Source organism: Miscanthus floridulus, chromosome 1 (genome assembly GCF_019320115.1).
Source record: "Miscanthus floridulus cultivar M001 chromosome 1, ASM1932011v1, whole genome shotgun sequence".
Classification (NCBI taxonomy): Eukaryota; Viridiplantae; Streptophyta; class Magnoliopsida; order Poales; family Poaceae; genus Miscanthus; species Miscanthus floridulus.
In genome coordinates this window covers 187,902,988-187,975,076 of record NC_089580.1, presented here as the reverse complement: position 1 = coordinate 187,975,076, position 72,089 = coordinate 187,902,988, and the positions used below count along the sequence as shown (strand labels likewise).

Here is a 72,089-nt window from a genome sequence, read left to right as displayed (position 1 = left end):
TGGATGGTTTTCGGGTTTGGGCCTCAAAACTCGGGTGCGATTCCAGAGGGAATCAGAGGCGGCACATGGCGTCATCATGAGGCTTGCGTCGAGGCGAAGCTAAGTTATGAAGGGTGCTTGGCCGTCGGATGAGCATATATCTGAGTTGGATCATAATATCCTTTGGGTTAGGTGGTTCGCTCTAATTACCTAGGGGTATATTGGGAATGCGTAATAGCCTCTATATATAAGAGGAGGGCTGCCCCAGTCACCCTTATCTCTTTAGTCAGTTATTTACTCATCCTTGTTAGGGTTTCTCTGTCTCTAGGCTACTGTAGTGATCCACAGATGATTTAGCCAAATCATTCATCCGTGTAAATCAAACCTTGTAGACCTGATTTAAGTGGGAATAGAGGCCTTAACCTCCTGTTGTCCTCGTGGTTCAATGATCTGAGTTCATGTTTAGATTTTTATTTTGGTGTTCTTCTCTCAGTTTCCCCTCTTCTCGATTTGCTTCGATCTTTTGTTTGAATAGGTTTGGGGTGGTTTCGGTTGATCTAAGATGAGCAAGGATGTGTGTTGATCTTAATCACCAAGTGGTTTCATCTAAATCCACACGAAGTCATAGATCGGGACGAATTTCGTTTTTGGGAGAAAAACCGAGTTTTTACTCAAGATCTGAAATTCCCGTTGATTGGCTAAGTCTTGGGCGATGATCTCTTAGAGATAGTTCAACATCTTTCTTGTGACCATCTGGTTCAAATCTCGTGGAAGTTAGTTTTGATTTAGCAAAAAATCGTTTGATTTTGAATCTTGGTCGCTATTTTCGGGAGCTCCAGTCCTTAGTCGAGGGCACCGGTCATGACAGGTGACCACTGGTGCATTCTGAGGTTCTTCCCTTCGCACCGCTAAGACCGGTGTGCACCTGTTGGGTGCACCGGGCAGAGCACCGGTGGTGACCGGTGCGTGCTGCGTTGGCGCAAAGCAAACCCTCACCAGCAGTCGCTCGCACCGTGGTAACCGGTGGGTACACCAGTCATGGCTTACTGAGAGTTGCGCTCTCGTCTGTTTCAGCTGAGGAGCACCGACGCTGTCCGGTGTGGTGACCGGTGCTCAGCATCGAGGCAACCGGTGTTGCCTGGAAGCTGCTGTTTCGCTCGTTCCTTGCTGGTTCATCTCCTGTTCTTTTCCGGTCTGCTCGGCCGTATTTCTTGAGAGTTGCTTGATCCATCCCGCTACCAGTAAGCCTGCGTGGGTCCGAGTTTGCATGTGCTTTGCTTTTAGGGTTGAATTTGGGACAGTGGCTTCTCGGTCCTTCAAATGTGTTAGCTTTACATAATTCCTAATAGAGTTGGTACAAATGACTAGGTAATACAACTCTACGAGCACAATAGCCTTGTTTGTACAATATATATAGCACTAGCACGGCACAAACAAGTTGGTGGCGATTTAATCTGCAGATTGTTTTCCATGAAAACTTTCCTTAGGCTTTGTCCATTTTAGTGACCTCAGGCTAGTTGTATCAACTCAAGTAATGACCGGCTTTCTTTATCTAAAAAGTTATAAAAATATTGAACTATATGTTAGGCCTAGGTCCCAAGCTTTAAATATGTGTAAATGAAGATCATGGTCCAGAATCCAGATAATATATACATTTGTTACTTGTCAACTGCTTATGCTCAACCTGCTAATCCAAGCTGGTTTATGTCGCTTTACATATCAGTATGGTCTATCCACAGCTTGTTTCTGTGGTCATTTTCATGCTTTAGTGCATCGTGGTATTGACCATTCGTATTTTCTTATGCATATGCTCTCATTGATGCTGGAGGTAGATAGGCAGAGCTTGCAGAAAAGCAAGCACTAGTAGTGCCCAGGCATTGTCAGGTCAGGTCAACCCCATAATATCTATGGCGCGCAATGTCAACGCGGTGCTATTAATTAGACGCACTCAAAGAGATTGCGCAGGGTTGCCCACTATGTTGCCACCTGCCAATGTGATGATGGCCCATCGCGCGCGTAGCTTTTGGGTTGACTTCGTCTTGCTATCTCAGAGAAGGTTGGAGACCTCGAAAAGGAGAGTTATTGTGTGCTAATGGAAGGATTAGTTCAAAATCTAAAAGAATTGTTCCGTTGAAAAAAATAGAGTTGGGATGTAAGGGAGATCCATCCAACAATCCAATCCACGAGTTGGGCATGACAAGAAGATTCACTTGGCAAGAAAAAGGCTACCCTCGTAGAGATAGTGTATGTAATCGCGTAGGCTGATATAGGTTTGATCATGACATACCGGTGTATAGCTTGGTAAGCTAGCATTGACCTGTGTAAAGCAAGCTGATGTTCTCCATAAGCCGTTTCGTTTTGGGTTTCATTTGCTTTGTTGACCGCGTTTTCAATGCGAGATTGGTGCCCAAGCTGCTGCCTTTGCTGGAGTCTGTGGCTGGATGAAGTGGGTGAAGTATGAGCCAGAGAATGTTGATCTGATTAACTACTTGCTCGGTTGTCACCTGCCAAACTCCAAAAGTCAGAAGGAATCCTATTCGAATTTCGATGGGAACCGTTCTAAACTGTTTTAGTGTAACTGTAATGTAAGGCTAAAAGAAAAGTAAAAGATGAATCAATGGTTTGATTTATGAGTAGCTGGCCTAGCACTTATTGGTTGATTATCGAGCTGCGTGCAGAAAGATGGATGATGGGTTGGAAGCTGAAACTCTGAACCTCTGAAGAAAGTGAAGTGATGCTCATGGTGCATGAACCCTACCTTTGAGAACCTGTGCTCCTGCAGATTGGTACACTGAACCAGCCATGCATGTGCGTGCGTGCATGCCATGCTGATTATTAACACAATCACGGGGCCGGGGCTGGGCGAGTGGACCGGCGGCAGGAGGAGCTGGCGCACGGGGTATTATTTCAGTGCCCAAAGCCATGTCGGCAGCGCTCAAGTATCTGTCAGTCGCTACACTGCCATAGTTGACCTGGCTCATCTTTGCGATCTCGTGACAAGTGTCAACCCAGCAATCTCAGCTCCATTCTTTCAGAAGAATCTGAACTCTGAATAAGGGATGAAAGAAAAGGATGAACCGTCAGGCCATGGCCCGTTTCTGCATTGGCGCCGTCAAGCCACCAACAGGAAGTTGCCGAGGGGCGCTTGACGGATACGAAGAAGGCCTCGGCCGGCTTTAAGTCCTGCCTGCGAACGGCGGCGAGAGCTGTGCTAGCCTGTGTTGGAGCCCGGCGGGACGTCGGGACTCGGGAGTGACATTCTGGTTGTCGCCGCGAAGAAGCGAAGAGAATCATCAACCTGTGTGGCGGGCGGGCCACGGCCGACGTAATCAAGCGCCTGATTGGTTGGCTACTAAAATTTGCCGTGCCCAAGATTTGTCAACAAAAACTTACCAAAACTTGGGCAAAAAAAATTGACATGGATTTGACATGCCAATTGTGAGGTATTGACAAATTTTCGTAGCCAACCAAATAGCTACCAAAATATTGACTTACCTAACAAAATTTTAGCCTTCAACCAATCAGGCTCAAAGACTCCGGATTTTGGCAGAGGCCCATCATAATGACATGGAGAGCCCAGCCCACTAGAAAGGCCCATCGCTCAGCGGACTCAGGAAAATATTGTGGGTCTAGTTGGCTCTTGGCTATACCTTTGCAACCATATTCCCGGAAGAACACAACGTCCCTCCGTCCGCCCGGACGCTCCTTGACGGGCCTGCGGACCGGCCCAACACACCTGCTCCCTTCTACAAATTAACTAGACGCTTCAACACTTCTAAAAAATTTGGACGCCGTGACATTTCCCCACTCCACCTCCTGGTGTTCTCCATCGTCGTATTGCGCTGCCCACTCCCCGTGGCCACCTCCGTCGAGCCAGCGAGCCTCCTCGCCGCCGCCGGGGTCCTGGCCACTTGCCGGTGTCATTGGCTGGCCGAGCCAACCCAGCAGCAGTCGCACAGGCGCTCGGACGCTGCGTGTGGCCAGACAGCTAGGAGAGAGGGTCGTCGTTGGTCGAGCCCAGGGCAGGCGTTAGTGCAGTTGGCCGTTGCTAGGCTGTGCCACCATCCTCGGTCGCCGGCTGGCCGAAACCGGATGTTACCCGCTCTACTTTGTGCGCACGGATGAAGAAGGCTGAAAAACGTATGTTGCAAGCGTACGTTTCAATTGTTTCATATGTTTCAGAGGTTTGTTGTAAGTGTTTCAGATGGATGTTGCAAAGGTAAATCGGGATGTTCATATATTGCAGTGGTTGTATGCGTATGTTGCAAGCGTCTATTCCCAATATCTCATCTGTGTTTTTGAAAATATGTTGCAAGTGTGTTTATCTTGATGTTGCATATGTTTCACACATATGTTGCAAGTGTTTTATCTGGATATCACGTATGTTTGCAATGGTTTTCAAGCGTTTTTCAGGTGTTTTTTAAGTGTTTTAAAAGCATGTTTCAAGTGTTTTATATGTCTTTAGGCGGATGTTGCAGTGTGGCTTATGGATGTTTCAAAAATAAATTGGACGTTGTGCATCGGTTGCACGTGGAAAGCGAAAGGGGCGCGATCGGTACGTTCCTCGAGTGCAGTCTGGCGGCGTGGGCGATGTTCGGGCAGCGTGGGCCCCGTATGGGCGTGTGAAACACAGGGCGCTAGCGCGGGGCGTGGAGTGCAAGCGCATGCGTGAAAAAAGATTGCAACGCCGCTTCTATCCGAACGTCCTAGCGCTAGCACTGCTGTAACTTAAATGCTCCTAGAATGGAAACGTGAATACTCTCGTAACGACGTTTCAAAACGAGAATTGTGACCATGTCTTGTTAAGGTCTGCACCCTACACCGAATGGATCTGGGTGGTGTGGTAGGACGCAACCTGCCCCATTAGTACACAGGTCCCGGTATCTTAATCCCTGATCCGTTTCGACACTGGCCTCAACTTGGCGTTGCTTGCTGATCTGCTGAACGTTGCTCCAACACAAGTTCATAGCTGCATGCTACTATGTGTAAATAGGAAAATAATCACGGAAACATTGCAACTTTTAGCTTGCCTTTTATTCAAAATATTCAGTGACCTGTAAGGCTGTAATCACGAATCAGTATCCAGCTGGTTAGCTATCTACATGCTTCGTCCGCCTGACATGCAGCCGTACGTTTCAGGCTCAGGGAGAACTAGGCCCATGGGCTGAATCTAAAGAGGGTCGATTGCACATGGCCCGCCTGGAATAAGAATGGTTTCGTGCAAGTCTCTACGCAGCCACCATCGTGCGTTTTCTGGCCGAGAGAGAAGCCAGGGGCCGGTCCTGAGTTTCTACGGACCTTGAACGAAACAAAAATTTTAGGCCTTTTTATATAAACATAAAAATACCATTAGTACTGCTCATTGCTAGTATATACACACATGTACGAAATATTACCGATAATCATTTAACCGAGTGCAAAAGTAATATTCATATGAAATAATTTGTATACATATTAAATTACCCCAAAATTTTCTTCTAAGATTCCTCTCTCGTGACGTCGTGGATCTCAAATAGTTCTTCAGTTATTTTAATTTTGAGAAGCTTCTCTTAGCTGATGTCATAGTCACTGACATAGTAAACAAGATGTGATAAGCAATCAAAGTACTAGGATAACAATAAACCTTAAGAAATTTATCAGTACGCTAGACAAAAAAAAAATCACAAAGATCAAACAATTATACACTACCTTAGGGAGTCAAGTGTCTAGCAGAGATTACTTGATTAAACAATTGTTACTTTCTTGAATATTTGAATACTCTAGCGTCGGCCATTAATTACTTGATTAGGGATCATAGGATTAGGACAGAGGTTCGTAGGTACCTGGTTGGCTGGTTGCTGCCGCCTGCCTGCTGGAAGCCTGGCTGCCTGGATCATCATGCGTGCAGACTACAATCTGCAGACGTGCCCGGCCGCCGGCCGGCGACTCGCTGCGTGGCAGCGGCGGCGTCTGGCGTGACTCGTGAGGAAGCCGAGAAGTCGGAGGAGACGAGTCGCGTGGCCACAGGGACACGGATACGGACGTCGATTCATCTAGCGTATCTGTGTTGGGCTAAAATGCTCCCAGGGCCGGGCCCAGAAGCTGCTGTGTTCTTGCCGTCGCCAGCCATCGGGCAACACGCGCGAGTCGCGACCGGCGACCAGCACGGATGAGAAGCACGCCAGCCATGGATGGGCCGGGAGGCCGGGACGATGGCGTCCCGATGTCCGGTGAGCGCCCTGGACCGGGTCGCCACTCGGATCCACGAGCATGAATGCGTGATGTCTCATATTCATCTGTGCAACGTGAACAGTGCTCCCGTTGCTCCCGTCGGACGTCAAACACTCTGACGACCGACGCAGCAGCCGTGGTTGCTGGTTGTCAATAAACGTTCGTGATGAAGATGTCATAGCCAGCAGTGAGCAGACCAGCATTGCGCCGGCAAAACATATAGCACATGTTGCTGTGATCCGGCGGCCTTCGACGCCATGGTTCAGTTCGTGACAATTTACATCAAAGTCTCAAGAATTTCACAACATTTTACATAAAGGCGCGCGAGCACGATCTTCCGTCCCCCATTCGCTTCAATTCCACGCCGCCATACATGACCGCGCGCGGCGTCAATTTCCATCTCCCACGATCCAGAGTTCCAGACCACAGGCGCCCCTCGATGGGGGCGCGTGCGCGCGTCGTCAGTTCCGGAAGGTGCTCTTGCAATTCTGCGACGCAATGTGCACGTCCTTGCCCAGCCCGGCGGCGGTGATCCCGCAGTCCACGGCCAGCCTCCTCTGCCCGAACCCGAGCGCGCCGACGTGCACCTGCACGGTGACCTCCACGGTCAGCTGGAGCGCGAGGTGGTCCTTGGACCCGCTGAACCCCTTCTCCACCGCCTTGGGCAAGCGGCCGTTGTGCTTCACCCCCTGCAGCAGCACGCTGAAGTCGGTGGCGTCCTCGCCGCCGTCCGCGGGCTGCCCGACGTCGCCCTTGGCGAGGGTCGTCCCGTGGTGCGTCAGCCTCGCCTTGCCGCTCCTGTACCACAGCGCCGTCATCTTGTTGGGGTTCACCGCCGTGAGGAAGACGTCGTAGTCCACGCGCTGCTGCCGCGTCGAGTTGATCACCGTGATCCTGTCGACGGAGAAGCCCGGGACGCCCGGCCGCAGCACGACGAGGGAGATGAGGACGGCGGCGCTCACCAGCGCGGCGGCCGCCAGCAGCGCCCCGAGCGTGCGCAGGACGCACGGAGAGCACGCAGCCGACCCCTCGCTGCTAGTCGCGCTCTTCTTGTTGCCCCCGCCGCCGCGCTCGTTCCGGTAGCGCTCGGCGAGATAGGCGTTCTCGGGGGGCGGGACGCGGTATATCTGGTCCTTCTGCACCTGCACCACGTACGTGTCGTGCGTGGGCGTCGCCGCCGCCGACGCCGCCGTCGCGGCGACGGGCTCGAGCGGCGAGCCGAACGCGGTGGAGACCGCGGAGGAGGAGGCCGGTTCGGGCGACGCCGGCAACGCGGGCGGGAGGGCCCTCTCCGCCATGTGTGGAGGATGGACGGGTGGTGGCGGAGGCGGGGATGGGCGAGGAGGGAACTGGCGGAGGGCGGAGGGCGTCGCATCAGGGGTGCCGGGGCCCGCGCGGGCGATTTGGAGGGAAAGCAGCGGGAGCGGCCGTGCGCGCGGACACGGTTTTAACGACACGCCTATTATTGGGTGGCCACGACACGGTCAAAGGCCTACGCCACCAACCCCCGAGGGCGGTTCATCGGTTTCGCCTGCCGCCGCCGCGGTTGCATGCGACGGCGCTCCCGCCGGACGCGGGGATGGCCTACCTTGGCTGCGGATCCTTTGCGCTCGATTCGAGCATCATGGACTACAGTCGCCGAGTTTACTTGCCTTGCCTCGCAAAGTTTCACGTATAGCACATGATGATGTAGTGACACACTAATGGAATTAGGCAGGAAGGGCGCAACCGAGTCGTTGGGCTCCGGCTTCTTCTAAAGAGCTTTGGCTTCGGCTCCACATGTGAAACAGCTTCTCTTGTATAGCTAAAGTTATTTTAAATATATTAAAAAAAAAACAACTCCGATGATAATTTTATAATAACTAGATATATGGTTTATCAGCTATGATATAGTGTTTTTCTCTCACAACAAATCAGCTTTAGTCAGTTTATCAGACATAGAAATGTGGCAGAACCGTCCGAAATAACACACATTCGAAGACGCTCGTCTTCCACCAGACACTAAGCACCTCGAGAGCAAGCTACATCGGACGAATTCCGTCGAGCACACCCCAAGGGAGAACTCGAATGATCCATATTTTTCCTCCAGAATCCAATAATGAGAACGAGTTTACAATATTTAGTTTATTTCATATAACCAGAGTTCTTAGAAAATACATTATTACAGTATCAAGTTCAGAGTACGAAAATTAAACAGCGGAATTAAATAAACATCTATTGATAATATACAAGGATCCGTCTGTACCCACCAGAAGAATCCTTCACACAACGGTTACTCCTTAAGCTGCACCTGTAACAGGGGTAAATAAACCCTGAGTACACAATATACTCGCAAGACTTATCCGACCAGTGGGGATAATTTTCCGACTCCAAAGGATATGATAAGCTTTATAGTTTGCTGGGTTTCCTTCTTGCGGAAAGCAATACTAATAGTGAATCCTTATGTATGTTTATTATTAGCAGTCCTTCATTATCTAACCATTCTATGTAAGCATATATTCTACTTTCAAGTAAGAGTTGAGCAAACAGTTCTATTTCACCATATTTCATCTTCCAGTTCTTACTACGGTGCTAGATTGTAGACAAGCCGTACCGGATTGCTCGGCGATTCGCGAATCAATGTGCCCAGCTGGGTACCGCGAAACACACACCCCGCTTATACCCTAGGTACAAGCAAGAACAACCCACCACTCTCCTATCAAGGGATTCCGGTCCCCGTCCAAACTTGGACTCCAAGCCCCCACACATGAGTCCCAAACTCAGTGTGGTGCTTAGACCTCCATCATCCCCGTCTCCAATCAGTCGGTCCAGAAAAGAGCCAGAACCCACGATAAGAGAACAGTAAGCCTTCCCTGCTCCCATAAACAAGTATGTGGTCGGGATAATAAGTCTGTGACTTACCTAGAACCCAATACAATAGTCGGTCCTTAACTGACACAGACAGAGAAAACAGTGTAACCAAGCCATGCCCCGTTGGCCGCATAACACAACCTTTTACACCGACCAATACCCAAACCATATCCCTGCTCGGTCTTTATGTTTCTTTCACCATTTTATCATGAGTGATAATAATACTCACCTATTGTGAGTAACGATAGGTTACTCACGCTACTAAAATTCTAAGCATAGCAGCTACTCGACCTATGCTAGTAGGACTCATTGGTAGGTATATCTATGCATGTGGTTTCCATAAAATACATGTAACATAAATGCATATCACATATATATATCTAGTGATCATTCAAAATAAGGGTTATGCACAGAGGCTTGCCTTGGGCAGGCGGGGTGCCAGCAAAGTCAGCAACTGATGACTCCGGGGCGCCCTCCTAGACGAGGATCTCCTCGTACTCCTCGATTATCTCCTCGTACTCCTACTCACCCGCAGTCATGGACTCTACCAACTCGTTATCTACATGCATAAAATAATGATGCAACACTTAGTAACATGACAACAATAACTCTTAAAATAAAAAATACATCTACCAAGTTAACTCTAATGACTACGATACTAAACTACCTATTATTCCTACTAACAGGTATGGCATATTTCACGTATTATCTTAGCAACTAAAGGTATCCTTATTCTTATTACCGATTTAATATATATACTACAACAAATAGTACTTAGTCACCATATTTCTCAACCTATTCTAAGGCTACAAAAATTATAGTGGGCACATAATAATCTAATGAACCTACTGTAAAAATTTCATGGCTAAAGCTATTACCAATTTGGCATAAAAATTCCTATAATTATTAATCTAAATAACATTAACACCTCCAAATGATTTAATAGACCTTAGCATCAACATAGACATATATAAACTAATCATACCATCAGATAGACAACATTTTTAGGAGCTCAACAGAATTTATTTTATAATTTTTGGATACTTATATGAATTGATATTAATTTCCAAAGTCCAACTTAGAATGTAAAATATAAAGTTATCTCTATCTTCTATAAAAATGAAAAGCGAATTCAACCCGCGCGGCCCACTAGCGAGCGACGTAGCCCACGCGCATAATGCGCGCGCACGCGCGACCCACTGGCGTGGCCCATGCGCGGGACGCGGCCCATCCGTGTGGAAACAACCCACGACGGGGAGGCCCGCGCGTGCCGGCATCTTCGCAAAAACACCCTTGATCTACCGATGATTCATCCCGAGGTCCACAACACTATTCCTATAGACTGCTCTTTTACAAATAAGCTCCTCCCCACTCGCTTCTTTAGCACGGGTCGGTCCTCCGGCCACCCCTGCGCACACCGGCGCGGCGGCGATGGCACTGGACCGCCACGCCGGCCATCCAGGTCCCTCCTCGACCCCTCTAAGGGGCCGATGCTCACCTAGATGTAGACGCGAATCGATGGGCGGTGAAGAGATGAGTGGGGACACGGTCAGGAACTCCCTCCACGACGACGGACACCCTACGGCGACGGCAGCCGTGTTCTAGTGAGCCTAGGCACAACTGAGGTGATAGAACCAATGGGTGGGCATCAACAACTCACCCTATAGCTACCTGTGGTGGTGGTTTGACTGGGGATGGATCGAGTGTGTTCGGACACACGCACACGGTAAGTCTAGCGACGGACTGTGGTGGCGCGACCACATCAGCGGCACCGGGAAAGCAGTGGCGGTGCTAGTGGGGTGCGTAGGGTGAAGTGGAGGTGAAGGCGAAACTCATGGTGAAGGTGGATTAACGAGAGGTGGTGCAGCGGGTGGTTGCCCTCGGCCACGGCGGTTCCGGTCTTAATGGCACGGCGGAGGGGAAAATGGCCAATTGGAGCTCAACTGGGCTCAATTGAAGGCCGAAGAAGATTGGGCGGTAGCAGGACTCTAGTACTAGCACCTGGCGTGAGTAATTGCGCTAACAAAGACCAGGCGTTGCGTTTGCTTTGGGGCGGCTCGGTCCCACCTACCGTCCCTGGCGGCCGCAACAGCGCGCGCGAGAGATGCACAGAAGGGACAACATGATGTGTCGCGTAGGCATTTAATAGAAAAGAACAAGGCAAGGAGACGACAACTACATGTGCGGCACAGGGCAAAACCAGCAGTGGCTTGGCATGATGTGCCGCGCGTGGGAGCTCATGCCACATCGACCGGGCACGATTCACCCCAAGCGGGGACATGGGCACGTGCGAAAGGGCAATAGCCTCGATCCCGCATTGACGCAGCGCCAGCAGGACAGAGAGAGACAGGCGCCATCATGGCACCCATGTGCGAGGCGGTGTGCGCGCAGCGGCACAACGGCGACAGCGGCTGGCGGAGCAGAGCCAAGCAACAGAGCGAATACGGGCGGCCCTAGGGGCACCAGCGGCAGCGCGCATCGCGACAATAGGGAGGACCGAGCCCGGCCAGACACGTGCGCATGCGCGGCCGATGCCCTGACGATGGCACGGGAGCACGGTGACCGCGCCTACATGAGAAGCCCGACCTAGAATGTGCCATGCACGCTTTTTCAAGCGTCCAATTCACTCAATCGGTTGACCCAACATCCAAACCAGTGGTGCTATACCTAAGAGGGCATATGAGGCTACTAAAATAAGCCATAATGCACACCACTCCTTAACCCAATCATTCTACAAAAATTACCAAACATAGCTTTGTCAACCTGTTTTCTGATTTAAGAAATCGACTAAGTCTTGTGCTGGTTTTGCGTCAAATTCGTTTTTCAAGCTATTAGGTATGTTAGCTAGTGATATCATTTTTCGACCGCAGGTATTTCATCGTCATCTACAAAGTTTGTACTTCAAACTTTATTCAAGTAGCGCATCCATGTTCTATATCGTTTTTGCTTAATAAAAATTGGTTTTAAACACTAAGTGATATAACATGGCAATGGAATTTAACTTTCGTTTCACGCTTCCGTTGATCGTTTTGAGTCACGGAACTTGATCTACACTCTATATTACATGCATTAACACATAAATATGATGCTAATGACATATTTTAGCAAATAATTTACAGTGCAACACCAAGAGTGTTACAAGAAACTATCAGTCGAACAACTCCTTGGTATCACTAGATGATGACTTTACAGTCTTTTTAGGTGTAATAATAGAATAGATATATAGAAGAAAAGAGAAGAGATATAGATTTTTATTAGGTTTGTGAGGAGCCAAAAAGTCAGCCCCAACTCCTCTATTAAAAAAAACTCCAACTATGGCGCCGCAAGAAACCGGAGCCAGAGCCCTACCACACGGGGCCTTCGTAGAATATATAGACTACTTCTGATGGGTTTCAACAAAAAGGCTACTTTTATTTAAGGCTTATATATAGCTATTTTCATAAACAATAGTTTTTATACCACTCAAATTTTCCCCTACGTTGGAGATGCTCTTACCGATGTGCTACCGAGTTAGTTTCTCTCTCTTTTCCACATAGAATAAGGTATAATATCTGCTAATTGTTGCAGACGTCCTAAAGATTTATATTATTTACTAACAAATATGTTTGTGCGTTACAACGGTAAAAAAAATAAATGCTTGTATGTGAGAGTTGTGTTAAAAAAGGAAAAATCATTTATTTGTGTAAATATAATTTTACAGTTTGTTCGCTTAATTTATACGTTAGAAGTCCAGGCACAGTGGATCGAACTTGTTCCTGCTTTCAATTTATTTTGGTTTGGTTCATACTAGTGTCACAAAGTTCCTGATACGAAGGGTACACGAAACGGGTACGTGGATCGAAAATTTTAAGTTTCTAATTTGTGAGGGTATATCTCTTCGGGGCGATTGATTCAAAGAGTGGAACATGATCCCTAGATAATTTGGACGATATACGTGGAACGTAGCTACAAAACAAGAACATGATTCCGATATATTTATTTACATAAATATTTATTGATACTATAATTTTAGATTTCACGGATTCCTAAAAACAGATTTCACGTAGAATACTAACGCTAATTGTTTATAGATTTATAAGAAAATACGAATGCATTGTAGCGTTTGGGTTGCAGGTCCATTTGTATTGACTGTCTCATTATTAGGACATGGCTTATCGGACTCCAGGCCCATTTCTCTCCTCTCCCATCAACTCTACTCATTCATCTGACGCATAGAGCATAGAGCTGTCGTACAGGAGAAACCAGCGCGCCGCCGCGCCCGCCGCCGGCACCTAGCCTCAGCATTGCACCGCTCCACCGCCAACGTCAGGTTCCAGTGCCGCCCGCCGCCGCCCCCTACACCAGCACCGCGCCGCGCAGCCGACCCAGCACCACGGCTTGCAGTAGAACTAATGCCGCGCTGCTGCCAAGCTTCAGAGGAACCTACGCCCAATGCCGCGCCGTGAATCTCTGCAGCGCCACTACGTCGTGTTTGTCGTCTGCATTTTGCATCCTCTCGATGATCCAGTGTGCTTCGGAACGTCATCCCAACTCGCGTCCCCATCATCAATATGTCGACGTGCCGAATCAGGAAAGCTGTCTATGGTGGATTCGATTTGGAAAAATCTTTGGCGGCTGAACTTGATCCGTTTTCGTCTCAGGCCCTTGGAAAAAAAATCCATGAAAAGAAAAAGGACTTGTACATGAACATGGAAAAACGTAAACTGTAACCGAGCCGATGTCTTACTTGGATGAAAGATTTTGTGCAAGAAATTTTACCTCTTTATTATTAGGGATAGATTAATTATTTTGGCTAGTGATGGAACACATGTAGTCAACTTTTCATACTTTCAGCAAGGTATACGCCGATTGGACGCGTGGAAGAACTTGAGTGATTTGTCTCAAAGATGAACGATGTTTATAATATAGCCATGTTCGCTTGGCTGATAAGTCATGGCTGAAAGTACTGTTGGCTGATTTGTTATGAGAGAAAAATACTGTTCGTTGGCTGAAAAAGTACGGCTTATAAGCCAAGGGCGAATCTTTCTGGGTAAACAAGGAAAATCATATTCAAAGAACACTCACGGTTTAATTTTGATTTAGCGAGGGAGTCTAAAAAAATCAGTTTATTTATATTGTTTTATATATTTTTAAGTTGTGGTAGAAGAAACCGCATAGAACTTCTGGACTTCCTAAAAAGATTATGATATATAGACGTCTGGAGCAACTGCAGCAGGTCCTTCAAATAGGCCCTTAAAATCAAAAGATGAGGTTCACATAAAAAACACAGGAGCAAGGACCCTACTCAAACCCCCCAACAGTAAGAGATCCTCAAATTCTCATCTCGCGTCTTCATCAGTGCCACCCAATAGGACACACTTTTAGTTTTGACCGTCTTTCCGCGCCTGTTCGGAACCATGCTTTGCCCAAGCGCTCGCTCCGTCTTGTTTCTTGATCGTCGTTGTTGCTAGATCAGTCGCGGCCACCACGCTCGGTCTAGTCTCCTGGGCTCCTGGCCCAACGCCTTCTCCTGGGAGGAAGTGCGGGCACTGCACCCCCTCTCCATCTTTGACGCTCCGGCTACCTGGCACGTCGCCCCTCCCGCCTGCCTGAACTCCAGGCGCGCCGCCACTAGGGGGCCTCCTTGGCGGCTAGCCCTTCCCAACGAGCCCCCGATGGTAGATCCACCTCTCTTGCCTTCTTCCTCCCTCAACGACTTCGCTAATGATGTGCCTTTGTCTAGCCTCCTCCCTTGTTGGCTCCCCTTCCCTGTAGACCCCTCGCCATCCTCCTTCCTTGACGAGGCTCCTCCACCCTAGCGAGTAAGAACAGAAACGACAAGTGGGTCTTGTATGTTGTGTCGTATTTGAGAACTCATGCTAGAGCAGATATAAAAAAACCTAGGCCATCAAAAGTAGAGGAGTCCTAAAACCAAAAGTAAAGTTTGTGATTTGAGGTCTCCTGCTAAAGTTACTCTCAATATAGCTAGTGTGAGCATATAAAAAAACCAACGAACATATCAAGGCAAGTTAAGATGGACCCAAAACTGAAGCAAGAAATGCGGCTTATGGACAATGAATTTCCAAATTTCTTGCTCTACCAGGCTCAGAGGCCATCCAGAATAAAACACCAATGTCCAATTCATGATGTGATATAAATTGTCGTATAATTTTTCATGATAATTTTAAATTTTATAAAATTATGAAGTTTCCTATTATTGGTTGATTGAATTCAACATGTTGAACATGGCATACTATGAATATGGTCCAACATAGCATTTTTTTTTGCCGATTCACAAAATATGTCGCCGGACGTTTTAGTTCCACTTTTATGCATGATGAAAAAAAAAAGAAGAAAATAGAACAACATTGAAGTTGTTAACAACCTCCCTCCATATTTCAACACGTTGAGTATTTTCTGCTGATTCACAAAATACCACATGACGTTAGTATACTACTTTTACGCATGATGAGAACAAACAAAGTAATGTACTGTAACAACCTCTGTCCAGATTTGAATACGGCGAACATGACATACTGCACTTTTTTTTTTTACTGATTCACAAAATATCAGGGGACTATTTTTAGACTTCTGCCTTTATATAGCGTTATAAAAATGTTCGACTTCTTTTTTTTAGCCGGAACAATATTTTTCTCTCACAATAATTCAACCGGAACCGTATTTTTCAGTCAGTTTCAACCAAGTTTCTGACCAGCGAACGGGGCCTAAATGTTAACAACCTCTTTGGGTCTTTCCAAGATTTAGAGCGTGTTCAGCTGGCCAAAATCCGCTGGCTGGTTGGCTACAGTTTTCAGCTGAAGCAATGTTTTTCTCTTACAAAATTTCTGTCAATATAAACAGTAAAATTTAAGTCCAGCCCAACGCAGCCTTATTTATCCCTCCCATTCCCTGAAAAGTCTAAACCAATGCGCTGCACTGCAGCACTGCACAGGACTGCTGTGTGTCAGCGTGTGTACTGCTCCCTCCACCCATGCGAGTGCAGGAGGCAGGAGGAGCAAGGAGAGCTGAGCAAAGCCGCCGAGCCCAGCCCTGAAGCCCAGTCGTTGGCTATAAAACCCCGAACCCCATCTGCCGTCCTCCGGCTCTCCCCTTTTGCATGCCTCACCGGCCTCTCCACCTCCCTCCCCTTCCGCCTCCCTCCACTACTGCTAACCCCTCCCTGCTCCCCAATCCCGATCGCCCCCACATCCAATCCCCGGATTCGCCGTCCCATCACCCCGCTCCGGGTCTCCGCGATTCCGTCCCCACTCCCGCCGATCTCCCCGATCTTTCTCAATCCTTCGGGGGGTTTGATTTCCCATCGTTTCTGGGTTGCGTGTGTGTTCCGGAGTACTGCTGATTGGTATTGAGATGAGGGCCGCGAAGGCGGCGGCGGCGGTGGAGAGGACGGAGGACAAAGAGATAGACTTGCTTCTCAGCGAGATCCCCCACGTCACGTCCCCGCAGGGGCGGCAGCGCGGGGTGGGCGTCATCGGCGACGGCAACGGCAACGGCGTGCATGGCGCCTCGGGTTCCGACGGCTACACTTCACCAATGCGCATCGGGTGCCGACGGGTACACTGCCCCACGGGTGCCGACGGGTACGATGCGCAGCGCCACGGCAAGGACGCCTACTACGACATGGTCCTGAACCGTCGCGACAATGGTGCTCCACTCCACGGCGGCGATGCAGGGGGCGTTGGCTTCCCCGCGCCGTCACCGCCCTCGGGACCGTTCGTCGGTAGCCCAATGCCGCCGCCGCCGCCGCTGGCACTGGGGGTGGGGGTGGACGACCAGGAGCAGCAGCTGATCGCGAACCAGCTCCGCGGTCTGCGCATCGGCGACGCGCAGGACGCGCTCCAGCGCCAGGGCCCGCCGCCTGTCATTCACACGGCCCCGACTGAGGTCCCCGCAGCGCACGGCGCGTACGATGGGTACAACTTCGCGGCGTCAGGTTCTTCTGTCCGCCATGAGCACGTGTTCCTTGATCAGGCCAAACCTGTCGGGTACGTCGCAGCACGGCCGCATCGCTTCGTGTCGGACGTTGGCCTGGATGACTTTGGTGGTTTCCCCAGAGCCTTGGACACCAGCATTGGTGGCTTCATGTACAATAGGGTAGGGCATGGCACTGGCATTGGTTGGGGCCAAGGTTTGGTGCAGCCTGATTTCGCCGAGTCCTACCTGCTTTCCAGTCAGGCTGGTGCAGAGTTTTCCAGCTCGAGTCCGGTTGCCCTCAAGCGACACTATGCATATGGTGGTGTCCCTGTGGCAGCCAACGGGTTTGCGAGAGGCAGAAATCAGTTTGATGCATTAAGTTGTGACAACAGTCCCAGTGAGGTTGGTGCAGAGTTTTTCAGCTCGAGTCCGGCTGCCCTTGACTTTCGTGGTGGACCAAAGCGACACTATGCATATGGTGGTGTCTCTGTGGCAGACAACGGGTTTGCGAGAGGCAGAAATCAGTTTGAGGCATTCCATTGTGACAACAGTCTGATGTTTGATGGGAAGAACATGAACTTCCTGGAACGTGAGAGGGAGACGAGATTCCAGCGTGTCAATAGCAGGGCACTGGAGTTTGGGAGTTCTAGGACTATGAGGTTTGACAATGTGGTTCGTGTCAAGGAAGGATCCATCTACCACATGGCCAAGGACCAAAATGGGTGCCGGTATTTGCAGGACAAGTTTTTGGAAGGGAAGCATCATGTCGATGCGATCTTTGAAGGAATCATTAACCACATTGCAGACCTTATGATCAGCAGTTTTGGCAACTATCTTGTACAGAAGATGCTGGAAGTGTGTGATGAAGGACAAAGGCTGAGGATCATCTTAGTGCTGACGCAGGACCCTGTGAAGCAGCTGATTGCCATCTCTCTAAACACACATGGGTAATTATCTTTTCTTCTGAAAATTAATCAGAAATTTGCATTATGATTCTTGTCTGACACTACAAGCATTTGTACTTGGCAACCAATTATGTTATTTGTTGATTTTAGAATGCTGTGCTTTGAGTCAGTATAATAAAGTACACTGGCATCAGACCAAGTGTGCTGTGATGCTAACATTGCAACATGATCCCTTTTGTTTAGTGGGGGCATGCAATGATGCTGATGATTCTATTGTATTGATTTGTTCCAGGACCAGGGTAGTACAGAGATTGATAGAGACTGTTAGGAGCAGAGATCAGATTATGCTCATCATTTCAGCCCTACAGCCAAACTTCATGCTGCTTGTCAATGACCCCAATGGTAATCATGTAATACAGAAATGTCTGACAAACTTTGGAGCTGAGGATAACAAGGTACATAATGATTCCTACTAGTTTGTAACTTGTTTCTTCTATTTGTAAATAAATTCTGTCTTCGAGTAATAAGTGGTTGTTGCATTTTTTTTAATCATGTTATTGATTTTGATTCTTTGAATAACTGACTCATAAGTTAGAGAACTGATGCTAACACATGGAATTTACTGGTTGTAGGAGTAGAATTGAGCATTTCTAGTTTCGGCTAGCAACTTAAGTTCATATGCATCTGTAATCATAATCAGACATGTTTTTTTCTTGCATGAAGTAGTTTCTTTAAAAGTATATATGCTTGCAAACTAACAAACATTAAGCCTTGTCATCTCTACGTAAATTTGCTATTCTTGAACCTTTAGCAGTTTTTTTTTCAGAGACAGACAATATCCAGGACTTTGTGTACGAACTACTCTAGTTTACTCTGTTACATATTGTACAGAGAGCCAAAGGGCGCCTAGCTCAAACGGTTAGGTGACCCAGCGACACTCCTCGGGTCCTGGGTTCGACTCCCCGTGGGAGCGAATTTCAGGCTGAGGTTAAAAAAATCCCCTCGTCTGTCCCCATAACCAAAGCACTGGGGGGGCACCGGCCCAATTCTCACTTGGGCGACGGAAAGCCACCGCGTAAGGGTGGGGGCGGGGGTTCAGGGGTTTTCTCGGCCGGGTGAGAAGCTCCTTCTTATTTGTAATGCTGTGGGGGCAGTCTTAACCCCCCCCGGTCGAGTTTTTTTTTTATATTGTACAGAGACGTTGCTTGCATTTGCAAACAGTATGATTTAATAACTCTTAATGTTGTGCATTAATTAATTTATGAGGTCTGGATCCACCAGAATCCAAAGTTATATTCAGAAATTTAGACATTTAGAAAGTTGGGACCTGGAAATGACATAATACACTAGATTCAACTAAGTTCATTAACCAATAACTAAACTATGCTATGCTATTTAAGTGGTTAATGACCAATTTACCTATGCATATCATGTTTTGGTGGTGGTGATGTCTTATGATCAACCTTAAGGGTTTTCCTCACTTGTCCTGAACTTGGATTTGACTATGTAATCTTGTGTTTTTCCCCTTCAATATTGCCTTTGGCATATGTCTTCTGCATGGGAAGATATATTTTCTGCCTACACATGGTTTTTATATGCACTAATGATAGAGAAATTCTTTGGGGCAGATACAATTGTGTTCCTAATTTTCACCACTTCAAATTATGAAGTGAAAATAAGTAATAACAAGTTCGTTACTGTGTACTCAGATTCTCATATTATTATAATTATCTTGCTCGAGATCAATGTGGTGTCATGAAATTCTTCTGCTAGCAAACATATGCTAAGTATGCGTTGATCTTACTTTACTAGAGTATCTGCAAACATACATATGCTAAGTATGCATTGATCTTACTTTACTAGAGTATCTGCAGACATATTTATATTTACTCTGTTTAAACAGTTCATATTTGAGGGCGCTGCAGCCAACTGTTTTAACATGGCGGTACATCGCCATGGATGCTGTGTTCTACAGCGTTGCATATCTAATGCACGTGGTGTATACCAGGCCAATCTAATTGTGGAAATATGTGCTCGTGGCTTTGAGCTTGCTCAAGATCCATTTGGGTAAACCCTTGGTTGCTTATATTATATTCTGTTGCAAAAAAAAAAAAACACCATTGCTTTGTGCTTGTTTTTCCACTACATTAGTGATCTGTCTGGTAGATTGTACACAAAGTCTGTGTACCTTTTTATTTCACTGCTTTCTTAGTTTTCAATACTGATGATCATCTCTTATATATCTTATATTTGTACAAGGCTGAACTTTGTTGGAAATAACTTTTCACCAGTGACTTAATTTGAGTGTAGCAAATGTTTGTTCTCCCTTGTTTATATAAACCTTTATATATGTATCTCAGTTCAAATCTATGTATGTTTCATGAGCTTTCTCAGTGATCCTGTGTAGTTTTTTTTTCCAGAAGATAACATATTATCATAACAGGGACCATGAAACTTAAAATGTGTGGATAGTGTTATGAACTCTGTGCCAAGTCGCTTACTAGATAAACTAAGTGGTTTCTACCTATATTTTCCAGAAATAAAGGGAGCCCAAACTGTGCTGAAAGTAACTATATTTCTCATGGCCTATGGCAAATGGATTTCCATAACTGTTGTTTGAATAGGCAGGGATTTGCCCAATTCTCTTGGATTGACAAGGAATTCTATTCATTCTATTAATTGTCACTCCATGGGGGGGGGGGGGGGGGGGGGGGGGGGGGGGGTCATCCTATCTGGGGATGCAAGTCCCACATATTTTGGGTCATTGGGTCAACCCAAAACTTGCAAAAATGAACTAAAATGTCATGCTTCCTAATTAATTTAGGAGGAGAAGGGCTAGTTGACTCACAAAACACCATTGGGTACACTTGCATCCTTAATCCTAACCCTCTCGATTGAAACAAGTCTTAATTGATTTCATTTATCTACGGTATTTTAGGAATTTATTTTGAACCAGATAGATGGCAAAACTCAGAACTGTATCAACTCATCCCACACTAAGATTGATTTCCCCTTGTCCCAGGAACTATGTGGTCCAATATGTTTTGGAACTGAAAATTCCTTCTGCAAATGCACACTTGGCATCTCAGTTTGAAGGAAAGTATATTTATCTCTCAAAGCAGAAGGTGAGCAGCAATGTGGTGGAGAGATGCCTAAAGTTTTTCCCGGACGATGCCAAAGCTGTCATAGTACATGAATTGCTCTTGCTCAGCGGGTCTCACTTTGAGCAACTGCTGCAAGACCCTTATGCCAACTACGTCATTTACACTGCCCTTCTCCACACCAAAGTTAGTATGCAATATCATCTTAGTACACCATTCGGTATGCGCAACATTGCATTTGTCATGCTCATTATTTTTGTCTCCATGGCAGGGCCATCTGCACAATGCCCTTGTTGAAGCGATCCGCCCTCATGAGGATGCCATCCGGACAAGCCCCTGTTGTAAGAGGATCTGCAGGGCCCTGTCCAGGAGGTGAAAGTTGTACCATCTGTATACGTTTGGTACCAGGAGGAAGGTCGCTGGCCTGTATTTGATTGTTGTCAATTTATGTTCACTAGTTTGTCACCCATAATGTACTCCTCCACGCCGCCCTACACGAGCCCTGTCAGTTCAGAAAGGCAGGTTTTTGTTGCAGGAACAACGGTTTAAGTTATCGTCAGGTACTCAGGTTGTAAAAAAGGATACCGCCCGTCGTGTCTTCCGTGGTGTAGTTTTTTTTTTGCCGCACACCTGTCCTGATGGTGTGCTGTAGTGTAGATTGTAGAGTTGTAAAAGGAACCCGTGTGCTTTCCCCCCTTGGGTCTGTTTTGTATCTGCTGTATTGCTTTCCACTTTGGATTCTATGAGTTGTTGCTGTTGGACAAGGATCATTCAAAAAACAAATACTTTTGGACAAGTGTTATACTTGTTTGCTTTTAGCCTTTTGTACATAACTGTGTGTTTTGAGGAACGAGATCAATGTTTCATTGAGAGTTGTAATCATCGTGTGCTGAAATTGTCAGGTTTCCTGGTGATGAGTGACATCCACTTTGATGAATATTTTTTTACCATCAGCGATTAGCTTTGCTGCTGTGAAACGGAATGTTGATGACGGAATGGGGAATGGAATGTCGATGTTGGAATGGAAAAGAAAAATTTCTGCTGTGAAATTGAATGGCTGGAACAGAGCATTTGCCAAAAACAAAACAAAGAGAGTTGTAAACATCGTGTGCTGAAATTGACAGGTTTCCTGCTGGATAGATTTTTTTGGCCAGTGGATACCCAGGAAATAAAGAAAATCAGATTACCAAGTGAACAGGCTGATGATAATTTGGCATGGCACTATGAAAAGAATGGTCTCTACTCTGTAAAAAGTGCATACTTGATGTCTCGGAAGCGCTTAACGGAGGAGCAGGGTGGTGGCCAATCGACTTCTGAAAATGCTGATGGTCGGCCAGTTTGGAAAGAATTCTGGAGGATCCCGCTTCCCCATGAGATCCTAATCTTCGTTTGGAAAATAGCGAACAATGGTTTAGCAACGCAACGGAACAAATTTCGGCGCAATATAGTTCAAAGGGACACCAGCGAAATATGTGGCATGGAGACGGAATCGCTAAATCATGCACTAGTGGGACGCCGTCATGCATGTCAGCTGCGTACGGCAATGAGAGAGCACTGGGCATTGCCGGACGAAAAACAGTTCCTTAATCTGGACCAATTCAATTTTCTGGATTTTCTGTTGAAGACTGAAAGGGATATGAGAGAAAGGTGCCTGATGATCTTATGGTTATGGCGTTCCTGGCAGGTGCGGAACGACATCACACATGAAGCACGCGGTGTTTCCATTGAGGGTTCAGTTCGTTTCCTGAGAAGCTATTGGACAGAACTGTGTAATATCAGGCAAAATAGAGACATGGCTGATCCGTTTGGCAAGCAACCGTAGCTCCCTGTATGCTGGACGGCAGGCCAAAAGAGGGAGACAACCGTGCCCCTGGCAACGGCCGGAGGCAGGATGGCGAAAGGTAAATGTTGATGGTGCTTTTCGCAGGTCGTCACAATGCGGCAGTGTGTCTGGCTGCTTGGCATGCTGTACCGGGAGCCAGGGACCCTGCAGAAGTCGAGGCGCTGTCGGCCAGGGAAGGACTCCGATATGCTACTGAAAATCCTGAGATCCCGGTGGTGTTGAAACCGACTGCAGCTCGATCTAGGCTATACTGAAGAATTTGGCAAGGGATCGAGGGCCGCTATGCCTAATAGCGACGGAAGTGAGAGTGGTGGCCGGTGGCGAGTCTGATGTCCGAGTGGAAGGTAGTCCACACGAGAAGAGAGAAACTGTGCTGCACACGAGCTCGCGCAACTGGCGCTAAGGTCCAACAGTTCGGCTGTTTGGCGCAATGTAGTTCCAGTTTGTATCGAGCAATTTATTGCTCAATATTGTAACTTGATTGTTGAGCAATAAAAGGCCTCTCTTTTCTTCGCCAAAAAAAATGACAGGTTTCCTGGTGATTGAGTGACATCCACTTTGATGAATATTTTTTTCCCTTCAGCGATCAGTTCTGCTGCTGTGAAACGGAATGTCGATGACGGAATGGGGAATGGAATGTCGATGTTGTAATGGAACTGAAAACTTTCTGCTGTGAAATTGAATGGCTGGAACAGAGCATTGCCAAAAACAAAAAAAAAAGAAATCGCCGATGCGACTCCACTGGGGATCGAACCCAGAATCTCTGGTTCCGTAGACCAGCGCCTTATCCATTGGGCCATGGAGTCGTTAATGCTATTTTCTTGTAGCTCACCTGGGTAATACAGGAGACCTAGATTTACTGCTGCAGTGATGAAATATCATGATATAACTAAATTGTAATCGCGGCTGCGCGCCCGAGAAATCGAAGAGTTCTAATATAACTGAATATTGAAGGTGAATATTTTTTCAGCTTCAAAAAAATAATTTGATTCAGCTTGTAAACGTCCTGAAGTTTACTAACGGAGCTTCCACCTTTTCTTTGCAGTGTTTGTGTATTGGTCATTTATGTATTATATAAGACTTTGTAATACTCTGGCTCGCTCTTCTTCTTGTATGATGTCAGAGGCTCAGAGCTCCTACTAATGTTTCAAAAACGAAAGAAAAAAGTGAGCTGCCGTTACCTCCACAGATTTTGTCCCTTGGGTTTCAAAACAGTTATGTACTAGTATATGATAACTTGATAAACATATCTGTACACAGAAATCGGCCTCTCCCTATGGATATCAGTATATCACTACTGGACGTCTGGACAAAACCCACTCTTCATCTCTCTGAAATTACTAACTCAATGTTGCAGTCTCAAAAAAAATCTGTCGAAGTCTCAACAGGAGCAACCACCTGATTTCTGCTCCAGCTGCGCGGCTGCGCCTGACGCTGACGAGCCGCTGGCAGGTCTGAGGTTTATATATCGACCATGTCTTCATGTTTTGCTGACGAGAGCGCGTCCAGTCCTGGAAGGGATCCAGCGATCTTGCGGAACAGAGGCTGCAGGACTCAAGTTTTCACTTTTCAGATGTTTGATCAGCCATGGATATCAAGAGAGAGCTTTTGCTTGTGAAAGTGAAGGGGGGAAACATTAATAAAGAGTCAGGACCTTGACGTTGAATCCAGTTTTTGCACTGGTCTCTATGAACATGGCACCATGCTCCTGTGCCTTGGCTTCTGCTTCGCCAGTGGACACTTTCCTGGTGACATCATATCCAGGGAACAAAAATCAGGATAGTTGGCCACTTTATTGAAAAACTATATCGCAAGAGTAATTCTTTAGATTTTGTACTGAGTAGAAGATGGGGCGTCGGGGATGGAACACGGAACTGATGTTATAATTATTAAATTATATAAAGAAAGGACATGACGCCCTGAACTAAAGTTTAGTCCTAGACCATCCAAACCGGCGGACAAAACGGTGGACTAATTTTTAGCCCAGGTCAACTAGTTGTTATAGCCCCTCTCAGTAATCCATATATCTAAATAATATAGGATTAAACTTTAGTCGTCTAATTTTAGTCACCTAAACTTTAGTCAGACTAACAACCAGTTCAAGTGGTCCAAACAGGCCTAATTCAGAGATACAAACCTCTTGTCAACAAGGTCAGTTTTATTTCCGACGAGGAAGATGAGCACATCTCCACCTCTTTGCGTGTTTACTTCCTCGATCCACTTTGATGTGTTCAAGAAAGATTGGCTGTCTGCAAACAAGGGACAAGAGCCTAGCATTGGGCAAGGATAACATATACATATTTGAAGCGAAAAAGAAAGGTCAAAGGACAACGATAATATTATGTTTGTAGTGAAGCTTCCCCAAAATAAACCTCATTTGAAACAAACAATTCGACGTATTGGCTTCTCAAAATAGAAAAGCTGGAAATCATGGCATGCCTCACTGTATGGATTTTCTTTCTGGAGATTATTCAAAGCACTGAATTTTTGTAAACAGAAAAGCAGTGGCTATCAAATTTTATCAACAAAAAAGGCGACATTTTTTTTAAAAAAAAAAGAGAAAGACCTTCAGAAATTCGCTTTGAACAATTTCAGATTTGGCCTGTTACAGCTCTACGAGAAATCACGGGCAAAAGCTTCCGCATATCCTGTCTAGCGTAGAAAGCAAAGATATACTGTACGCGGTATACGCTAGCGGGAAGTGTTTTTTGGAGACGGTCAACTTACCGGTGACATCGTAAACGATGACGGCCACGGAGGAGTCTCTGATGTAGCTCGGGATCAGGCTGCGGAACCTCTCCTGCCCAGCTGTGTCCCTACACATTTTAACAATTCACGCTCATAAAACTCTCTCTGTCAAAACCCGATTTCAAACAATCGATTCGCGCAATTGCTTTCAACGTATGCGAGGAAAAGGAAAAACTGGACGTCTTGATCTTTATCTTCTCTGCATCCATTACTCGTTACTCGTACGCACTAATAAGGAACTCCATGGGAAAGTCAAAGCATCGGCAAATCCGCGTGTTCAGTTCAGAGCTGAGGAGGATTCATCAGAGCATACCAGAGCTGAAGGCGAACAGTGCGGTCTTCGAGGTACATCGTCTTGGACAGGAAGTCGATCCCGATCGTCGCCTGCATCACGCACGGGGGGAGCAGATAGCAGCAGCACGGATCATCATCATCAGATCAGATTTCGCCGACAGGTTTCAGTAACGACGATCCTGCCTGAAAACACACGACGAGACGAGGGAGAGGGAGCCGAAGATCGGCGGGCGAGCGGACCGACCTGGTAGGTGTCGTCGAACTTGTCGTACATGAAGCGGGTGATGATGGCCGTCTTGCCCACCGCCTGGTCGCCCAGGAACACGAGCTTGTACTTGGCCAGCGCCGACACCACCGCCATCGCCGCACACCGCGCCGGAGGGTAGCCGAGCTTTGCTGTGGGCTGTGGCTTGGCGTATGTCGGCGCGATCGAGGCTGGGCGTCTGGAGACTTTAGGATCGCAGAACCGCGGAGTTGGTGTTTGGGGTTTGGACGCTTGCAACTGAGGAAAGGGAAGGAGGAAAAGGGAGGACGATTGCTTTGAACGGGGGAAGATGGGGTCGCTTTCGGCGTTTCAAATTAGGCCTTTCCTCGTCGTGGGGTGGAACAGGTGAAGAACCAGGAGTTCAGGAGGAGCGTTCCTTGCACCAGCTGTCATGCAACGCGATCCTGACAAAATTGAATTCCCTTTTACACCACGTAGGAAAATGGAAACTTATTTTTTTCCCCGATCAGAATAAAGAATATAATAATTCTAGAAAGCGTAACTTGCGTCGTGTAGGGTTGGTCAGCGCTAATCAGCGGATAAGTAAAGTAAGGGCATGTTTGGATTAGTTTTAGATTCTTAAAAACCACGTTTTGTCTCTAGTTGCTAAATCTAGATTTTGACCAAAAATTGGTGGGGGTTGTTTGGATCCTTCTCTTGCTTTATTTATTGCTCACAAGGTCATAAGAAACTGACAAAAGCTGGGTATCAATAGCTTCTTGATTTTTAAGGATCGACAAAAACTGACACAAGAAATTAGGTAAAAACTAGCCTATTTAGATCTCATCGGTTTTCAAAAACTAGAATCTTAAAAAATGGTGGGATCAAAACAGGGCCTCACACATGTCTTGTGCTATTGACCAGACAGGGTCGCCGTCCCCAGAACGTCCAGTACAAAACGGAAGCTTTAATTTTTGTCCCGAAACCCGCGAACCGGTTCCCCTAGGTCCTGTTGCGGCATCCGCGCTCGCGCTCGTGCCTCGGGTGTGACCTGGTCTGGTAGGACGTACCAACTTTTTTTATTTTTAGTCCTTTTTTTGAAAAATTATCACAAATATGCCCATAGAGGTATGATTTCAAAATATAGACCCTTATCTCGACGCCATCGTTGCTGGCGCCGAGCTTACACTTCTCGGCGCCATCGTTGCTGGCGCCGAGGTCTTGGGCTCGACGCAGACATGATGGTGACTTGATAGGTAGCTCGGCGCCATAGATCCTAGCGCCGAGCTTGGTGCCAATATCTATGGTGCCAAGGTAGTGTTTTAACCCGACCCCCAACCTTCCTGCCCGAGCCTTCTTCCTCTTCTTTCTCCTCCCTCTCGGATTTTTCCTCTTCCTACTTCGCCCTACCTCACGAATCAGCATATTGGACCTTGGAAACTTTGATTTGATCCGTAGATCTTCGAGAGCAAGGTATCCTCGCTCTCCTCCTAGTTTTTTTTCGCATCGATTCGGTATATATTAGTCGGATTTTCAACCGAAGAATCATCATTACTTAGGGTTTCATGTAATTTTTAATATTTATATTATACAACCAGTAGGATGCCAAGGAGTGGAAAAGCTAGCAAACCAAGATAACCTCAGCGCATGTTGTTATGTTATAGGTTCATTGTTGTGCATCAAATGGGAAACCCTAGGTTTAGGGTTTAATGTTAATTGCTTTCGGTTCTTAGAACGAAATTGATTGAATTGTAGTTATGGCCGGATGATCGAAAATGCCTTCGACCCATTGCCTCTGCCTAGTGATGTTTCAGTGCCCATATGCTTTTGCGGCGATCCTTACAAGATAGCCAAGTCCAATGAAGAGGACACGTATAGGCATCGGTATTAGATGTGTTCCAATTTTATGTTTGAGCCTACACTTCGTCAGCGTCGCATTAACAAGATAGTGAGGAATTGATGTTTGTGTCACATGACATCTTGCATGATTTTTTTGTTTTATAACAATTGTATTTTTTACAGACCCCTCCACCGCTCTGTAATTTTGAGGAGTGGATCGACACTGAGATCAAGCCTAAAGATAAGGAATGGATACAGAACTATTGCGGTGGGAGGCAGAAGGACAAGGAGATGATAGAGAAGAGACACGGAGAGGAGGCTGTAAAAAAGGAGCACAAGGAAGAGGAGGAAAGAAGGTGTGTTGCTGCGTATAGGAAGGAGAAGAAGAAAAAGCTTGAGCGTGCACGCCGAGCGAAAGCAACGATGAAGGAGAATCCCGATGCCCCGAGGAAAGGAAAGTGGCGTCGTTGCACTCAGTAGTCTCCATGACTTGCTAGTTCTATGGTTTATTTATGAACAATGTTGTCTATTGTCGGCACGTACTTCTAGTATTATTGTGTTGTTTAATGTGGCATAATATTGGATTTTTTATTATGTAGTTGTTTTTATTATTTGTGGTTATAATATTCAGCATAATGTTGCGGACATAGTGAAATATGATCACGTGCTGCAAACATACCTAACAAAGTAGGGCATTATATAATTCAACACACAAAACACATGAAATGGTATGTGAAAACATGTACCGAACAAGGGTATAGAGTTCCTTCGAATAAACCTAACATGCCTTAGTTAATTAAACCAAACAACAAACACATGGATGTGCCATGTGAATAAGACAGGGTCGTCCTAGTAGTGTGGCCACATAACAAATTGTGTTGCACCTTCTCCACAGTAGCCTTTCATTGTTAGTGGTGGTGGTGGCGGGTGTGACGACGGAGGCCCCTTTGTTCGTGTGATTAGGGCAGATGCAATATGGATCATTGCAGAGTGCCTGCTATGAATCGGTACCATTGTTGTTGTCGTCCTGTTCGTCGTTCTTTTAACCGCCGCTAACTTCGCTTTCTAGATTCGAAGATACAGGTCCTGTAGGTAGTAGATGTACTCTGCATGCAGATAAATAGGTCGAGGATCGACCAACCTAGTAAACCCATAGTTTTCTTTGTCAAGGAAGACTACAATAAGTATGTCATAGTAAGTTGTATAGAAGAGGAACATATTGAATAAACAAATAGTAATAGCAATTATCTATGCTCGCGGACATTTGAAGAAACGACGACCTCCTATCTATTCTCTCGGTGAACATCTACACTAGACAGTCCTCACCATACATGCATTTTGGCCACTCTTCTTTTCGTTCATCGTATCCTCTCAATGGTGCCTCTTTGGTGAAATCACTTTTGCTCTCAACTGGGAACCTCTCATAAAGAGCTTTCTCAAAGAAATCGAGATCAAGAGAACCCTCCCACACAATGGTAGTTCCCTTCCTCTTTCCTCTCCCTCTGGACGACCCTCTAGACATTGGTACTGCAACGAAAGAAAATACTAGTTGGGAAATAAGTAGCAATGCATCTAGCATTGCATATATATAGGCAGAGGTAGGTTTAGTTACCGTTTCAATATGTTATAACTGGTCACAAGAAGACTAATTAGTTTCACTGAAGAGACTATTTCAATGGACATAGAAAAACCTAGATTCATTTTCTGAAAAGTCTATTCGTCGTTGACATAATAAATCATTGAAAAGCCTAGGTGCTATAGGTGTACTATGTAAGTGAAGTGATAAATCGCTGCTGTCATCGTATTCCTCATCCTTATAACTGAAAAGTCTATTTTCATTGTCTGAAAAGCCTCAATTCGTTCGCTATTACTGAAAAACCTAGATGCTATAGGTATACTAAGTAAGTGAAGTGATAAATCGTTGTTGTCATCATACTCGTCGTCCTTGTAACTAAAAAGCCTATTTTCATTGTCTGAAAAGCCTAGATTCATTCACTGTTACTAAAAAGCCTAGATTCATCTGCAAAGCGTATGTACGATACGATTGGACTATACACGTTCTAATGAATTTACATTTAATCTGTGTACTATATTTGTGCCTTTTTAGCAGTGTAGTATAATTAATGATTCACGAAAAAAAATCTGCAAGAGTTTTTCTCTTGTTTTAGGAAGCATCCACAGTTACAAACAGATACATCATTATATAATCCAAATATTTAATCGTTCAAAGAGCACAATACAACCACTACTAGAGCTACGGAATACATCTTCCACAGAGTACTTGCGCAGCAACAGTGGGCACATCCACATTGTCAGGAATGTCTACTACAACATAAGTAGAAAAATAAGAAAAGAATAAAAAATTGGATGTAAGGAATAGGGTGAGCTCCTAATAACCATGCGAATAAGACACTTACTCGGATGATTCTGTGTCAAAGGTATCTCATGAGGAGGATCTACCACAACATCATGAGTCTAACAAACATCTCCAACTAGCATATTAGGGGTAGATTGAGCATCAGGAATCATAGGTGCAACCTCCGTATCCATATCAGGTTCTAGGACGAGAGGGTCGAAGTGTGTCTGCTGACCCATTGGTGGGGAAAACCCCATGAGGGATAGGATCAACTAACATCCGACGCACAACCACGTCCAAACTTTAGGAACTGACACTTCATAGCCGATCTCACATAGTTCTCTCCACTGGTCTGCACATCCTAATTGGGATCATCTTTCCTAAGGATGTTGGGAGGAGAACCTAGGTGAAGTACACCCTCCACTGCGATGCCATCATCATCATCAGCTCCTATGGCAATGCAACTCCTCTCGAACCCTTGCAACCAACTTACTAAACGATGGCTTCTCATTGAATAACACATGCATGCTTTATATCTCAACAAACTCAACATATCCATAGCGATCTCTTTTCACGGTGCCTGCATGATATATGCTCACTAGATTGTCCTTCTAGTTCAAACACGTAACGAAACACATGTCCTTTAGTCTAAATTAGACGATAGATAATACCTAACAAGTACTTTCTAACTATAAACTAAGTAAATAAGATAATAACTACTGTATATATACAGTGTACACACTAAATAGCTAGATTCTATTTAGTCAACTAAATATATAACTACCTATCTAAGTAGCTATCTAACTATATCTATGTACCTATGTATCTATGTGTTCTATCTATCTACATATATATCTCACTAGATCACTAATTAAATCAACTGCCTGAGTCATCACATTAACTAGTAAATGCCAAATGCCAAAACTACAACACTACAATCAAAGCTAACTAAGTACGTACATTGCATATTCACAATTTTTACCTGTCCGACGATGGAGTCACGGACGTCGACGGAGTCGCAGCAGGATGTCGGGATCGATGGCCCTAAGACGGAGTCGCAGCGGACGCCGAGCGTGGGTGAGGCCGATGAGCCGGGCCGACGGTGGTGAGGCCGGGCACTGCAGGGCCGGGGCCGGTGGTGGCGCGTGGCTGGCGTGGGATGGCCAACGCTCCACACGGCGAGGCTGGCACGGCGAGGCCGGCACGACGGGCGAGACGGGGCGCGGGCGGCACTGCACGATGGGCGTGGGCGGCACGGTGCGGGCGCGGGCGAGGGCGCGGGCGGTGGCGGCGGCGGTGCGCTGGTTCGGGGCGCGAGTGAGAGAGAACGGAAGAGACAAAGGAAGGAAGGTCTCATACGTAAGACAGGCTTGGCGCCAATAACCACGGACGCCAAGATCTACGGCGCCGAGCTGACTGTCAAGTCACCGCATGTCTGCGTCGAGCCCAAGATCTCGGCGCTAGCAACGATGGTGACTGGCGCCGAACTAAAGGTCCAGATTTTGAAATCATACCTCCAGAAGCATATTTATGAAAAAAATTCAAAAAAAAAGGTTGAAAAATAAAAAAATCGGTATGACCTAAGAGCACAAGCGCGCGAAGCAATCACGTGACGCGAGGGGGAGTCCAAGCTCCAAAGTCCATACCAAACACGCCGGTTTGACTTTTTAAGACAAGCAGATGGGCCTTGGCTGCAACCAGCCCTCGACTTGTTGTTGGGCTAGTCCGACTTCTTTTTAGTGTGCGTTGGGCCAGGTTGTAGCGGAACAGAGTGCACTGTCCAAATGTGCCACATCAGAAGAAATGGCGTTGTTTTGCTTGGCCACCAAACCCAAACCTTGTTACTGTGCAACGGGGGTAGGGAGTTTTGCGCATGCAGGTCATGCACGCAACGGATGCACCTGACCGGAGCGCCCGCGGTTCACAGCAACAGTTAAATAAACAGTGCGGTAACAGCTTCACAATTCACCTATCACACGCCCGAATTGAACTGAACGCAGATGAGTGAGGACTTCAACTGGCCTGCTAAAGCAGACGTCATGTCCGCATATATGGCGACCGTTTAGCCTGTGCGTCGTAACAGTGTGCGATAAACCACCAAAGTGGCAACGTTCGTTAACCGTAAAAACGCAGTGGTAGCAATAGTAGAAAACGCCCAACGGTCCAGCAAGCAAAGCCAACACACGCGACGCTACCACGGAAGGTGACGCAGATCACAGCGCCGAGCAGAGAAGCAGCTGGCCAGCAGCAGAGCCGTATCCGATTCCGTATGTGCACGAACTGGCAGAGTGGCAGGCGCAGGCGGCAGGCGGCAGGCGGCAGGCGGAGCAGGCAGGTGTGTAATGAGGGCTCGCCGGGGTCGATCAGATCGGTACGGGGGGGCGTGTAGTAATCGCCGCCTTAAAGGCCGCACCCAACTCAGGTCTCAGCCGCGGCCTGCCTGCCCGCTGGCCGCCAATGGCGACTACTAACTCCCCCTATTAATTGCCCGGAGTAGAGTACCGGCGCGGGCGCGGCAGTCTACGCACTCGTCATGTACGTATTATATACTCCTGTATTGTATATCCATCGGCCGGAAAGACGACGACGACGTGAGTGAGTGAGACACAGCAAGGTACGTAGCGTGTACTCTCTCCATCGCGTTTAATAATACAGGAGGAGTAACATTCAGATTCATACCCATTCATTCACTCATTCATCGCATCGGCGTCGGCAGGTCATTCCATCAGCGACCTTGACCGCGACCGCCGTACTGCGTCTTCGGCCTCGGCCACGCTTGCCTTCGGATTCCGATCCATCACGTGATGATCACTGCAGTGCCCTGGTCGGTAGCCGTGTGCTCGTAGCGCACGCCTGCACGGACGCTCGATCGCGGCGCGAGTTGCAGGCTGCACCGCTGCCCTGCCAGGGGCAAAGCCACACCTTCAATCAAATTTGCAAAAATATAGCGACTTTGATTAAAATTTCACCGCATATGCACTCGACATAATCCTATATAGCATTGTATCCTCTTCTATAGTTTGCTCCCAACAAAGGGGTGTTTGGTTGCTCCTCCTAAATTTTAGTCGTTGTCCCATAGGATGTTTAGATATATGCATAGAGTATTAAATATAGACTAATTACAAAACTAATTACATAGTTTACGATTAATTTGCGAGACGAATCTTTTAAGCCTAATTAGTCCATGATTTGACAATGTTTACTACCGTAAACATATGCTAATGACGGATTAATTAGACTTAAAAATTCATCTCGTTGAGTGCTGGCGGATTATGTAATTTATTTTTTTATTAGTATCCAAACACTCTATACAACATCATCCCGACATACCTCCTAAATTTTATTAGGCGGATCCAAACAGCCCCGAGTTTCAAGTGGATGCGCAGCAGAGATGCTAACCGGATCATCATTGGCAACATTTATGCTTGTACAGTTGTTGCCGACAACTTTATATGGGGGGACCCTATACATGTCGTTCATCGCATTGCCACTTCTCCAACTCGATATACGTATTGAAGGACGCTCTCCTGATGATTTCAGCTGCTCTCAGCGTATCGAAGGACGTCGTTTTTGTGGCGAGGTCGTGGAATGGCTGTGCACATCACAGCTTAAATTAGATTAGCTTGAAACCACCCGCATGTAGTATGACACGAGTCCATGCACAGATGCTGATCGATCATTGATCGTGCACGGCAGCCTAATCGTGCTACCTACAGTGTGTCTTCTGCTTTTGCAAGGGCAGTGCCAGCGCCCGGACGCCCGCTGATGCATTTTGTTTCCCGTGCGCGCTTGCACTCTACCCCTGCGCCATCACGCTCCCACCACGCCTGTGTTTTGCGTGCCCACGCGGGGACCCGCGCTGCCCGTACGTCGCCCGGGCCGACCACTCGCGCGCCTTTGTCGTCTGTGCCTGCTCGGCGACGCTCCAGCAGAAGACTGCGGAAGATTGCAACATTACAGTACTCGATCTATTTTGAAACATCTGGATCAACATTTGAAATATACGTATGAAGGTAGATAAAACACTTAAAACATGCGTCTGAAACACTTGCAAAAACAATATAAAAACACTTAAAAAACATTGCAAACATCCGCAACATCTAGATAAAATACTTGCAACATATATGTGAAAACATATGTAACATTCAGATAACCACACTTGCAACATGCGTATGAAAAAACAGACGAAACATTGAAAACAAAAGCTTGCAACATACGTATACAATCATTGCAATGTATACAGCATCCTGATATACTTGCAACATTCATATGAAACACTTTTAACGTACCTATAAAACATCTGAAACACTTAAAATATATGTTTGCAACTAGTATTTTTCACTCTTCTTCTTGCAGACGACGCGTAGCAGAGTGGGGAATGGCCGATTCTAGCCGACCAGAGACACATGTCGTGAGTCTAGGGTACGTACGGAGACACAAAATTATAGGAAGTAAAAAGAATCCACTTCTTAGGCAGTGCAGTTTCTCCAAAAACGGTGAAGTCGCCGAAATTCATGTTTTTTTTTTTGCTTCGGCTTCGGACCAAAATAGCTTCAACTTCACAATTTTTATTTAATTTTAGCTTTAGAAGCCATTCTAAAAAATGTCCATTTGACAAGACTTCTGATTTGGCCGGTGAAGAATCTCCAAGACTCCAACAATAACCCTACCAAAGAAGACCCTAGGCGTGGATCTTAAACTAACCCCATGCGGGACCCTAACTTTTGATGTTTGATATTTCAGTACCTAAACTTGTAGGTGGTGTATTCTAAGTCTGCAATTATTAAAATTTGATGGTCTGCGAACTTGTACGTTGGTATGGTCCCTTGGCTTTATTCTGAACGTCAGTGTTGCTCCAAACGAGTCCAAACAAGCTCCAATCCACACCAACGGTTGACGTGGATCCAACACACGGGACCCACGTGTTAGTGTCCCCCTTCCTCCCATATCCTCGGTCTCCCACTCTTTGTGTAGCCTATACGCAATGGTGAGGCCGTGCTTTAGCAGAGGTGGCTCAAGCGTGAATGACAACTTGCGGTGCGACATCTCTCATGCATCTTCATCTTTGCACCTCACACCTCCACCCCTTCCATGCCACGTCACCGGATTTGGCATTAGGGAAGCCATAGCGGGCGTGGAGTGTGGAAGGAGGCGGCTTGAGAACAAAAAAAAAAGTAGTGTTGACATGTGCGGGGCTAACATGATGGATACACAACACATGGTCAACATGCCACATGCGCCAGAGCTCATTTTGATCCATCTGAATTAGTGCTGGTGCTCGAGACAATTCCTGTGACATAGACGACACTGGTTATGTTCGTTTCTCTTATAATCCGTACTTTTCAGTTTGTTTTTTTAGTCGAAATAGTGTTTTCTCTCATAACAAATCAGCCAAAACAGTGTTTCGCTTTGTTTTTTCAGCGAAACGAATGGGCCTATCATGCAACTTCAGAGATCCAAATACCAATATTCAATAGTTGAAAGCCCGGATGACATAACTGTATAAGATTAGTACCCTCTTGTTAACTTTACCCTTCTACTTTTGTGCATAAAATAAGACTCGTCCTTTTTCATTTTATAAAATTAACAGTGCACCCCTGGTTCACCCAGGTTGACAGGCGTGCAGCAAACAGGGACGAGACCAGGCAGAGCAGCCAAGCACACGTGCGTACCTGTTCGCCCCCATACGCCGCAACCTTGCGACCGGTCGTGCCGCATCGGACGGCCGGGAGCGTTTCTGCTGGCCAGCGACCTCGCCATCCGCAGCAAAATTAAGCGGCGACGGTGCGGGCGGGCGGGCGCATTGAAGCAGATATTGAAGGAGTTAATGAAAACCGGTGGACTTCACTCGAGCAGCACGACCAATCTATGACCGTCTTCTTCCGGCCTTCAATGTTGCCAAGAGAGAGTGGTCGCCGTCCACATTTCTCCCCTCTCCCATTCTTTTTAATAAAGCTCCCCTCTCCCATTTCTACTAGGATTGGACGTTTTTTTTCTTTTGTTTTTCTTCTCGATCGCAAGGACCGATGGTTGCGCAAGTCCTTTTACTACGGAGTACCAATTTAACACGAAAATCATAGTATGCTTATAAATGTTTTCCTTTCCCAATTTTCAAAACCAAGTTCTGGTATTTGAAACTCCATATGAGAACAAGAAATGGTTATCGGTCATCAACCACTGTTTTGCAGTGTTTTTTTTAATTAACTTAGATATCTGATATTCCCAGAGAAAAAAATGTGACTGATAGAATTTGATTGGGGATCTGTCTGGGACGTAGAAATTTATAGGAATCGTGCATGAATTTCGAATGGCAGAATGCTTGAAAACATCCACTTCAAAGTGGATCCAAGCTATTACTAAATGTACATAGATCGTTCTAGTTTTATCATAATAAATAACTCATTTTTTTATAAAGACACGCCAACATCTACAAATCAAATCAATCTTATCAAATGTATCATAAAAATATTTGATAGTTCATATTGTAGATATTAATATATTTTCCTATAAATTTAAGACGAAATAATAAATTTTAGTTTAGGCAAAACCAAAACAATCAACATTGCAGGGATGATGGCTTTTCGTCCACTAGTTCATAGGAGTACAAAATACCCTATTACAAAAATTGTATTTCTAAAGATACACCCTGTGTGTATGATGCCAACATGCCACTTGGAAAGAAATCTCTTCACATTTTTGTTCACATGTATTTCTTTTGTTTCCTAATACATGAGAGGGCTGCGTACCTTTGTATTGAGATAGAAAAGCACGGTTATACAGCACGTCGTGCCGTCACTACTAAGAATCTTTTTTTTTTAGAATAGGGTAGAATGGTTCTAGAGGCGGCAGCTCCGCCCACGACTATCCAACTGCCTTCAAAATGAATATCTAGTGGCGGTCCAAAAACCAGATGTCCCAAGATATCTAGTGGCTGCCTAAATGAAATCATGGGAAACTTGTTTATACTTTTTTTAAATACCCGGAAGTCTTGCAAACAGGGATATGAAATCTGAGACTGAGCTAAATGACATTTTTATAGGCGGTTGTGTTGTCTAGGCCTCTGTATAAATAGAGAGGGCATTTCTAGATCTGCTTAGACTTTCCAGTCGTTTCTAAAAATTAACTTCTATAGATGGACTGATTTAGAAACCATTTTTAGAGTTGGTTCTTGGTTGATCCGTCTTTAAACTAAATGAACGTCTCTGAAAATTGTTTGTGTAGCAGTGTGCCATGTCATGCCTTGCCGTGCCATTAGCAATGGGAATGATGGGGTGATTTGCATCAAAGGTGACAATGCAGCCTAGACCACACAGTAGAAGTAATAAGCCAATTAGTCTTTAGGCTACTCAGCTTGTTAATTTGCAGCGGCGAGCATCGAGGGCTCACCGAGGAAAAGCCTCGCATTTCGTTCTTTCCCAAGCATACAATCGTTACATGTTCTTTCCAAAGATACAACTACACGTTCTCGTCGTGGCACCAGTATTTCTCATTCCCCATTCTGTATTTTCCCCATCTGACACGACTACACATGGGCTGTGGCCTGTCCAGCTCTTAAATTTACGTCAATCAACTAGGCCCTGTTCCGTTGGTTGATAAGCTATGACTAAAAATACTGTTAACTGATTTGTTATGAGAAAAAAAATATTATTCATTAGTTAAAAAAATACGGCTTATAACTCAAACGAACAGACACTATATGTCCGGAAGCAGAAGTGAGGCGCGCACCGATATATCATTGCTGATGCAGCAGCATTCACTTCTCTTGCACTAGAACAGTAGGTGCCCAAATCCACCGCTTTCGGAGTAATTCATTCATGCAAACGATGGTATCTAGTGGTGCGTTGATGGATGAAAATGACCGGTAAAGCTAGAAACAAACAGCTGCATGATGCATGGCCCTTATCTTAGCAACGACAAATCTTGACCGAGAGAATGCCCTCCCCGCCACTCCGGCCCAGCACGTACATTTTGGTCACTGAATCATTAAGAGTCACTATGATGAAGTCCCAAGAGTTCAGCATCCATAACTATCACTTCCAAACCAAAGCTAACTTGCTTTTGATCAGCACTGTTCATGTTCAGCCTAGTTTACAAATTGCTGGACATGCGTCGATCGAACGTGCTAGTGCTGCTTAGAGGGTCTCCATCAACGAACTCACATGGACAGCCAAACCTAAAATGGGTAGCAAGAGACCCAAAATTAGTCTTCAACAGAGTACCTATATGGAAGACCTATTTTAGGTTGTCTGAGAGGTACAACTCAAATATGGACATCATCTCTCCTGAAAACCTATTTACAGAAAAGGTTTTTGTTAGGTCTTGTTGTTGGAGAAGATGCCGAATAGGTATCGAACCTTTTGCCTATAGCGCTACTCAAAGAACAAGTGGATCTTATTTTGGCCGTGTATCCAGCCAAATTGTTTTCCTAACAAGATGCATGTACGGCGACGATGTCCCAACGGCGAACACACTTGTGTGACTTGTTCATAACGTAGAGTACGTAGCAGTCAGTAGTCGCCCTACTAGCCTAGCTAGGTACTCCTACTGGCTACAAACGTAGTACTCCGTACATCGGAGCAATTGCGTTGCACCAGCCAAGAGCAGCATCATAACCATTGCAGCGGCAGAGGCGAGGGCCCTTAAAGGCCACGCAGCTTATCTCCTGGGGAGGCAGCAGACGCAGACCCAGACGCACGGGGCATCCCGGTAAATCGGCCCGCGCCCCACTCCGAATTTAAAGGGAAGGAGGTTGGCGAAAATTTATTCCCCCTGTTGTAAATTTGTGGTTAAAGCGGGAGTGTTGGGCCGCTTTAAATTCGAGTCTCCCCTTGGCGACCCAAGCCCTTATTTAGTCGGAGAAATTTGGATTTTGGGGCAATTGTAGCACGTTCGTTTTTATTTGACAAATAGTGTTCAAACATGGACTAATTAGGCTCAAAACTAAAACGTTCGTCTCGCAATTTTCCACCAAACTGTGCAATTAGTTTTTCTTTTCGTCTACATTTAATACTCCATGCACGGGCCACAAACATTCGATGTGACAGGTACTGTACTAACTTTTTGGAAGTTGGGTTGTAACTTAACAAGGGCCAAATTTGGAAGTTGGAGTAATGGGGAGGAGCATTGAATCCGGCCTCAACAGTGACCTTCCGCCCTTCTCCTCGTCGCAGGCTCCGGCCACCCGCCCGGTGCGCCCGCGCGAGCTCTCACCGCTCCGCTCCCCCCTACGGCTTCCCCGCACGGGCGACACGTGTCTGCATGCCCTGGTCGTGACTCGCGCGCGTGAGCTAGAACGAAAGGCAGGCTGAGTTGACATGGAAGGTTCTGATAACGGTCAGGGATTACGGAACGCCCGTAATGGTTGTGCTGTGTGCCCCTGATGCGCACACACACTGAGGCCTCGTTCGGCAGCTGGGGAACCAATCCAGGACTGGAATTAGTTGATCCCCTTGCTGTCACTCATTCCCTGAACAGATTTAATTTCCTAACAGAACCAATCCCCTTGCTTCTATTTGATTGTTCGGTTAGCTAGGGAAGAATCTAGGGGTAAGAATATGATGCGTATACATATCCAGATGTTTAACTGATAAAAGTGCATCAGAGGCAGCTGCAAGTCTGCAACCAGCGTAAATTCGAGTGATAAGGAATAAAAAAGTTCATCAGCAGCAACAAATCTTCTAGCTGATAAGCCGACTGGTATTAAAGCCTGTTGATAAGCCGGCTGAAGCTGTTTTGTTGTGAGAGAAAAATACTGTAGATTCTAGCTAATAAGCCGGCTGATAAGTTTAAGCGAACAGGCCCATACTCTTACAACAGTTACAGTCGATAGTTCCCAAGAATTTATACGATCCATAGGTTCTCCAAAACCTAAAACGAAAATGTTGGACATTATGATATAGCAATCGCCGACCAATGGAAAGAGGTGAGAGGGGGTGCAAACAAACTATTAGTTTGATAAAAATAAGAAATATTATCTAGATAATAATACAAGTAACAAGAAACCATCCGGTGAAACTGAACCCTAGACAAATTCCTCCTGCGTTAATCAACTTTGCACGCATCCAACGGGTCTTAATCAAGAGGTTCAGGGCTGTCATATCTAGCTAGGATATGAACAGATTGCTCCTGCTCTATGCATAAAATAGATTACCCCACACAAATTAAAGGTAGGCACCCTTGCCAATGACACTGACAATATACGTACACGGCCACCCAACCCAACAACTAGTATATATAGCCGATAACAAGACAAGGTTGTATATCGATCCTATTCCTATGCATGCATGCATGCATGATACATACATACTCTAATATATCAAAATTAACACATGTATACAGACTACTTGATATATCCAAATTAATAGTTCTTCTGATTAGTAGTTTCAGAAATTAGAACTGATACATGGTAACACACGTTATACATTTTAGTCAGTTAAAAAGCTTTTATTCATGGCCATCGAAACAAAAGTAATTGAATCAGAACAAAAAAGTAAGGGCTTCTAGAATGCGAACAAAGATGGCTTCTGGATCAAGACAATGCTAATCAGATAATCGGTATGTTCATTGATTGGTTTCTGGGCTGATAAGCCTGGTTGGTGCTGGTTTGTTATGAGAGGAAGATACTATTGGCTGGTTGATAAACCCTAGCTGAAACCAACAAGCGAACAGGCTAAATACTTCAACTGACTACAAGAGGCAATGAATGCAAAGGGACATCTACTAAAATATAAATCCAAATCGCAAAACCATGATTCATTGAAGTATTAATCCAAACCACAGAACCACGAGTCAGTTCCAAAATTAAACAGGCAGATAGTGGATATAAGCTTGCCAATAAAAAAGAAAATAACATTTCTTGCAGATCAGTTCTGAATATACTGAGACAAAAGGTTTTAGACAATAATGCCAGCAGCAGCTGAAGGAGAGAAGGTAGCTAACCATGAAAAATCACTGAGAACAAGTAGTGAGAAGCTACCCTGTACACTACAAGGTAAGATCTACGGAGCTTCAGATATTTTGTTTTCAAAAGAAGACATGGAAGCTTGTTCGCTTGCTCGTATATGATCGTGGATTATAAGCTGGAACAGTATTTTTCTCTCACACCAAATTAGCCAGCAGTAAATAATCCATGATCGTTTACGGTCTGCCGAACAGGATAATGTGTGTGACAGGATACATTTCCAAGCTGCAGGAGTATGAGCTCCATGCCTTGCAGCTAGTTATTATTTACCACCACATACCAAACCACAGTCACCTACAAAGTTTTCTCATCTTCTTTGATTCTGATATAGAAGAATTAAATATTTTTCAATGATCATGTCCCAGTGAAACAACAATCCTCCAACCAGGTAAATCACTTCTGTGATAATCCAGACTCTAGTATTTTACAAACATGCAGGCCCAGATGCACTCTTGGACCGCTCGTCACCACTCCTGGACCGCTCGTCACCACTCCTGAAGTGGTCGGCACCCCTCCTAGAGTGCTCGGCACCAACCTTGGAGTGGTCGGTACCACTGCAAGACCTCTCGGCTCTGCTATGGGAGCGTTCGGCACCCATCCTAGAGTGGTCGGCACCACTACAGGACCGTTTGGCACCACTCCTGGAGTGCTTGGCACCCTTCCCGGAGTGTTCGGCACTGCCCTAGGAGTGCTCGGCTCTATTGCTGGAGTGGCCTTCTCATCGAACACGACATCGCGCGAGACAACCACCTTGTCTTCATGTGGGTCGTAGAGCCAATGCACCTTGGTATGTTCCTCGTAGCCTAGGAGCACCAATGGTGTGCTCCTGTCCTATAGCTTGGTGAGGACCGACTTCGTCTTCCTGACATGGCTGATGCAGCCGAATGTCCGGAGGAAGGACACGTTCGGCTAGCGCCCATACCAAGCTTTGAACGATGTCTTGCCCTTCAGGGCCTTAGTGGGCGCACGGTTGAGGATGAACACCGCCGTGGTCACTGCGTCACCCTAGAACCTTGCCGGCATGCTCTTAGCCTTCATCATGGATCGAGCCATGCCAACCACCATCTGGTTCCGCCGCTCCATCACGCCATTCTATTGTGGCGAGTATGGCGCGGTGTGGTGTCGCCCCACACCCTGATCCATGCAGTACGCAGTGAACTCCACTGAAGTGAATTTGCCACCATGATCAGTCCGCAGCACGCGCAGCTTCTTGCCGTTCTTCGCCTCCACGCTTGCATCGAACTTCTTGATCACCTCCGCCGCCTCGTCCTTGCTTGTCAGGAGTTGCAACCACATATAGTGACTACAATCATCCATGAGCAGGAGGAAGTACCGTCGATCACCGTTTGTGGCTGGTGTGATTGGCCCACAGAGATCGCTGTGGATGAGCTCGAGGGTGTCCACCGCGTGATACTTGGCCGCCTTTGGGAACGATAGCCTCCTCTACTTCCCGACCAGGCAACTGTCACACAGCTCGCCTTCATGCTTGATGTGGGGCAGCCCTCAGACCATCTTCTCTAGCTGACCGAGCGCATCGAAGCTGAGATGGCCGAACCAGGCATGCCACAGCCATGGCTCCTCGATGTGCCGTGCTGCCAGGCACACCGACTGCTCCACCTTCAAGTTGTGAAGGTACAATCGATTATGTGAGCATTTTACCTTTGTGAGAAGACGCCGCTCCCGATCTCGAATCTTTAGGATCCTGCTCTTGATCAGTACCTCGCATCCGCGCTCATCCAGCTTATGGCAGAACCGCCCGAAATAACACGCTTTCGAAGGCGCTCGTCTTCCACTAGACACTAAGCACCCTGAAAGTGAGCTACATCGGGCAGTTCCGTTGAGCACACCCCACAGAAGAACTCGAATCAATCCACATTTTATCTCTAGAATCTAATAATGAGTACGAGCTTACAATACTTAGTCCATTTCATACAACAAGAGTTCTCAAAAATACATTATTACAATACCAAGTTTAGAGTACGGAATTTAAACAGCGGAATTAAAATAAACATCTAATGATAAGATACAAGGATCCATCTGTACCCACCAGAAGAATCCTCTACACAACAGCCACTCCTCAAGCTGTACCTGCAACAGGGGTAAATAAACCTTGAGTGCACAATTTACTCGCAAGACTTACCCGACTAGTGGGAATAATTTCCCGACTCCAAAAGATATGATAAGCTTTATGGTTTGCTGGGTTTCCTTTTTGTGAAAAGCATTACTAGTAGTGAATCCTTATGTATGTGTTTTATTAGCAGTCGTGATTAGTTCATTAGCTAACTATTCTATGTAAGCACATGTTCTACTTTCAAGCAAGAGTTGAGCAATCAGATCCATTCATCCTCTTTCATCTTCCAGTTCTTACTACGGTGCTAGACCATAGCCAAGTCGTACCGTATTACACGTCGATTCGTGAACCAATATATCCTAGCTGGGTACCCCCAAAACACACGCCCTGCTTGTACCCCAGGCACAAGCAAGACCAACCCACCACTCTCCTGTCACGGGGTCCAGGTGCTCGTCCAAACTTGGACTCCAAGCCCCCACTCCTGAGTCCCAGACTCAACGTGGTGGTTAGACCTCCACCATCCCGCCTCCAATGAGTCAGTCCGGAAAGAGACAAAACCCACAACAAGAGAGCAATGAGCCTTTCCGCTCCCATAAACAAGTATGTGCTCAGAATAATAAGTCTGTGACCTGACTACCATCCACAACAACGGACGGTCCTTAACCGACACAGATAGAGAAAACAGTGTAACCAAACTATGCCCCGTTGGCCATAGGACACAACCTATTACACCCACCAATACTTGTACCATATCCCTGCCCGATCTCCATTTCCTTTCACTATTTTATCATGAGAGTAATAATAATAATCACCTTTTGTGAGTAACGGCAAGTTACTCATGCTACTGGTAGCCTAAGCACAACAGCTACTCGACCTATGCTAGTAGGACTCATAGGTAGGTTTATCTTTGCATGTAGTTTCAATATAAATTCTGTAACATAAATGCACCTAACATATATATATCCAGTCATTATTTAAAATAAGGGTTATGCACAGGGGCCTGCCTTGGGCAGGTGGATTGTCAGCGATGTCAGTCGTTGGTGGTTGTGGGGCTTCCTCCTATATGAGAACCTCCTCCTCGTACTCCTCGATCACCTCCTCATACTCCTGCTCTCCGGCGGTCACGAACTCCACCAACTCGTTCTCTACATACATGCAATGATGATGCAACACTTAGTATTTTGGCAACAGTAACTCTTAAAATAAGAATGCACATGCTAAGCTACTAAGCTAGCTCTAATGACTAAGATACTAAGATACTAAGCTAATCAATATCTCTACCAAATAGATTTCAAGCTCACCCTACAAGTGCTTAACTTTTGTAAACCGATATCATGCCATTATTCCTTTAGCCTTAATGGGTATTTAGCTACCATATTAAGTAGTCTATTCTAGGGCTACAAAAATTATTGTGAGCACGTAATAATACAATGAAGCTACTATAAAAATTTTAGAGTTTTTGCTATCACCAATCTACCCTAAAAATTTCTATAATTATTAATCAAAATAATACTAAGCATCTCAACTATTTTAATGTCATCAACTAACTAAACTAACAGGTAGACACTATTTTTGGGAACCTAACAAAATTAGTTTCATAATTTTTGGATATCTACATTATTTTATATTAATTACCAAAGTTCAGCTCAGAATTAAAATAAAAGGCTATTTCTATTTCTAACGAAAAAAATAAACCAATTTTGGCCCAACGCGGCCCATGCAGAGCGCGGCCCACGCGTGGAGGCAGCCCACGATGGGGATCCCGCACACGCTGGCACTCTTGCTAAAATGCCCTCGCATCATCAGACAATAGCGTGAACACTACAAGTACTATTTCTATAGACATCGACTTTGAAACGGAGCCCTCGTATCTTTTCACCTTTGCACCGGAAAGGTCCCCGAGACACCCTGCGCTTGCCGGCGCGGCGAACGGTGGCACTAGGCGGTACGCCAGCCACTCGAGGCTCGCACTGACCCAACTAACGAGCCAAATCCCATCTACGACCCTAACGCCTACCCTAAACGGTGATATAGAGCAACAAGGCGCACTAGAGCGAGCTACCACCACGTGCGGTTGCCCACGACGGCGCCGTGGTCATCCTGGCGAGTTACAGTGCTAATAGAACGGTAGAGATAAGGGATAAGCTCTAGGGGCACATCGCAAACCTAGCCGAAGTGGTGGTTCGGTCGACGACTACCTGAGCAAAGCTGGCCGCATGCGCATGACGAGCACGGCGACGAGCCACAGTGGACACGGCCGCGTTAGCGGCGGCGGGGAGGTGGTAGCTCTCTCACTGGCATTCACACGGTGGAGAGGGAGCCAAGGCGAGCTAGTGGTGCAGAGGAATTTGCGCGGGGTGAAGTGGTGGAGGCTGGCCATGGCGCGGGCAGTGACGGGTCTTAACGGCACGGTGGTGGGGCGAAGCTCCAAAATTGAGGCTCGGCTGAGCCCCAATCAAAGCGGGGTGGGGTCGGCTAGAGAGGGGGCATGAGGGCGGAGGCGCGAACAAGAGGGATTGATGAGACGTGACCCCTCGTAGCTGCGGCGCTGGTGCGATTTGACGGCGGTAGGGAGACGAGAACAGAGAGAGAGAGAGCAAGGGAGCGGTGGGGGAGGGGCAGCTAGCGACTCGGCAAGGACGTGCCTTGGTGGGACACGGTTGGTGCGATAGGCGTAGCCCGTGGCCAGGCACTAGCCGACACACATGCACGCTGGCGACCGGCGTGGCCCGCGCACCCCAGAGACATCAATGGCAAGGCGACGGCGACACGGCCACGTGCGCGCAGCGTCAAGGTAGGCCAGCGGCACAGCGCAGCTACAGGCGCCCAGTGTGGTGATGCGACAGTGGTGGCAGCGGTGTCATCGTGGTGCGGGCGCCGAGGCAGCAGCAGCACCAGCGGCAGCCACGGTGGTAGGGGTTGTCGGGCGTAGAGTGGACCGGTGGCCTAGCGGTGCGGCCAGAGCGGCCAAGCCGTGGCAAGGCCATGGCAGCCACGGCTAGCCGGTGCGTGGCCACGCGCGTGCCGTTGTCCGTTGTTGCTGTGACCTGCTCCATACGCTCGTCCACCACCCACAGACGCCCTGTCACATCCTTAATGGTGAGGGTGGACAAGTCTAGCATTGTCTTTATGGAGAGAGCGATCTGGATGTACTTCACTGGCACGGAGTGGAGGTACTTGGAGACCGCCTCTTCTTCGTCGATCGAGACGCCGTGGCTCCTCAGCTTGCTGATGAGCGACTGCAGACGGAAGGAGAAGTCCTCTACTAACTCACCATCCTTGAACTTGAGGGTGGCGTAATCCTACTTCGACAATTGGGCCGTCGCCTTCTTTGCGTGGTTGGAGCCGACGCGCATTGCTGCAATGGCCTCCCATGCCTTCTTAGTAGAGTTCTTCGCCCCCAATGGCTCCCTGTACTCCGCTGGCACAACAGTGGGGATAGCCTCCAACGCTGGCATGTTGTCGGTGCCCTTGTCAATGGCATTCAAGAGCCGTTGGGCTTTGAGCTTGACCTTCATGGTCACCACCCACTCATCATAGTTGGTGCGAGTCAGCGTCGGCCAACTGGTGCCACTGACCTCTTGCACCGTGCGCACGACGACCTCCTGTCGTGGCTGGGCAGCCACAGCAGCGTCGTTGCTGTCGTCCATCTCCAAACCGTCCATTATCACCAGCGGTTAGTCTGGCGACGGCGTTTGCTCGGCTCCGATACCACTTGTTAGCCCCTAGATCTTCGGCACGGATGAGCCGACCGCTCACCGGTATTGCCGACCACACACTATAGCTAGAGGTAGAAGAAAGGAGGAAGAACAGAGCGCGCACACACAACATAAGCACCAGTGTTACCCAGAGCTCTGCAGAGGAGATGTCAAAACTAAACTTGCTCTCTTTACTAAGTTGCAGTGGAAACTATATATACAACTCCACCCATATAATCCTAGTACACAGACATATTAGGCTGCCATGCTGTTACAATGACTAGATGTGACAGCATGGCTGACTTTGGCGCCTGCCCCTGCTGTGGCTACAGTGCGGCAGGGGAGCCTTTCGGCGCTTGCCCCTGCCGCGGCTACAGTACAGCAGCAGGGAGCCCTTTCGACCCCTGCCCCTGCCGCGCGTTCACACAGGGGAGAGTAGCAGATTACTTTACATGAAAAGCATGCATATCTCTCGTTCTTCCTTTTTCCGATCCAGCTTTAAGTATGCATCTAACCAAAGAGACCGACGAGCAGTTTAGTCGCTGGGGGCAAAGAGTGGCGCCTTTCTTGGCAAGACCAGACCGACCGGGCGAGCAAGCCATTCATTCACCTAGGGACGGATCGAGCGCAGGCAAGCAAGAACCCTAGCAAAAACCCTAGCGCCGGGGAAAGAATGGGGCAAGCAAGAGCCCTAGCAACGAGAAGGCGGCGGAGAGCGTTGACGTTCGATGGGAAGCGGTCGCTGTCGCCTCGTGCCGCCGTCGCGTCCCCTTGTGATGCCCCGCGCCGTCGCCTCGTGCCGCACCGTCGCGAATCGCGAGTAGCATGCCGCGCCGTCACCAGAATAGGTTCCGGACGTAGGAGGGTCCGTCTCCGTTCCGGGCCAAAGAGGGGGGAGGGAGGTCCAGATTGACCGGTTTGCATTCCGGGACATATCTAACCGAACGACCATTCTTAATCCGGCCTGGCTTCGAACCGGGCCTATTCGATCCAGGCGGATCAGGCCGCGATCTAGGCCATTGCAGGCCAAAACGAACAAGCCCTAAGGGTACGATTCAAGCCTTGCTGACTCTAGGCAAGGGTACGATTGAATTTGTTACTGCCGCCTGCTTGCTGGTGCTATACTCATTTACTCCTACTGGTATGAGCAACGCTACTGGTATTCACATTTACTGCGTTCATCAGGGACAGAATTAGATACAGCTAGTAGCTTTTAAAGCGGCCCATGGGGCCAGGGCCAGTACACTACACTTGGTCAATCTGTTAAGTAACATTTCGTCAGCCTGTTCGTTTGGCTGTGTCTGTTGTAAACGATCGGAAATTTCTAGCCGGAATAATATTTTTCTCTTACACAAATCAGTCAGCAGTACTTCTTTACGAACCAGCAACGATACGAACCAGCCAACCGAACAGGCCGCATGTTTACTCCATTCCTAAACCTCAGCTCGCTCATCGGCGTGTATATTAACTGAAGTATCGTTGCTGCGGTGAATGGTGATCGACTGCTCGTAGTACTAGCATGCATCACTGATCGAAAGTGAGCTCCATCGATCGATCGATCGCCCTGATGGAACCTCATTTCCTACATGTGTATCATGCATATACACGCTACGCTAGCTCCAATGCACGCAGTAGTCGATCGTCGGCACGGCGACCAGTGATTAATGGCTCAACCACCTTGCTTCGAATGAGGGCAAAGGAGACGACCAAGAAAGGCGCGACAGAGCTCGCGCCACCCTCTACATTTCAAGCAGGCAGATATATACTCCTACTCCTATGAACAGCGATCGAAGGCGAAGGCGATCAATTTTAATTAATGGGACGTGCTTTGATCGATCCTTGTATGTTTTCCCGCTATAACCCTCTCCGTGACATGATCACCATGATCCTATCCGCTTCCCGGTCATGAATTGAATGCGGTCGCATCCACAGCCCCAACGGAAAGTTGAATCGCCGTATCGTATTTAATGGCGGTTTCCAGTCCAAGTCTGTAGCTACCCGCTTTCGGCCGGAGCCGTAATGCTGGATGGACTGAGGAACTCGACGCGGCTCCAGGCGGAAGCCGGCATCCAACGGGGAAAGGGAAACTTTTTATCAACCAACAGGCGGCAGGCGACGCCGGCGGAGGCGGAGGCGGAGGCGGAGGCGGAGGCGGAGCGCTAGCTGATCGATCTGACGCCTGACGGGAGAGAGCGAGCGAGGTTAATGCGCGCGCTGCTGCTAGCTAGCTAGCCTTGATGGCGAGCTTAAAACGATGGCTAACCGCAAAAGCCCATGCAGCGTTAAGAGGCGTGTGAGGGCGGAGAGCGATGCGAGGCGAGGCGGATGGAGAGATAGAGGAGGAGGAGGACGGCGCAGCAGTAATGGCAATGCCGCGCCCGCGCTGGGAGATGGAGCCGGTGACCGAGCCCAACCTCGCCCCACCTCGTCGGGCGCCCGGGCAGCGAGAGGCTGGCCAACAGGCCGGCCGGCCCCGGAGCCGGATGACACGCAAACGCAATCGAGATGTCTGGAATGCGATGCGGTGCAGGCGGAGCGGAGCGGGCCAGCGGCCTGCCGGCCTGACTCGACCCTGACCCGACCTGACCAGCAGTAAGTGTAAGTAGCTGTGGGAACATCTCGTGGGCCCGGTCGCAGTGTCCCCCCTTTTAAGATCCTGGCTACCACTTCTGTGCTCATAAATTTCTGGCCCCCGTCGACGTCGAGCCTGCCTCAGCGGCTGAACCCACTTCGCTTCTCCTTCTCCTCCCTATATAAACCCCGATCCCTCGCTGCGCCCGAATCCAAACCCAGCGCCCCCACACGCATCGCATACATCGTCATCAGGAGAGGAGAAGGAGGTCCGCGACCGGCCCGACCAAGCCAAGTACGCTACTACCACTCCTGCGCCGCAGCCGCACCGACCGCGAGGGTGCAACGACGACATACTCCTATATCCGCTGATCCGCAGCAGCAGCCCCAAGCCGAACGTACGTACACGTGTAGAGAATCATATATAGGCCATAGCAGTAGCAGATCGACGATCGATGGTGTCGCTGCAGTCCTCGGCGCTGCTGCCGGAGGCCACCAAGCGCCTGCCGTGGTTCTCCCTCGTCGGCAGCGTCGGCGCCTCCTCCACGGGCACCGGTGATGCTGCCACCAGCAAGAAGCGGAAGCGGGACGGAGGCGGCGGCGACGACGACCGCGGCGAGGTCGTGGACGGGATCGAGCTCAATTTCGACGCCGCGCCGCTGCCCCCAGAGTGGCAACGCTGCCTCGACATCAAGGTACGTGTCTTATCGCACGCAGGCCCTTGAGTCTAGTCTATCCCGTCCGTGTCGATCGACTCCATCGAGCAGCGCCGTGTACGCACTGCACGTACGTGTGTTTTGTTCTGAACCCGTGTCTTGGTGTGCATGCAGTCGGGGCAGATCAACTACTACAACACGAGGACGCAGAAGCGGACGTGGAAGGACCCCAGGGGGGAGCCGGACTACCGCGCCGCGCCCGCCTCCGCCGAAGACGACGACGAGGAAGAGGACTCCGCGAATTGCGCGCCGCCAGGGCTGGACCTGGAGCTGAACCTCACGTTCGAGCCGCGCCGGGCGCTCGCCCACGAGAAGAAGAAGCCCAAGCCTGCGGCGGCGGCGGCTACTAAGGCGGCAGACGACCATCGCGGTCTTCAGCTGGCCGCGGAGGAGGCCGAGGACAGCAGCAGTAGCTGCAGAAGGGAGATGGTGGCCGGCGTGTGCGTGCGGTGCCACATGCTGGTGATGATGTGCCGCGCCAGCCCGGCGTGCCCCAACTGCAAGTTCCTGCACCCACCCGTCAACCGCGCCGCGCCGCCACCGGAGGCTGAGCCGCCGGTGGCACTCAAGCTCGGCCTCCAGCTGCTCTGCTGCAGGGACTAGATAGCTAGCTAAGCTACGTACCTACCAGCGTCGATCGATCAAATCAAATTAAACGGGAGCGTCCGACCGACCCATGGCCACAGATGGAGGATGGATGGTTCTATACCGTGCTCCCTAGGCACGCGTGCACCAGTAGAGCGCACGTGTGTCGCACGTGCAATGAGGGGTATATCATATATCATATTAGTATTATTCATATATGGCGATGAATGGTGATGTAGATATAGCACTAAGTGCATAGCATAAATGTAGCTTGGAACTTTCGGTGTCTGTCACTTGTCCGTGTGCATGTACGCGTAACATGTTTGCTCGTTGCGGAAAGTTGGTTGGCCGTTGGTCAGCACGAATAATTTATTGGCGCGCCCCTGTACATGACAGTAGCGTTGCATCGCGCTCTCGGCTTTTCGCGAGCAGCAAAACACACTGCTCTGCCTCGCGTTAATACTCCTGCTGCTAGTAGCTAGTAGCGATTAGCGTACGTTCAGCGAGCACGTACCCACGGCCATGCAAACTCCAGCAGCTGCTGCGTCCAGGGGCCGTTGGGAAATTTGAACCGGCCGTATTCTCTCCTCTCTTGATGCTGGCGCTGTGCCATCATGCCATACCGATACCGTTCGTGTGCTGTCGTGCATATACCAAGCTACTATGGGTGCGTAGATGGAAGGCGCGAGCGGCAACGGGGTCGAATTAGGCCTCGATCAGTTTCAGGGCGTAAAGTTTAGGGTGTCACGTCGGGTGTTATATAGAGGTGTCGTATGTGGTGTTCGAATACTAATAAAAAAATAAATTACAAAATACGTTAGTAAACCGCGAGACGAATTTATTAAACCTAATTAATCCATCATTATCATATGTGTTACTGTAGCATTTTATTATCAAATCATAGACTAATTAGGCTTAAAAGATTCGTCTCGCAATGTAGTCGCAATCTGTGCAATTAGTTTTTTTAGTCTATATTTAATACTCCATGTATGTGTCCAAATATTCAATGGAATAGGGTGTAAATTTTTGGGAGAAACTGAACAAGGCCTTAGTGCCTGTTTAGTTCCCAAAATTTTGTAAAATTTTTCAAGATTTCCCGTCACATCGAATCTTTGGACGCATGCATGAAGCATTAAATATAAATAAAAAATAAAACTAATTACACAGTTTAGACGAAATTCACAAGACGAATCTTTTAAGACTAATTAGATTATGATTGGACACTAATTACCAAATAATAACGAAAGTGCTACCATACTATTTCTCAAAAAAATTCGCCAACTAAACAAGCGATATTGCAAAGGAGCTCGAATGCGCCTCATTTACTAGCTGGATGGCGGATGCAACGAACTGTCCTCTCACGTATTCAATCGCACAAACTCTCCTACATACTGCTGTGTCATCGTTCTCTTGTCATGACAATGAGACAATTCATTGCATGTAGGAGGAGCAGTATGTGTGTATCCAGCCGGTGTCGCGAGCTTAGCAAGCTGGATGCAGCTGTGGCCTGTAGACAACATTAAAACTCTTGAGATTAATTTCTGTTCATTACCTGTTCCATGAAAAAGAAAGATACTCACCTGCCAACGCAAACATTTCTTATCCTTGTCATGGAACATATCTTTCTTTCTGATTCCCGTGCTAATAACGTTCATCTGTTTCCCGATCATGTATTTCTCTTTTTTTTTCTTTTTGATTGAGAAGTTCCTCACCTGCTAACGCAAACATTTCTTATCCCTGTGTCCCTGACATGTAATCCGTACGTGCCCAGTTTTGCGACTGGAATCGACGATTTTTCATATAGAGTGTTAATGACAAACAAAAGACTTGTACCTCGCTACAAGCATTTGTTTGTCGTGCTTAACACGGCGCCAAACCTCGGCATCGCGTGGCCCATCTATGTGGCTAGACTCTCCAATTGCCGCCTGCTAGTGTGATTGTGAGCGCCAATGCTATAGCTCTATCTCTATGCATGTCATCAAGCTCTACGGTGGTCCTACCTACACTATGCACAAATTTAGTAGACAGACTTATAATTAACAGAGGTAGGAACATAAACCTGTTTTTACCAACATCTCCTCTCAAACCTTGTAATTCTAAAATTTTGTATGTCTCAAAACAGAGGTAGGTCTTTTATAGTCGTCTGCGTTAAAAGGCCAAAGGCAGACACACTTATAAAAGGTCTTTTATAGATATGAGTCTGTTCGTTGGTTGGATTCTGGGCTGATAAGCCCGGCTGGTGCTGGTTTGTTGTGAGAGAAAAACACTGTTCACTGACTGATAAGCCCTGGCTAAAACCAACAAACGAACATGCTCATATCTATGAATCATTTAGAGTGGCTGAGTATACTAGAGTGACTATCATTGTTAATTGATTATTTACAGAGGCGGCCATCTTGATGTCCACCTCTATAAATGATGATATTTAGAGACGGCTTTCTAACGTTTATAAAGAGACCGGCCTCTAGAAATAGTTATATATACAAAAAAATTATATGTTTTTATGTGGAGTCAGATAAAGACAAATTTTACACTAAAATTATAGAACTCAACATAATCTACAACTTTAGAGTAGATATTTTTTTATTTAAAACTGTTTAGAGCCCCTACATTTGTTTTAAGTTCTCGTATTTTGAACATTTAAAATCTAGATTTTTCAAATAACCTCGGCTGGTAGCCGATCTTCCCAACCTCCTCGGCTTTCTCTACAGGACGCGTCATCTTCTATCCTCTTACGTTAAACTGTGAGACAATGAGAGCTTCTCCATCGTCGACCGTTCCTCGTTTTCCACCTCTGAACTATGCTCGGAGAACGTGGAACAGGTGTGTGGCTGCAAACAATTGTCTAATTATTGGCTTATTGCACGAGTAAGAGTTTACTGGTTAGGAGAGTATTCGGCTGTCATTATAAGGTGGCTTATAAGATATGGTATAATATTTTTCTTTCTCAACAAATCAGTCGTACAAATCAGTACAAGTGGCTTGACGAGTAGCCGAACAGAGCCTAGATAAGCAACGAATGAAGTTCAGAAAAGAACATCTAGTTTGTCTTTTCTTCTTTTGACAAATGTTCGGTTTACCTCAATTAATCTTTTCTAAAATGCTGCTTTTGGAGAATGAAAGAAACAGTACTACACATTTTATTTGACTATCAGTTTGGAGGTTCACAGTACTACATATTGTTCTTGACCATAACACACCAAATTCCTGGTCTCCTACTCCCCCTGGCTCATAAAAACTGTCACTGGGATTTATGCTGGTCAAACTTTCTTAAGTTTAACTAGTTTTATAGAAAAACTAGCGACATCTGTATCTCCAAATAAGTTTATTATAAAAATATATTTAACGATTTATATAATAATACTAATTATAGCTATGAATATTAATATTTTCTTATATATATTTGATCAAAGCTGACAATGTTTGACATTTTGAGAAGTGAGAATGACACTTTGTATGAGACAGAGGAAGTATGTTTGGAGATGGCTACTAGAAAAAGTATTTTCTAAGGCGATCCTTTTCTATTTTTATAAAGTCGAACAGTCCGTCCACCTCTACAAAATGATATATTGCTAGTAAGTCATTTCCAGAGCCGGATATGTTAACCGACCCGTATTTGTAAGTAGCACTTCTAGAAAGCAAAAGGGTTCAAAAATAACAAAATATATTTTTAACCCTAGGGCTCTACTACGCGTATGCAACTCTAACCTACTATGTCACTGCACACTGTGTGAGTGAGTATAGGATGCTATACTTTTGTATTATTAATATAATATATAAAGGTCTAGTTCGGCTTACCTCATATTCGGCTTGTTTTTTCAGCCGAAACAGTGTTTTTCTCTCACAACAATTCAGCAAGAACAGTGTTTTCTAGCCAGTTTCAGCTAAAATTCAGCATGCCGAACGGGGCAGTTGAATGTACCAGTGACCCTTAAACTTGTAAGAGTCCGTCACATAGGTCCACGAATGTTTGAAAATAAATTCTGAGTCTCTAAACGTGTTAAGTAATGCACTACATGTCCATGCCAGCCCTTTGGGTATTTTCTGGTGATGTGGCATGCCACCATGGCATGCATATATTTTTTACTTTTGACATCATGTTTACTTTTCACTTTGAAAATAGATCCTTCCTTCTCCTTCATCTCTTTCCTACCGCTCCCTTCCCTACTGCTGCAGAAGGTCGCGTGGCTCCTAGAGTTGTATCATCGTCGTCCATGTTTTTTTTCAACGGAAAAATAAATTTGAAAGGTTAAATGTAAAAATACATGCCACTCTCTCTGGCCACATCAGCAAGAAATGTCCACATGGCTGGCATGGACCTGTGGTGCACTATTGAACACGTTTAGGGGCTCAAAAATACGTTTTCAAAGTTGGTAGACTTATATGATGACATATCCTTACAAGTTCGAGGACTGTTTGTGCATTTAAGACCTTGTTTGGATCCCATGGGCTAAACTTTATCCCAGGGCTAAAGATTAGCTCTTGAAATGAAGGGGCTAAGATTTGCATATTTAGGACTCGAAACATTGGCCATTCGCAGATTTGCCATTAGACCCACATTCATAGACACAGATGGACTCATTTATCATCCACCCGAGTGGCAACCTAATTAAAGAGTCAATCTTTTGAGTCCCAAATATATAATTTTCCCGCTGTTTGGATACATGACTAAAAGGTGACTAAAAGGTGAAAGTGAGAGGAGAGAGAAAGAGGGTAAAGTCACCGGTTAACACCTTTAACCACCTTTAGCCCACCTTGGAGGGCCTAATGGACTAATGAAAAGATAAAGATTAGCTCCACCTTTTAGCCCTCCTATTTGGATACCCAAGGACTAAAAGATGACTAAAAGGGGAGGACTAATGTTTAGACTCTTGGATCCAAACAGAGCCCAACTAATATAAAAAATTCAATTATCAAATAATTTGATTTCTTTTCATTTTTGCACAGGGAGTACCATTCTTTCTAGCCACAGATTGTTACCCAGACCTGCCCTGGGCTTCAGTTACAAATTCACTGTTTTTTTCCTCTCGATACAGACCTTGGGCCCTTTGGGCTGGAAGGTGGTTCCTTTGATCATCCTTAGGCCAAAGATCAGACCTGGGCTTTATAGCGGGTTTTGCGTTTTTCTAGCTGAAATTTTGAGGGACTAAAACGTAATAGAAATAAAATCTGTTTGGGATGGTTTCGTCTCAGTTTTTAGGGGCGGGACGATCCCATTTCTTGTTTGGTTGAGAAAGGACGGAACTGACTCTATTTTCTGTTTGGTCGTGGGACATTAAAGGGATTTTTGGATTCAGGCCATTACAATTCTATGAGTTTGAAGAAACGTCATTACAATTCACCTATTTGGAATTCACCTATTTGGACATCTGCCATTATAATTCCAATTCTCTCCCATCTATGCCATTTTTCTACGCCTACAACGTATAAGGGCCCACTGTCAAGCAAGTATTATACATGAATGCATATGGGCATCAATCTCCGTCTCCTCCATCAGATCGACCCGCCCACGGACTATGGCAGAACCGCATAATCTAATGACCTCCTAAGAGTACTTGTCTTCTATTAGACACTAAGTACCCAAGAGAGTGCACTAAATCGTGCTGTTCCGTCGAGCACACCCTAAGGGAGAACTTCAAAATCCACATTTTTTCATCAGGATCATAAATGAGAGAATAAAGTTTACAACATTCTTAAGCCATTTCTTACATCACTTTATTACAGTAACAGAATATTACCTCAATTGATTATAACAGCGGAATATAACAATGTTATCAGAGTTACAGAGAAAACAAAGATTAATTTAATGACATGGTAGAGTATTAAAATAGTGGACATTTATATACGAGAGATGCTAGTGGATTTTATATCTTTTCTTATAAAAACCTTTACTGAGGGTTATAAATAAACACTATAGTCGTAGCGTGAAAGGAATCCTTTCTGAGTCCACCAGGAGGTTTCCACACACAAGAGTCAGCTCTATGTATGCTCCGATCACCTGCAACAGGGGGAAAAAAATCCTTAGTACTCGATTGTACTCAGCAAGACTTACCCGACAAGAGGAAAATAAAAGACGCCAAGGATATGCAAGACTTATTTGGCTTGTGGGTTATTATGTCTACGAAAGCATTACTAAATGTGTCCTTATATTAAATTTTATTAACAGTCATCATTAGTTCATTAACTATCCATTCTATGTAAGCTCATATGCTACTTTCAAGCAGGTGGTGAGCAATCAGAACTATTTTACCATCTTTCATATTTTAGTTCTTACTACGGTGCTAGACTAAAGCCAAGTCGGTACCGTCTCACAGAAACGATGATTCGTGAATCAATGTTCCCAGCTGGGTACCCCAAAACACACGCCCCGTTTGTACCCCAGGCACAAACAAGACCAACACATTCCTCTCCTATCATAGGGTCTAGGTCCCCTTTTAAACTTGGACTCCAAGCCCCCACACTTGAGACCCGGTCTCAGTATGGTGCTTAGACCTCCACCTTTCCCCGCCTCCAATCAGTCGGTTCGAAAAGAGCCAGAACCCACGAGAAGAGCGTAACGAGCCTTCCCGCTCCCATAAGCAAGTATGTGCTTATGATAATAAGTCTATGACCTGACTACCATCCACAGCAACGGACGGTCCTCAATCGACACAGGCGGAACAAATGTAATCCGAGCCTTGCTCGAATGCCTAACCAAGTCTAGATCCAAAGTACCATTCCGTCCGGTCTCCAATTATCATCCATATATATTCCCTGTGATAGTAATATATTATCAACAATAATATCTTTCCTATCTCTCGTGAGTGACAGGTAATCACTCGACTTCTACCGAATCCTATAGCATAGCCATCTATACGATTCTGACATACCAGTAGGACTCATAGGATAAGGATATATATGCATGTGGTTTTCATTCAACTCCTTAAAACTTAATGCACACGCATAAATTAAAGTGCAGAATAATAGGGGTTATGAACTGGGGCTTGCCTGGGTAAGATATAACCAAAAGTTAGCATTCCATCGTGGTTACCCGATCATCAAGGCAACATCCTTTCTGCTACGCCAGATGACTCCACGATCCATCGTTGTTCCTATTATAATATACGTAGATGCAACGCAGAAAACGTAATTAACCCACGACAACCATAACTCTAAGAACACGATTACGCCTCACAAGCTAATGAGCTAGCTCTAATGACTAGCATATGAGGCTACGTATCCACGTTGTCAGGTAAGGCTTCGTTTCTGAAAAAATGTTTTAGTTCTACAATCCCAAGGTGTGGCAGAACCACCCGAAATAACGCACTTACGGAGGCACTCGTCTTCCACCAGACACTAAGCACCCCGAAAGCAAGCTACAGTGGGCGGTATTCGTTGGGCACACCCTAAGGGAGAGCCCAAAAGATCCACATTTCCCCCAAGGATCCAATAATAACAACGAGTTACAATACTTAATCTATTTTATACATCCAGAGTTCGTAAAAAGTACATGATTACATTTCCAAAGTTAGAGTGCGGAATATTAAACAGTGAAATAAAAATAAACATCTAGCGATAAAGAACAAGGATACGTCTGTGCCCACTAGAAGAATCCCTCACACAATGCTACTCCTCAAGCATTACCTGCAACAGGGGTAAATAAACTTTGAGTACACAATATACTCGTAAGACTTATCCGACTAGTGGAATTATTTTCCCGACTCCAAGGGATATGCAAAGCTTTATGGTTTGTTGGTTTCCTTTTTGCAGAAAGCAATACTAATAGTGAGTCCTTATTTATGTAATTATTAATAGCCATGATTAATTGATTATCTAGCCATTCTATGTAAGCACTTGTTCTACTTTCAAGCAAGAGTTGAGCAATCAGTTCTATTTCTTCACCTTTAATCTTTCAGTTCTTACTATGATGCTAGACCCAAAACAAGTCGTATCAGATCGCTCGGCGATTCGTGAAGCAATGCCTCTAGCTGGATACCCAAAAACACACAACCCGCTTGTACCCTAGGCACAAGGAGGACCAACCCATCACCCTCCTATCATAGGGTCCAGGTCCCATCTAAACTTGGACTCCAAGCCCCCGCTTCTAAGTCCTAGACTTAGTGTGGTGCAAGGACCTCCACCATCCCCGCCATCAATCAGTCGGTTTGGAAAGAGCCAGAACCTATGACAAGAGAGCAACACGTCTTCCCTGCTCCCATACCTAAGTATGTGCTCGGGATAATAAATTTATGACTTGCCTTGAGACTTATGCAACGGCTGGTCCTTAACCGACACAGACAGGGAAAAAGTGTAACCAAGCTATGTCCTGTTGGCCATAGGACACAACCTCTTACACCCACTAGTACCCAAACCATATCCCTGCCCGGTCACCATTTTTTCTTTCCACCACTTTATCATGAGTGATCATAATTATCATCTATTGTGAGTAACGACAGGTTACTCATGCTATCGAAATCCTGAGAATAGCAGCTACTCGACCTATACTAGTAGGACTCATAGGTAGATATATATTTATGTATGTAGTTTCCATAAAATTCCTGTAACATAAATGCACATCATATATATATTCAGTGATCATTAAAAATATGGGTTATGCACCGGGGCTTGCCTTGGGCAGGCGGTGGGTCAACAAAGTGAACACCAAAAGGCTCCGAGGCTCCCTCCTGCATGTGGATCTCCTCCTCGTACTCTCAATGACCTCCTCATAGTCCTGTTCGTCCACGGGCATGAACTCTATCAACTCGTGATCTACATGCATGAAATAATGATGCAACACTTAGTAATACGGCAACAACAGCTCTGAAAATAAAATACATCTATCAAGCTACTAAGCTAGTCCTACCGACTAAGGTGCTAAGTTATCTACTGTTACCACTAACAAGTATGAAGCATGACATATATTATCTTAGCAACTAAAGGTATTCTTACTCTTAATACCGATTTACTCTATATATGATAAAACAAGGGGTACTAGCTACTCTATTTATCAACCTACTCTAGGGCTACAAAAATTACAGTGAGCACATAATAATCTAATGATCTTACTATAAAAATTTCATGGCTAAAGCTATCATCAATTTGCCGCAAAAATTCCTACAAATATTAAGCTAAGTAATACTAAGCTTTCTAAATCGAATTTATGAACCTATCATTATCATAGCTAACTATAAACTAACTACACTAACCTATCATCATCATGCAAAAACACCCCCGGCCTATCCGGTAATCGCGTGAACACTAATAGCACTATTTTGGCAGTCTGCTATATTACACCTATGCCCCTCACTCTTTTATCCTTTACCACGGCCATACCCTCGGGCCTCCCGTGCGCGCACCAGAGCGGCGGTGCTAGCATAGGGTGGTTACGCCTGCTAGACCAACCCTCCCCTGCCCTATCTACAGAGCTGATACCTTACTAGGCTTCAACACGAAGCACTGTGCGAAGGAAGCGCGAGCTAGGACGTCGTAGCAAGACCGTTCCACGGCGGTGGAGCTCCTGCACTGAAACGGCGACATTCCGGTGAGCTACAACAATGCTGAGGCAAATTGGACAGCAAGTGAGCTCCAGGCACTCACCACAGACCCAGAAGAGGTGGCGGTTCGACCGGAGGTGGCCGGAGCCAAGCTGGTCGCGTGCGCACGGACGGTACGGTGGCAAGACTGCGTTAGGGGTGGCTATGCGGTGGTAGCAATTAGCTAGAGGTACGCAGGGTGATGAGCAAGTGTAGGCAAAGTTGGCGGTGCAATGAATTGACACGAGCTGCACTGGATAGGGAGCTGGCCTTCGACGCTTGCCACGACGGTCTTAATGACCCGGTGCGGGAAAACTCTAAATTAGAGCATGGCACGGCGAGGCTCGCTGCAAGGTGGGGTCGAGCAGGTGGCTGGCTACATGACAGAGTTGCAGACGGGGTTAATTGGACTGAGGTGGCTCCATTGACCTGAATTTAGAGGAGCGGGTTCGGCGACCACAACGCCAGAGGAATAGGGAAGACCAGCATGGCGTGGCTCATCGTTGTCGTGGTAGGACGTGGCTGTCACTTCGGTGCACAATCGCGTACGGCTACAGGGTGATAGGGAAACGACCAATGTGCTCAGGATGGTGGGCCGCGTGGCCATAAACCGTAAGCCGATGATGCGGCTCGCCCCCGCGCGCTGTAGTGACATGGCATCGGTCAGAGGAGGCAGTAGCGCAGCGTCGTCGAGCGCCAATGTGATGGCAAGGCAGACAAGGCAAGACGACATGTGGGCAATGCCAAATGTGGCCATGTGCACATGGTATAGCTAGGCAGGCGCGAGGCGGTAGAGCGGCCAAGCGGACGTGACGGTGACGGCAGGGCACACGCGATGACTTCGCACAAGCGACCATGACCAGTAGCAACACAGTGACACGACACGCGGGGTCAGTGACATGGTGAAGCGGTGGCAATGGTCGAGCTAGAGCAGTGGGCCTGTGACGCCGGCGGTGGTGGCCGAGCGGCTAGGTCACCGGGCGTGGCATGCGCGTGCGTGTGCATGTGTGGCGTGCCAAGGCGTAGCAATGGCGACACGGCCTGCAGCATGGAGCCAGCGGTAGGACCGGCCAACGCAGTGGCCCTCGTGTGGCATGCGCATTGGGCAGCAGGCGCGGCAACGCCAAGTGCTGGCATGGTGATCACGCCTAGATGCTGCAACCGTGTCATGCACGCTTTTTAAAGCTGCTCAAAAATTCAACTTGATGATCCAGTAGCTAAACTAACTATTTAACGCTCGAGATTGGATGTCAAGCTACTAAAACAAACCCTAAAACCATGCTACTACTTAAACCGATTCTCCTATAAAAATTCCCAAACTTTGGTTCGTCGATCCATTTTCCGACTTAAGAAAATGACTAAGTTTTTGTTCGGATTCGCGTCAACTTCGATTTCCAAGCTATTAAGTAAGCTATCTAGCGCATCCCATTCTCGACCGCAAGTATTTCATCGCCACCTATGAAGTTTGTACTACAAACTTTATTAAAGTGTCGGGTATGCGTTCCATAGCATTTTTGTTCAATAAACATTCGTCTAGAACCCTAAGCGATAAAATGCGACATGAAATATAACATCCGTTTCGCATTTCCGATGAACGTTTCAAGTTACGTGTATTGCTTTACACCCTATATTATACATATTTACACATAAGTTTGATGCACATGCAGTCTTTTAGCAAAAGTTTGTATAGTGTAACACCGAGGGTGTTACAAAAGGTGTTTTGACTTCTTATTGATTAAATTTATATATTCGAACTAGGGCTCACTTAGCTACCTTAACAAATTAATTATTATAGAGCTAAAAAAATTATAGTGAGCACCTCATAATATTAGGAAGCTACTGTAAAATTTCTAGAATTAACACTAGCACTGATTAATCATTAAATTCCTACAAGTTTATACCTTAACAATATTGAGCATCTCAATTTAATTAGATAACTCCTGAAAATACTATGAAACTATATGAACAAGATATACTAGCAGATAGATCATAATTTTAGGAACCTAGCAAAATTAGTTTCACAATTTTTGGGCAACTACACAAATTTATATTGAATTTACAAGTTCGCTTAGAAACTAAATTAGGAAATGCTTTAGAAAAAGAAAAGGGCCGGTGGCAACTAATTCGGCCCAGCAGCCCGGCTTGGCCCAACTCGGGATGCGCGCGCGCGCAGCAAGCTGGCCCAGCATGCGGCCCAAGGCGGATCCCTCGTGCTCGTTGGCTATTTTGCAGAAAGGACCTTGATCTATCAATTTATTATGCGACACTATGTGCACTATTGTAGAAGAGACACGCCTCGCATCTAACACCCTGTAAAAACTCGTCTTTACAATGGCATGCCCCTGGACACGTGCGCGCGATGGTGCGGCTCACCGACGGCATACGGCGGATACGTCGGGCAACCCAGCGGCATTCCAATGAGATAGAGGGGTCGATCGGACTCTATGGGCAAACACGTAAGGATGAACAGTGGTTGGGAGCTTAACAGTGCATTATCAAAGCTTAGCCTCGACGACGGGTAGAACCATGCGGTGACACGACTATTCCATTGGCCTAAGGCACTATCGGGGTGGTGGAGATAGCGAGTAAGCACCAGTAGTTCACCGGGATTCGCATTGTGGTGGTGGTTGAGGCGGAGGAGTGCCGAGGTGGCCTGGCCACGTGCGCGCAGTGATATCGACGGCGCTCCAAGGTTGACACCGACGCGTCAGGTCCTTACTCACGTCGTTCCTAGTGAAACAAAGATGAGCAACAACACGAGGGGACCAAGGTGAGCTCATAGGAACAACTAGTTGAACCCCTACCGAGGGGTAGGGCCTTACCCCCAAGTCATGCTCTATTTTGGAGGTGTAATGACCGGTGGCCACGGAAACACTAAATTCGTCCGCGCCAAGGCGCGACAAAACCTCAATAGGGGTCACCTAGCTAGTCGACTCTCGAGGCCACTTGCTGGTGCAAGGAATTGATCTGTGAAGCTTCGAGCTAAGCAAATCGAGAGGCAGAGCGTGTGGTGCTCCCGCTGTGGTCATGTCGTGGAGAGGCACAAGAGTGAGCTCGAGTGGATTAAGTTGGCGGCTTCGACCGATAGCTATAGTATGAGCACATGCGCATAGGCGATGAGACCAGGGAGGGCTTGGCATGACATGCTTGAATTAGAGTAGCCAGACCCAAGCAAGTCACACCGGTGTCGGCTAGCGGGGGCAAGCAAGGTAGAGGGACATAACCATCACCCCTGCAACTGAGGTCATTGGCCCAGACGCGGCGGCATTGGCACCTGCCCAGAGCCTCAACGCAGTAGGTGAAACAAGGGGTGAGGTGAGCGCCACGATGGCAAGGCGATGATAGCCGCTGCCTTGTCTTGACCCTATGTGTAGCTCAGCAACCAGAGGGTAGCGCGCGCACACAGTGATAGCGGGGCCAAGGGCGTTGCGTGGCACCGATCGGGCACAAGAGCTAGCCAGCGGCAACAGCCTAGCCACGACTCGAGTTCAGTGCCAACAGCGCTCGCACACGTGGTGACCGCGCCCACAGGGCCCATGGCCAAAATGGTGCCAAGCACAGTTTTTTAAGTGAGTCAAAACTACTTAGCGTCTTGATTAAGACTCAACCAATTCTACTAACCTATAGCTGGTGCTAACAACAACTAGTGAAACAATGCTTATGACCAGAGGATGGCCCAAGAGAAAGATGGAGAGATGCCAAGATAAGATCATTGCGCTGAACGCCGGTGCACGAACAGATCACCAACAATTAGGTTACAGCACGTCCCAACGAAGTTGAGCAATTTTTAAACAGGGCAACATGGCATCTGACACACCTACGACCTACACTGTGCCCAAGTGCTCACTTAGGGACAACCAACAATACAAAAACATGAAACTAGTGTTTAAGTATTTTAGTTAGAACTTAATCATCAAAATAGCATTGTCTACCACCCATCCATACTTAGAAAAGTTAAGGGTTTTTAGTTGGGACTAAGTAGCCATTAACTCTTTTGTCATAATTTTTAAAAGGCCTAAACCTTGTTAACTTTAACCAACAAATACTTCAAGCAATAGTCCATACTTCATACTAACCCATAGGAGCAAAACATTTAAGCAATCTTTAATTATTTTGTTCAATATAATTCGCCAAAAATGACACTTTAACTACAATTCCGACTTCTTGCTGATTCAGTGAAAAGTTCTATTTAAATTTCGAATTCAATTTTTGAGCTCCCAAAACACTAGTTTACAATATTTATTTTCCAAAAGTTAAAGTTGCATTTCCATCTACTAAACTTGTACTTCAATTTTTATTTAAGTACTAAATATAAGTTATGTTTACCGAGATCGCTTTCCTGTTTCATACGTGTTCTAACTTGTTAGAAATTAGAAAACCCGTTTGGCTTGATTTCTCTGAGACCTTAACTTAGGTGCTAAGTCAGCTTGTAACTCCCAAGGTGTTACACGGATGCCTCACCGCGCTCGCATTGCTGTGCCTTGGATCTCGCCTTCGCTTCACCGTGGACCTTCGCTCTCAATGCTGCTACGGTGGGGGCCAGAGGTGGAGCGGCGATGCAAGGCCACGGTAGCCTACGCGCAAATGCAGCGAGGCCATGCACCACCACCCTTGACACTGTGCTCTCATGGCCACAGGCACAGTGTTGTTGTGCACGTGGTGACCACCACCGTGCACCTGTCTCGCTGGTCCCGGTCGCGGCGACCTATAGCAACAGAGGAGCACGTCAGGCACGGTGGACACGCACGCCATGGCCACCTGTAGTAGCGCCACCATCTCCTCCATGGTGGCCATGGCATGGTCGCTGTGGCCAAGGAGTAGCACGCCAGCGTTGTCCTGGTTAGAGATGTTGTACGAGTACCAGTGCATGCTGGCCTATGGCATGAAGGAGAGCGTGAACCTGCTCATGCCTAGCAAGCCAGCTGTCGCAACGTGTTAGCGGCCCAACTACTATAGCTACTACTAAAGAGGCGGCCCATGGTCCTCGGCTCGGGTCATGTGTCCACCGGCCCATTTTCCATCCAGCTGGTGCTAAGTGGAAGTGAGAGTGCTTGCATGCACTAGCGGGTGGAACACCGTGTAAACAATATAAACAATAGAGAGAGAGGAGAGAAGATCTATCATGATTCATGTAAACAACTCTAAACTCTCAAGTACTCAATCCTTCCTTGCCTAAATTATGTGATGTTCGTTTGATTTCCCTTCCCTAATCTCTCCTATCCTTGCCCCCTACTAACATTTGGTAACGGAGACACCGGTTCTAGGTTATCCTCATCGATCCGCTCGTACTCCATCGGTTGATTTGAGCAATTGATACGGTTGGCTCGATCTCATCTCTAGCAGTGAGCTGCTGCTAGGGATTTGGTCGGCGTAATTCCCTTCTCCGCTCGAATCGACTTGTGGTTGCCGTCGATCTAGATCATCCCCAACCACTAGCCCATGACCACTTCACCCAACGACAACACCACCTAGGAATCATGAACACAGAGATGAAGGTCATCCACGATGAGATCAACTGTAGCTTCAATGAGCATGACCAGAAGTGGAATTCGCTCTTCGCAGATCATGATACGCGCCTCTCTCGCCTGATCCGTGATCTAGAGCAGGCATAGGAGGGCCGCATGGTGGCTCCAGAGAAGGTCACCATGTCTCTCGACGAGTGGCGGCCATCGATTGAAGGCATCATCAATGACATGAAGCTCGACATCTCAAAGTCCAAGCTGGAGGTGTCGAAGATATCTCGCAACTGGGAATGCGTGATTTTGGATCAACCGGCTACCACGCCGGGCATCATCATCGCCGTTCCAGCCGCTATCGAGCGTCCGTTCATTGGTGCTCTACCAACTACGCCCAATGGGCACTACATCGACAATCACCACTGGGAGAGTAGATTTGGGGTAGTTCATACCCTGATTCATTCCCCGATCAAGGATATGCCACTAATCCCCACACTACGATAGAACCGCCCAATTTATATAAGATCAAGTGCAGCTGCTCCCGCTAACACGTTGGCACGCATATACTTTCACTTATATAAACCTGGTAGTCCGCCGAGTGTCACGAAGGACCTCGATAAATCCACATCATAACCAAGATCGTAATAGATTAAGCAAATATACATCATATACACGGAGTTTGCAGCATAAATAATATTACAATTGAATTCACAAATAAATAATACATAATGAGTACAAATATGATTAGAAGAAACAACATAGCTTTCAAATAATTATAATAACATAAGTTAAAATACACTGCTAGCTTAAATGACATCCTCCAATAAAAGCATGTAGATGAGAAATAAATATGGAGTAGCCGAGCCCACCGGCGGTTAGCCACCATCTTTTGCAAGCCAAGAACTTCACCTGCAACATGTTGGGATAAACCCTGAGTACTCGAATATACTCAGCTAGACTTACCCAATAGGAGAGAAATAAAAAGGCTCTCAAGGATATACAAGGCTTATTTGGTGGAGCTGGTTGGATAGCATAACTTTGCAAAGAGCATTACTACCATAAGTCCTTACTTTCAATATTTTAGTCAATATTTTAGCATCAAGTTCAGTGAAGCTTATTATGGCTAAATTTGCACCTATTCTAGGGCAACCACTTGATTAACATTAATAAGCATCACAATAATAACCATATCCTTTTTATCATAACAATCAATATAACCATCATCTTTCATCAGCTTACTATGATGCTGAAGCTAGTTGAGTTTCTCACTATCCAAGAGAGACGGTGATTCAAATCGATTGCAACCAGCTGGGCAAAATCCATAATGCACACCCGTACAAACCCAGCCAAAGGCTCGCGTTGGGTAACCTTTTACTCATATTTGGGATTCCGTGGGATTGAACATGCCGCATCACTCAGGGGGCAGCCGAATGCTAGGAAGCTCAGGCCCTACCTGCCCATGGACCATCCCTATCGCACTGCACATCCTTACTCTCCTCCAATGATGCCCATCTCAGTTCAAAACCTAGCCCAAATTTGAGGAACTCGGCGTCACAGTCGGAACGAGTTATCCGGCCATTATGCGAAAGGTACTTTCAATCTCGACAGAAGGTCCAACAATGATACGGTCCTTAATCGATACAGACAGGATCAACATAGCCAAACCTATCACCATTTTTATATAAGATCCCACTCAGTCTCCATTTATATAATCATCACATGGTTATTTTCTACGATAGCAAATATAGCCAACCATGACCGAGTATCCACCTATATCTCACAGGTAACAGGAAATCACCTGACTTCTACTAGTCTAAGCATGGCTAAGCATGGATCAACCTACTCATACTAGTAAGGGTACAAGTATTTATATATATAGTGGACAAGGTAGGGAATATGCACCAACGGTTTCATCCAACTCCTATCACCTAATGCATCATACAACAGTTATACTCAGGTGCATTTATAAAAAGAGAGGGTAGGAGACTTAGAATGCTCTGGGGCTTGCCTAGGATCCGACACAAAGATAGTTTAGTTAGCTTGCGTTGTCTTGGTGACACCTCTGGTTGTAGCACTTGCTTAGTCCTTCCATCTTCAGGTTAGATCCACCAAACACTATCTTCGAGTTCGACTCTAACATCACATCCTTTCGTCCTTCACGTGGTTCATCTAGCGTACCTAGATGAGATGCACAATATAGATGTATGAATGCGAAGAATGGCAACATGAAATACATCAAATAAAAGCATTCAAGACAAGCACAAGGTTACACGAGAAGGCATAGGCACATAGAGTTGTTTAACTAAACATCACACAATCTATTATCGAGAGATAGCAAGCGTATCAAGCATGGCACATAAGTCAACTTAAGTTTCAGCCATTGCAAGCATTCATCATCAAGAATTAACTAAACATGTTTAGCCAAAACAAGAGCAAGTTATATCAATCACTTAAGCACATGCATAGAATCTGGACAGCAGCACAATGGCTGCTTCTTATACTCATAACTGGAGTTCTATATATCCAACAAGGGTGATCTTGGACTTTCTAGAAATCTTAAGAAATTGTCTACAACTTTTGTATTATCCTCCAGAGCTAACTCCATAGTTAACTACACCAAACATTACAAAGAAGCGATTATGTACAGACTTGGACAGAATCTGGCATTAAACTTTAAACAGCTATACTTGGAGTTATAGACATCCAACAAACATGGAGTTATAGACATCCAACAAACATGCTTCTTAACTTTCTAGAAATCTTGTTAAAAGTACTGCAACTCTTTTATTGTCACCAATAGGTGATTCAACAGCTACCATAGTCAAAAAGACATAATATTGCAGCACTATTCAGAACATAAGCTAATCCTGATTGGAAATTAGTAAAATCTATAACTCTCAGATCTGTTGTCCTAAAATCATGAAATTTTAGGACAAGCAAGATGACGAAGTTATCTAAAACTTTGGTATTAAATACATTCAAGGAAAACATAAGTATCACCATGAAAATCATTCTCACAACAGAAACAGTGCATGCAGCCATTTCAGCACATATGTAACCAAGTTCTTCACTTGGTTCAACAACAAGATCACATATCTATAACTAATTACATGGCTCACAAACTACTATAAACATAGTAAATTATCATTAGCCATGGCTAACATGAAAAGCATATTAACACATCTTCAAAACAGGGAGGTTACATAGTGGTGTTCATTTCTCATGTTTATTCTATCAGCACTTGTTTACTAATTAGCAAACATGATATCATATAAAGGAGAGCGACCCGCCCCCAAGGTGATTTAGGGGCTGATCTTATGAACACACAAACATTCACTAACATACATATAGCACACATTCAAATAAGGGTTAAAGCAAAGACTAGAAACTTGTATAAGCCACATGTTTCTTAGTTGTCATATTAACAAGAGAGCATATGCACATATGTATCTAAAAGATCAAACCAAAATCAACACAATTCAACAACATACCATTCAACACAACTATTAGAAACATCACAAGAGACATTCAAAAGCTTATTCACTATTAAGCATTCACTAACCCTTTATTATATATAAAAACCTATATATTAAATATAGGTAACGTTGTAAACATCTCATTTGGAGCTGAGATTTTTATATGTGGGAGATATTATCAAAACATGACTATTGCACAAATCTTACATGATCGGATTTAGTAGATTAATTATTATGATAAAAACAAGTTTTTATTGCAATAAGCATGTGAGAGCAAGATAAATCTATGGATGACTATTTTCTGTAAACACATGGCTATATTAATGTTTATTTGGTTACAACAACATCATGCAAAGCTAGTGGAACCATATTTTCTATTTTTACACATGTATATTATTTATAACCCATTTAACAAGCTCTAAACAAGTTAAATCAAAAGCTCAGCCATACTGCATCTAATGAAGCTAAAATTTTTATCACAGCACAAGCACATCATGAATAGTCTACCATAAAAATTTCACCAGATCACAAAAACTACACATATGAATTAAACACCGAAAACCCTAAAAGAGCATAGATATAAACCTAAAGCAAGATTTTGCCTACTAAAACATACAAGATTATACATCTACTACATAGATCTAGTCACAAGGATTCCAGAACATCTTCATTTTCTATTTTATGATTTTTCTATGAATTACTATGCATTTAACAAGGATTCATAGCATTAAACGATTATAATTCATACAACATACAAACTGCAGCACACAGTAATTTTTATATTTTTATCAGATAGAACACTCCAAGATGAAACCAACCAAATTAGTTTCACTCAATTTGGACATTCCTAGCATGGTATATTGATTTTACAAGTTTAGCACATAAGCTAGAAAACATTAAAATGAAAAACAACTAAACCCTAGAAACTGCGACACGCACACAGCTCAGTGCAACCCTAGGGGCTGATGGCTAGGGCCTATGGTCAACCTGACCCCACATGTCACAGGCACAGAAGCAGGGGCGATGCTTTGACCGACCGTAGCTCACCGATGATGGGACTAGCACCATTAGACTCCTCTCGTTGAGACGCATTTATCAGGACAGGTTAGCGAACGATTTTTCAACATCTACGCACGCAGTGGTGGAAGGAGCGGGCGACGACGGCAGAACGCATGCACAACAACTGCAAGCTCAGCGTTCCCAGCCTTTACCTGCGAAGTCCGACGGCGCTGCTAGGTCGGCGAGGTGGAGGAGGCCATGGTGGTGCTGCGGGTGGAAGGAAAAGGATGGAGGCACTGTGGTGGCGATGGATTTTGCGGCGGTGGCGGCGCTGCTCCCTGCTGTCGCCTGTGCTTGGTCGAGAGGAGGGAACTAGCGAGAGAGAAGCAATGAGCGAGAGAGGGAGGGCGACGATGCAGCGGCTCGGCCTTCAATTTCCCCTCACGAATGCACGCGCGTGGCAAGTGCCGACGCGGCGAGAGCGCCACGCGGCGTTGAATTTCCTGTGGCCGGTCGGACATGGCATCCTTCTTTGCTGAATTGCTAATTCAAAAACTATTAAAGAGCTGACCAGTACCACCCCAAAAATATGACTGAAACTCTATTTTCTCCCTCTTCCAACTCCTAAACCAGTTAGTGATTTGTTCAACCAATTGTACCATGTGGTAGAGCTACATGAGTACAACAACTTTGCTTGAAGAAGCTTGGTCATAATTGAACTAGTTTGCAAGATATGGAGCTCCAAATGTGTCTGCCTCAAAACTAAAGATTCTGTTCAGCGCATTGACTTGGCCAAATTTCGAGCTCTAGAAACAACACTTCATTCACTTTTGGAGGCTCTGTTAGACTAAGTTAGAAACCAAACTAGCTCTGGACCCTTAAACAAAGTTTTCTCTACTCAAGTAGAACTACAACTTTTATTTAAGGTCCAACTCCATGCAAGCACTCTAAGCAATAGGTCAACACAGGTCAAGACAACATCTTGAAAAAGGCATTTTTAGCCACACACACACATAGAAGCAATTTCAGATTAAATCATGAATATAAACATGGTTTCATTTTTCATCTTAAGTGTGTTTGGGTTGGTTTAGTGACTAAACAACAATCACTTGCATTAACAAGCATGATCATCAAGCATACATATGGCTAATCTAAGCATTTTATGGAAATAAACATAACAACAAAAATGCATCACCACATGCTCATGATTATGAATGGATGGATGATGCTTATGCTCATGCCATGTAAGTGTGATATGCAAGCTTAACACCTAGGGTGTTACACATGCCTCCCTCTTCGAGATGTGTTTTGCAGCCTGCTGATGACCATGGTGTTTATCGGTCCAGAAAGTGACCAACACGTAAATATTTATAGTTTTGTTGTATGTTGTGATCGGAGGTGGCCTAGCACTCAATGATATAGGGTTTATACTGGTTCAGGCAACGTGCCCTACGTCTAGTTTGAGTCGGTCGGTGACTTTATTTCTGAGCCTAGGTGCTCAAAGTTTGTTGTGGGGTTACAAATGAAAGGGAGAAAGATGTGGGGTACAAGAGATCCGACGGACTCTGGTCTAAAGGGCCGAGAGTGACGGGAGCCCCGCTATGTGCTAAGTGTTCGAGTGTGTGCTCGATATAACTTTAGAGTGTCTAAAGTTATAGAGGGTGAATCAATGTAAGTGAACTGATCGATCTCCTTGTTGGGAGAGAGCATCCCCATTTATAGATGAATGGGATGGCCTTACAAGTGAGAGGAAGAGAGTATGTATGCTACTAAGTCTTGTTGCCCACACCGGTGGGTACAA

The 72,089-nt window shown here is 46.2% G+C and overlaps 3 protein-coding genes, 1 non-coding gene and 1 pseudogene across 4 annotated transcripts; 2 read left to right on the top strand and 3 right to left on the bottom strand.

The window, feature by feature from the left end:
• Positions 1-6,435: 6,435 nt before the first annotated feature.
• Positions 6,436-7,570, bottom strand: LOC136505835 (NDR1/HIN1-like protein 13). The gene has a single exon (XM_066500979.1). It carries the CDS (start codon positions 7,485-7,487, stop codon positions 6,651-6,653), a length of 837 nt encoding a protein of 278 aa, XP_066357076.1. The 5' UTR covers positions 7,488-7,570; the 3' UTR covers positions 6,436-6,650.
• An 8,637-nt stretch (positions 7,571-16,207) lies between these two features.
• Positions 16,208-21,706, top strand: LOC136505825 (putative pumilio homolog 7, chloroplastic). The gene is made up of 5 exons (XM_066500969.1): positions 16,208-17,900; positions 18,151-18,313; positions 19,762-19,925; positions 20,881-21,145; positions 21,231-21,706. Exons 1-5 carry the CDS (start codon positions 16,390-16,392, stop codon positions 21,333-21,335), a joined length of 2,208 nt encoding a protein of 735 aa, XP_066357066.1. The 5' UTR covers positions 16,208-16,389; the 3' UTR covers positions 21,336-21,706.
• Positions 21,707-23,535: 1,829 nt separating this feature from the next.
• Positions 23,536-23,608, bottom strand: TRNAR-ACG (transfer RNA arginine (anticodon ACG)). Its single transcript has one exon. It is a non-coding gene; the product is annotated as a tRNA-Arg (tRNA).
• A 407-nt stretch (positions 23,609-24,015) lies between these two features.
• Positions 24,016-26,375, bottom strand: LOC136505814 (ras-related protein RABH1b-like; annotated as a pseudogene).
• Positions 26,376-49,743: 23,368 nt separating this feature from the next.
• LOC136505804 (uncharacterized) lies at positions 49,744-51,133 on the top strand. The gene is made up of 2 exons (XM_066500953.1): positions 49,744-50,239; positions 50,375-51,133. Exons 1-2 carry the CDS (start codon positions 50,000-50,002, stop codon positions 50,861-50,863), a joined length of 729 nt encoding a protein of 242 aa, XP_066357050.1. The 5' UTR covers positions 49,744-49,999; the 3' UTR covers positions 50,864-51,133.
• Positions 51,134-72,089: the final 20,956 nt, after the last annotated feature.

Bases quoted from the DNA above. Each gene is read 5' to 3' on its own strand.
- LOC136505835 (XM_066500979.1), bottom strand. From the start codon at position 7,487: ATGGCGGAGAGGGCCCTCCCGCCCGCGTTGCCGGCGTCGCCCGAACCG.
- LOC136505804 (XM_066500953.1), top strand. From the start codon at position 50,000: ATGGTGTCGCTGCAGTCCTCGGCGCTGCTGCCGGAGGCCACCAAGCGC. The intron at 50,240-50,374 runs GTACGTGTCTTA...GTGTGCATGCAG, and splicing joins AACGCTGCCTCGACATCAAG to TCGGGGCAGATCAACTACTA.
- LOC136505825 (XM_066500969.1), top strand. From the start codon at position 16,390: ATGAGGGCCGCGAAGGCGGCGGCGGCGGTGGAGAGGACGGAGGACAAA. The intron at 17,901-18,150 runs GTAATTATCTTT...GATTTGTTCCAG, and splicing joins ATCTCTCTAAACACACATGG to GACCAGGGTAGTACAGAGAT. The intron at 18,314-19,761 runs GTACATAATGAT...CTGTTTAAACAG, and splicing joins TTGGAGCTGAGGATAACAAG to TTCATATTTGAGGGCGCTGC.